Raw genomic sequence first — 71,826 nt, forward strand, 5'->3', positions numbered from 1 at the left:
GTTGTCTCAATTGGTTTGAACATTTTAGTCAATAATCTTAACATACAATTTATTCAACTGCTCTTCATGCCCACTCTTCAGGTGCATGTATGTGAGGGCAGCCTGAAGCAGTGGACGTGCATTTGATCATATCTACAATGTTTTGATTTCTATTTTTATTGGTTGCGAAAATCATTTCAAGGACAGACACAAAGAGCACGTTGGCCACACATCACTCCTTGGTGATATGGTCCTATGATGGTAATGAGGCTCCACCTGTTGGACATACATGATGTTTTGAATGAAAAGCCAGTGTGTGGACCAGTCAATGAGATGATTTAAAAAGAAAGATATACAGCTGAAACATTTTTTATATGTGAACATGGCCAAGATGTTTAAAAAAAAGAAAACAACAACTTCAGATTCACTGGCAATATAGCGTCCATGTCTGTGTGTACTATTATCTATGATGTGTGATTAGGAGTGACGAAAGAAAGAGTTTGATCCTTCGGCTAAATTACCTTTTCGTTTCTCCACAAACAGGTGACAAAAACTGACAAATCATCGAACAAAACATTTTTCTAAAACATCTATGCAAAACGTCAAGTTTATGGGTTCATCACGTTTAATCAGAACAGCTGAATTCCTTCAAATGAAGTGCAAAGTAAACGTGTTGGCATGTTGTCATGATAGCCTGTGCGTAACTGAATAATGTCTTCTCACAGAGTCTCTCTCTCTCTCTCTCTCTCTCTCTCTCTCTCTCTCTCTCTCTCTCTCTCTCTCTCTCTCTCTCTCTCTCTCTTTCTCTCACACACTCAGACAGGTGCAGATGTGAGCACCTCTAAAGGTAGAACTGATCATAATAATGATCACAACCTCGGGATCCACGAGAGAGCGACGTTGCAGGAGGCAGTCAGGGAAGAAACTATTGAAATACATATTAAACCTAGATAATCAGGGAGGGAACGTTTAGTTTGGTGGAAAGAAAGCCAACAGTGACAACATTATAATAGTACAACAAAAGAAAGCCACTTACATGAAATACAAAATACTGATAGAGGAATTAATATTTAATTAAAAGTAGATTAAGAATTCAGTGGTAAAACAATAAAAACAGTAGCATTGAGCATGTCTTGATTTCATTCAATTCAATTTATTTTGTACAGCTTTTGCTTTACAATCTGCACACAAATGAAACCTTTGGGAGAGCCACAGAGGAGGGATCCCTCTCCCAGGATGGACAGAAGTGCAACCGATGTCATGTGTACAGAATGAACCACAATACAGTTACAAAACATTCAATGCATATGAAATGCATTATTAAAATTAAAAGGACGAGGAGAGGCCATGATTATAGAGGGGATTGACTGTGGAGAGCAGAACATTAATATTTTGTTTTTTCAAAGCAAACGCCCTTTTTACAAGGCTGCAATAGAAAACGATAACAGTGGACGATTAAATCCAGTAGGAGGCAGTAATGCAAGTTAAAGATGCCAACTGCCGGAAAACCCCAAAGGAGAGGAAGAAGAAGAAGCCCGTCACTGAAACGCCAGAAAATAGTTTGTGGCACTTAACGCTGAACAAACTCGACACACCAGGTTTGAGGTGTTTCTACTTTCTAAAACTGTCCACGAGACTTTTTTTCACTTTTTTTATGAGCGTAAGCACACTGTCCACGCCGTGACATAGTCTCTTACACAGAGCCAGTCGCGTGCGTATTTTCTTCGTTTAGTTCAAAACCGAAAGTACGCGGAAGCGGCCCAGTGAAGCCATGGCCGACTCCATGGACGAAGAAATGCCGGAGGAGGCTTTGCCTCTGCGGCAGGACCTGACCTGCCCCGTGTGTCAGAGCGTCTTCCAGGACCCCGTGCTTCTGCCCTGCACACACAGCTTTTGTCGGGAGTGTCTGCAGAAAAGTCTTCAGGTCAGCAAGAAGTGTCCCGTGTGCCGGAAGGAGTGCGAGGAAGGGCAGGCCATCGCCAACCGCGCGCTCAGCAGCGCGTGTGAGAGCTTCCTCAAACAGTCGAACTGGCGCCCGAACCGGAAGTGCCCCATCGAGGACACCTGCAACCTGCACCTGAAGCCGCTGGAGCTGTACTGCGAGAAGGACGAGGAGCCCGTGTGTGTGGACTGTGTCACTCTGCACAACACACACACGCTGTGGTCGCTGAAAGAGGGGGCACCGATGTGTAAGGTAGACTCGGGTTCACACCTAGAAAGGGAAAAGAACATATTGATTTCGACTTTTGTTGACTGAATGAAAGAAATACTCGACAGTGTATTTCTATGGAAATGTCGTGGAGCGATACCTTGTTGGAGCTCAGAGGTTTCCCCTTAAAGTCATACTGGAACTGACATACTGGTTGTACTTTAATATTCGAGTAAAAATAAATGCTACTATTACTCTATTACATTACTTTATACGCGATATCCCCCGATCCTCACCACCTACCCACTATCATGTGACGTCTGCCTTATTCTAACTCCAAAATTCACCATATTTCAGCACATACTTCTAAGTCTACCATTCGCATGTGCTTTGTCAATATACATGTTGGTAAACAACAAAAACCTTCATCATGGGTCAATGCAGGTCTACTGATTGTCAGATGCCTTGCTGCTGACCTGGGACTCCAGATTTCATGGGTTTGATTATAATAACGATATAATTACTACACAGTTACTAGACGTATTATAGGATTGTTATAACTATATAGTCAATAGTGACAGTGACTTTTTGTCACGGGTGGAAAAGCGAATTACTTAATTTAATAACATTTTCAATTCATAAATGTGTCCTATCGGGGCATATATATGACTGAGTTTAACTGAGATTGTGTTCTGCAGTACATGTATGGCAGTCATCCAACAAGACAAAAGATGGTACAAGACAAGGTTGAATAGAGCCATTGTTTAAGTTAGTAATAACCCTTTTCCCATGTCACATGTGTGTACAATTTCAGGTCTCCTGTGAATGGAAATGATCAGGGATTAGCCTGAGTCAGCAATTTGGTCAGATGTCTATTAAGTAGAATCAGAAATGGGGATTTCATTTGGAAATGACATCACCTCCCCTATTTCTGGCCATCTATATTTCCATTAACCTTTACAGCTGTCCACCTTTGTCCCCACACACTTCAGCCTTATTCACCTAACCATATGGCCCCAGTAATAAACATGATCTCAATCCACCATTTCTTTTAACCTTTTTTCCCCACCACAATATGTAAAGACAATGAGGGTAGCATTGTTGTGTCCGCAGTGTGGATTCAGGTTTGAGGAACACCCGTCTGATCATCTCATGTTCTGCTTTTTTCCCCCTGCAGAAGGAGCTGGGCTTCAAAGTCCAGATCTTTGAAAAAAGAGTGGAGTCTTACCAGAAAATGACACACAAACTCAGCAACACAATGGAGTACATCAAGGTAAAGTTACTGTCACACCTCACGATTCATCTGTGTATAATCATTAAAGTAGGTTATTATTATACAAGCTACAAAACTGGTCCATTGTCCTCAGACATGCTCAATGGTTGAACCAGATACTGCGGGTTCCCCCATTGTTCAGCTTGACTTTTGACCTCTATGGAGGAAAATGCTTGCCTCTGGGAACCCCTAAGTAATTTGCCCCTGATATATGCATGAATATGCATTATGTTTGATATTTGGAAGGAGTTCTTCTTCTCTTATGCATTCAGATCAAGAAATTGTGTTCTGCAGTGCTTGCATGGTACTCCTCCAACAAGACAAGAGATAGTACAAGACATATAACAAACTGCACACACAATAATTCATGCTTGTGTGTTCAATATTCATGGAATTTCTCTTTATGCAGTATCAAGCTGGGCTGGCAGAGAAGCAGATCAAGGTGGAGTTTGAAAGGCTGCACAAGGTGCTTGTCACAGAGGAAGCTCTGCGTCTAAAAGCCCTGGCTGATGAGGAGGAGCAGAAGATTGCTTTAATACAGGAGATTATTGACAAAACAAACAATGACATTACCAATATGAACAAGCTTAGTGATACACTGAAGAAAGAGATGGGCAACGACGATCTGCCTTTCCTGCGGGTAAGAGAAGGCAGCTTGTCCTCACAGTTATGAGACTTAGAAGACTGCCTTGTTTTGCCTCTGATGTTTAAAAGAACCTTAAACTAATCTGATTTACTCTCTTTTTAGAATTTCCAGAAGTTGAAAAGAGAGTAAGTAACGGCAAACATATTAATGTCTAAATATCCACTGCACGCTTCTTTAATTTGTGTGGATTTACAAACTTCACACATTGCCATCTTTGCTTTAGAGCCCAGTGGACACGTGCAGAACCTCGCATCCCTGATGACTGTCTTTTGAACATGGGCAAGCATGTTGGTGCTTTGAGCTTCAACGTCTGGAAAAATATGCAGGCCCATCTCAAATATAGTGAGTAAATTACACTGGGAGTTGGGAATGATCTGTGGTTTTCGGGACTGGTAGCCTTTACTGGATATGGACCAATTAGTGTTAAAAATGTTATTGGTGTACTTGAAACACAAGTCTTGGGGAAACTGACTTGACGGGATAGAGCAGACTATTTTTCCGTCTCCTAACATTAAATGTGACCGAACAAATGTTACAGATATGAAGTAATAGTGTAATGTTTCTTCCTGTGTGCAGATCCAGTGGTGTTGGACCCGAACACAGCCTCTCCATGGCTGTCTTTGAATGCGGACCTGTCCAATGTGAAGGAAAGCTCAGAGCGGCTGACCACTCCCGACAACCCGGAGCGCTTTGATCCCTGCGTCTTTGTGCTGGGTGCTGAAGGTTACACCTCTGGGAAACACAGATGGGAAGTCATTGTTGGTGACAACCCCAGGTGGATTGTGGGAGTTTGCAAAGGGTCAGTGCCCCGTAAAAAGAAGTTCACGGTCTCTACGACCCGTGGTGTGTGGTCTATAGGACTGAGCAAAGGCGTATACACCGTCTCCACACCTGAGCGTACCGTGCTACAGGTGCAGCAGCGTCCTGAAAAAATCCGCATTAAGCTAAATTTAGATAAGGGAGAGGTGTCATTTTGGGATGCGGGAACCTCAAAGCACCTTGTTAGTTTAACACACAAGTTTGATGTGAAGATGTATCCCATTTTTGGCCCTGGCCTCCATCCTACGCCCACGACTCTGGCTCCGGGAAAAATAGCTGTTCACACCTCATGATGAGCCGATATACTGCAGAGGGATAGTTGTTGACCTAAAAACTGGAGGATTGAAAATGATAACAATCTTTTTCAACTTTATCAGTCAAACAGAGATGAATTGCCCATCATTGTTGAAAATAAATGATGACAATCTGACAATAAGAAGAGATTTAACAATAGCAATTAGGGAGACGATCAGAATAACTGAAAATATTAAATGGGCTTACTGAAAGATTATAAAAAACAATACACTTACTGAAGGTTTTGAGAGAAAAAAAATATACAAATGTTGGGATACCTTAAAGGTAATAAATGTAGTTTATTAAAAGCTTTGCAGCTGCATGATGCACATGTTATAGCTGATGAACAACTTTGTGAACACTGATTGGTGCCGGAACTTGCAAACAAATATTTTTTAGATGTGCCTTAGTTGGAAGAGATTAGATTGATTAGCCTTTTGTCATTACTTTACAGTGGAGGGACAGACCTCAATAAAGAAATGACTGGAAGCTCGAGTGACACTGGTGGCTAATACTGATAAAATTTGAAGAGCTGAATAAATTAGTCTCTCCTGCTTTATTAATGTAGTGGAAGAAAAAATGGGACATCAAGCTCTTAATATCTGATGGCTCAATTAAAAAAAAGTGGAATGTGAACATGATAATTAATGTTGCAAGACTGTCATGGTGGTGGGTGTGTTGTCTTAAAAACAAATGGATACAAGTTTGGTTTTATAATAATTGAATGTAATGTATTTACGCTTCTGCAATTTCCTTTGATTAATCATACTTCTTTTATATGATTTTATTGATTCTGCTCAAATACATAGTTGAATAAAGAGTTCACTGAATCAGTGTGTGGGTTTGTTGGTTTTAGGTTAATTGTACTCTATTTCATCCCTTGTCCTACTCAGCTAAACACAATTTAGGCAATACAGGAAATCCAATCTTTCTACTACTGCTCTGAATCTGTACATGCTAAAATCCGAATTTCTTTCTCCATATAAAAACTTCATCAATTAAAAACATTACAATCAGATGTATTTTGTTTCATTAATTAGAACCATCTACACTGTTTGTGACTAATTACAATTAAAGTTAATGTCGCACTTGGGGCACATTATTTGCTTAATTGAGGTAAATGATGCAACAGACGTTGTAAACGTTACTATTCTGAGAGAATCATTGATTTCATGTCAGATATTATTGCCCGTGGTTCATAGCCAGATGTTTAAACGTTGTTTCTCGTCGCCGCTGGATGGCGGTGGTGGCACACGCAATGTCTTTTGTGTTGCCAACCACCGGCGAGCGTTTCTACCATAAACACCAAAACAACGGACTTCTGTCCCAGAGATGGACCGCAGGAATCGGGTCGAATCCGTTGAAGGATTCCGTTGTTAGCTGGCGTAGGAGTGCATCCACCGAGTTTTAGAGACATAATCAGGAATTACTCTCAAAAGTGACTTTTATTCATAGATATGCAGCCAACTGATAATTGCGCATCTGGATTTAGCCGCTAGCTAACTAGCTATCTAGCAAACAAGCTAACTGACCACAGTGTTGTAGCCGCAGTAGCTACGAGCTAACGCGGCTAGCTGTCAGTCGCGAGCGTTCACCAGCCGTTAGTTTGCTCCTGTGGTTGTCAACTTTACAGGGTCATCAACAATGTAAATTGTCATGAGGCCAACGAGACGGGAACTGGTAAGTGCGCTAATGTAACACTAAAAACTAGCTAACGGCCTCTGTTAACAGTGTAGCTTAGCTTTGTTGTGATTAGCCCCATGATGCTGTTTTTATTCACGTAATTAATACCGTTAATAAAAACAGCCTGTTGACATAACCTTTGTATATAACTTGGACACGCGTAGAATACTTCGTGTAACGTTAATGTTGTGTTTGACAGAAAGTGTCTCACGGTAATGACCTCCAGGACATAAAGCTTCATCTGAATCAGTGTTTTTTATTAAGCGTAGTAAGATAGCTTGCTCGCTAGTGGTTTATGTGGGCACCTTTTGGGTTTGTTTTATTCTGCTGTGCGAATGGCATAATCTGATGTATCATGTCAGAATTACATAAACGGACATGGCACTGAGGGTCACATGAAGTGGGTCGTGGGACCTCCAGGCTGCACGACTGTGGGTTTTCCATATACATCTCCTCTAGTTAAATTGTCATGTGTGGTAGATCAAGTGGTCGGTCCATGTTTGCTGCACATTTCTGGGGAAAATTATGTCTGTCGAGACACCACAACAAATTATTCTCTTTCACCTTTCCCCTCTCGTTTTTAAGGCGGTGCCAGTGATGGCCTCCCCCCTCCCTGTCTCCTTCGTGCTGGTGGTTCTGCTGTTGGCTGAGTCGCCTGCGTGCCAGGCAGGGGACTGCAAGGGCCACAGACAGGTGTTGAGGGGGCCTCCAGGCTTTGTCACAGATGGACCAGGGAACTACTCTGTCAACGGGAACTGCGAGTGGCTTATCAAAGGTATAACGAGCCATGATATTGCCTTGTGCACAGACAAATTGACATTTGAACAAATAACTTGCAGCCAATCCACAGCCAGTTATTCTGACAGATATGTCCTATCTTTTTATATGATCCAGCTCCCAGCAACAGTCACCGCATTGTCTTAAATTTCACCTTCATGGACACAGAGTGCACCTATGATTACCTTTTTGTGTATGATGGCGACTCCTACCAGAGCCCTCTCCTAGCCAGCCTGAGTGGAAACACTCTGCCTCAACCCATTGAAGCCAAGTCTGGAAAGGTAACCAATTTAGACACACAAAAAAGAAACTCTAAAGCATTGTTATTGATTATATTGAGTTTATGACTGTTATTGTCTTGTTCCAGATGCTACTCCATCTCTTCAGCGATGCTAATTACAACCTCCTGGGCTTCAATGCGACTTACACCTTCTCTGTGTGCACTGGAGCCTGTGGCGGTCATGGCCGCTGTGATTCCTCAACATCCAAATGCAATTGCCATCAGGGTTGGGGAGGACCAGCTTGTACAAGCCCTCTGTGCTCAGAGGCTTGTTCTGTGAATGGCCAGTGTAACAAGGTAAAAGTATGGATCGGTGGGTTGAATGAACAAATAGCAACCAGTCTTCAACCTAAGAGTCACTCATCTTCCACTGAAGAAGCTTTAGTTATGTCTGTCAGATGTGTAGTTCATTAAAACATTGATGATGCGTCTTAAACTATTCTTGCTCATCCATGTTTTGTCTCAGAAAGGAGAAGGCTGCCTGTGTAACCCAGGCTTCCTGGGTCACAGCTGTATGCTTGGTTTCCATAACGACAGTGGGGCAGGGCAGTGGTGGCGCGTGAGTGAGGGACACCCCGACACACCGCCCAGGACAGGTTCTGCTGGCGTGTATCTTTCCACCACTGGAGCCATGTACTTGTTTGGGGGTGAGAGTGACACAATATTCAGTGAACAAACTCATCTTCCACCCCATTGGTTTTAGCTGCTGTCCCACACTGACATTTACCCTTCTCTTGTATTTTATAGTGTTTTGATGATACAATTATTCCCTCTCTTCCCCCAGGGTTTGACCTGAATAGAGCTCTTGGGGACTTGATTAAATATAACTTCACATCCAACCAATGGGAAAGCAGGTCGTATGGTTACTCACCTGTAAGTGATAAACACACACGCACAGTTTTTGCTACCTCCTGCTGTTGCACCTCATATACCGTGTTTACATGCAAGGGACATGTTTAGTATCAGCCGTATGCAGTAAGCTGATCCTTTTTAAATGTCATGTTAATGAGAAACCTGGTTTCCTCAATCAGGATAAGGTATTTCAAGAAACCCTGTCAAACAACATAGCCAGTATTCTGCTGGAGAAACCTTATTTCTTAGCACAGAATATTGTAAGTATAATTAGTCGTAGCAAGGAAGTGAGTCTTCCAAAAAAAAATTAAGGCTTAAATTTACAAGTCTAATCCAAAGTTGATTTCAACAGCTGAACTGTTTCACATTTGTGAAATTCAGATACAATTGCACAAGTTTGGGCTATAGAGCCTTTCGTCTCACATTGTACTGATACCCTGTTAAAAACACTCACCAACAACAGCATCACATGACAAATTGACTGAAAATATGCCAGATAAGGTTAAAAACAGCCAACTTCAATATAAATGCTCCAATTTATTTATTTACATTTCCTTTTCATTCACTTCTTGCCTGCACGGTTTTCCTCCCCTATGTTGTTAGGTGGCTCGACATTCCCACACAGCGGTAGAGTGGATGGGTAATATGGTTATCTTTGGAGGAGAGCTAGCCAACGGCTCCTTGGCCAGTGATGTCTGGATGTACCGGCCACTTCGCGATGACTGGCAACAGCATGGCTTTTCAAATTCGCATGGGTCTCCTAAACTGGCCAATCATGCTGCAGCTGTAGTAGAAAATTATCTCTATGTATTTGGAGGTGGGTTTCACATGATATTTTCATTTGTCTGTGTTTGGATTGGCATAAATCAATCCCTTAAGAAATAAATCATAATTTAGCAGCATCTCTCTTTTCATTATTTCTCAGGTCGCACTGAGGAGGATATGTTTTCCTCTTCTCTGTATCGTTTCGGGCTGCGTGGCTCTGGTCGGTGGGAAATGATTCAGCCCACAGGTGGGAAGCCGCCGGCCACTGCTGGCCATTCCATGGTGTTCCACAGCCCATCCAGGACACTTCTGGTCTACGGAGGCCACAGGCCTACCACTGCCAGGTACACACCCTCTTGCTTTAACATACTGGATGGAGTAAGACATACACGTCGAGTAGCAACATTTTGAACACTGTTTTCTAGTTGTGAATTCTTTGGTGCCACATTTTAAAATGTGTATCTCTGTGTCTTCTATCTCAGTTTATTCCTGCTCTCATTAAGTGAATTGTAACTAATTGTCCCATTAGAAAAAACGTGATTCTTTTAGGGGGGCTTGTTCAATTCATTGCTCTGTTAAAAATATCAGAGATGAGATTTGAAAGTGAATAAAAACATATGAATGTTCATGCATCTTTATGAATACTGAAAGTTCTCATCATGTATTTTTTTTAAAGATTTAGCGTGAGAGTGAACAACACCGACGTGTTCCACGTGGACAGACGTTTTTGGACATCTTTCCGTTCCCGTTTCCCAGCAACCGGCCCCAGAGAGAGAGCTTTCCACTCAGCCACTGTCATTGGGAATTACATGGTTGTATACGGTAAGCATTGAAAAATGAGAAACTAATATATTCACGACTATGTCTCAGTAGTAGAGCAGGGTTGTCTTTCAATCAAAAAAATCGGTGGTTCGATTCCTGGCTTCACTAGTACAGGTCGATGTGGGCAAGACACTTAACCCCAAATGCCTCCCTCGGGCTGTGCTGGCAGTGTATGAATGGGTATAAATGATTAGTTAGAGTCCTTGTATGGAAGCCCCTGTCATCAGTGTATAAATGGCTGTGAATGGGGGAATGATGACATGTTTTGATTGGTCAGAAGACTGCAGAAGCGCACTATAAGTACAAGTCCATTTACCATGTAATTAGTGTCGGTCTGTGTATATTGAACTATTTCTTCCTGCCTTTCTCTTGCAGGGGGTAATGTACACATTCATTACCAAGAGGAGAAGTGCTATGATGAGGAGATCTTCTTTTACCATCTGGGCTGTCACCAATGGGTGTCTGCGGGGGAAAGATGGTCACTCAGTGAGTTTCTGTAGACTGATGCTCACAGTCCAGTTTTGATGTACAGCTTGTGTCTTGGTGATTGACTTTAAAACATTAACTTGTTTAGGAGGGGATCCTGTGAGAGGGCGCTACTCTCATGTTGCTGCTGTGATGGAAGGACGAGTTCTGCTGGTTGCTGGAGGCTACAGTGGTGTTGCCCTTGGAGACCTGGTGGCTTATAAAGTTCCACTGTTTGTCAGTAGTGATCAAGGTGACAGGGTGAGTGTCATAAAACAAGACTGGAAGTCATATTATTGGTGCAACTGATGAGAGAAAGGCTGAAAAACTTTTGTTGAGTAACTAAGGATAACTACATTGTTATGAAACTGTGTGTGTGTGTGTGTGTGTTGCCTTAATAGGATGCCGTTTGCGCTGAAGCCCTAGACGAAAGTATGTGCCTGAAGAACCCTGAGTGCAGCTGGTGTGAAGGCCGTTGTCGAGAGTACCAGCCCACTGATCCGGTAACTACCCTCAGCACATTCTTGTGGATTACTGTGTTTTTGACTGATTTATACAAATTTAGAGTAAACTATATTATTGTTATATCCATTCCCACATTAATTTAACTTTGTATCTGTATCACTAATTGTCAGGACACCAGTGCAATTTATAACCAGCCCTTTGTCTTCACAGTGTGGCAGTACTGGCTGCCTGGGCCTGGCTCGCTTCCTGTCTGATTGCCAGTCTTGTCTGGTGTTCAGTGGCACTCCAGCTACTCTGGCTCGTGCCCCTGGTGAATTTGGCTGGTGTGTTCAGAATGAGTCCTGCCTACCTGTGTCAGGTGAGACCTACGGAGGGAGAAAGGAGGACAGAGGAGAAGGGCTCAGCCTTGGGTTGAAAAAAAATAAATAAAAGAATGGCATCTTCATTGGAGAGACTTTTGTTGGACGTGTTTCTAAGATTGAGCACAGTGACTTGACTACACCCAGCTGAGATTGGACAAGCTACTCAGACCATGATTTGACTTGCCTGTCCGATCGCATACTTCCTTCGGTGCAATGAGGTCATCTTGTTTTACTCTTTTTGATCACACGTCACACAAAAGTCACCGATCAGACTTGTTTTAGTACAGTAGGACACTTTAGGAAACTGCTGTATTTTAGTACAGTAGGACACTTGAGGAAACTTCTGTATTATGAGATTTTAGGTGATTAGATGTGTTCTTTGTGTGCTGACCTCCTCTCTCTCTCGGTCTCACAGAGCAAAGTGCGTGCCGTGTGGACCAGATCTCAGGGGCGTACGGCTGGTGGGGGGAGCGTACCCTTTTCCTAACCTCCCTCCACTCCTGTCGCACCGAGAACTATGTCCCGGGACTGCACCTGCTCACCTTCCAGCACCCCCGCAACGACTCCCAGCCCGACAAGGTACAGAGTCCAAATCTCAAATGCTAACTTTACAAATTGTGATTTTAACTACTTTCCTCTCTGCCTAAACTGATCCCTCCTACATGTTAACTGTACTGCACTTCTTCAACTTCAATATCACGATTGTTTCTCTTCTATTTGTTATTCCTTGCTGGTACTCTTAGCTTTTCCAACTCTAAAATCGACAATGCTGACATGTCTTTTTTTTCTTTCTTTTCCGCTATCTGTATTATTTTTGTATAGCAAATATTCCTTTTTTTAAGTAGTTTGGCAAACTTACGGTGCAGTTTGTAGATAATAGTGCTTCTGTTGATGTGTTTCCACTTCCATCCGTCCTCTACTGTCTTCCGTCCTTCTCACCTCTTGCCAGGTGTCCATCCTCCGCAGCACCACCATCATCCTTAGCCCCACTACAGAAATGGACGTAGCCTTACAGTTCAGGGGCTTTGTCCACCCGTTGTGGGGGGCACCTCCACCTGCACCCGCTCCCACTGAGACTGTTTCCATGTGGGCTCGCATCCAGAGGCTCCACTTTGAGGCTCAAATGGCTTCGGGGTCCAACTCCAAACAACTGGTGAGCAAAAGTGCATGTCAACACTTTTCAAACAAATTGCTCACCTGAATTTGGAACACATTGACAGATTAGATGTTTTGGATATAACAAGTGTCATTTAGTGATTTTCTCTTGTTCCTTTGTTGAAAAACATTGAGTTGTGATTGTTGGAAGGCAGGCATCCCCACAAGAGTACCCAATGTAGGGCAAATAATCTCCTTTATGTCCTTGCTTGTTAGAAATTTCAACTACCTTACTTGACAGTAAATAAAATAGATGTATGCATGTCTTTGGACAGGGCTTGGACACATATTGCAATAAATTGGGATGTGTACTTTTTAAATGTAAAGTAGCTGCCTTACATTATATACATTTCTAGAATGATAAATTAATTTAAAAACTTTCACTTGACCCTTCCCACTTGTTCTTTGTATCATTCTCTATACACCTTTAAACTGTCGGCACAGGAGGTAGTGGGTCGTTGGGCAGCCCAGCAGGAGAAAGAGTTGAAGCTGCTGGCTCGCACAGATGGAAGTCGACTGTTCTCTAACCTGACCAGGGGAAACCATTACCTTGTTCAGGCTGAAGGTTACCTTAACAACTCTGGCTCAGGACAGACCAGTGAGATGGCTCTGATATGGAACAGAACATTGCCTGGAGGGAGTGTAAGTACTGGCATGGCATGTTTAAAAAGAGAAAAAAAGAAAGGAAAGAAAAAAAATCTTCTTTGCGCATTTTAATTTCTGCCTTTTGTCTGCACAATGACTTTCGTTAAGTAGTTATTCAAAAGTTGAATTTGTACTTGCTCTCCCTTTAGGAGATTTCCTTCCTTTTCCTGGAGCCTTACCGCTCCGGTTCCTGCTCCGCATACATGTCGTGTCTGGCCTGTCTGTCCGACCAGTCTTGTGGATGGTGCCCGTCTTTGTCTCGCTGCCTGTTGCGGGACAGCCCAGACCTCGAGCCCTGCCCCGAGAGAGAGACGGGGGAAGGCCAGGGCGAAGGTCAGCGCCATCTGCTGTTGGCACCCCAGCACTGCACCTTGTGTGAAGAATACAGAGACTGCTCCGCTTGTACTCAGGTACATCACAGATAACACCGAATTGTAACATAGAATGTCACTATGAAGTTGATATTATTTAGCTAATTTTGGAGCTGCTTTATTTCTCACTGCTCAATGCTAAGATGACTTTGGCCTTCAGGACCCTTTTTGCGAGTGGCAAATCAACTCTAGCAAGAAAGGTGACTACCAGTGCAGTCGACGTGGAAGACTAGATGGATCAATCCGTGACCCAGGGGGGTGTCCCAAAGTCTGCAACCAGTGAGTTGAAAAACTACATCTTAACACTGGTAAATGCAGCTCATACATGTTTTTAACAATAACCTTTAACTCACCTTATTGTCCAACCTCTTTGGACATGTTTTTGTCTCGCAAAGGAGAAAGACGTGTGGTGAGTGCCTCTCTAACTCCAGCCAGTGTGCCTGGTGTGAGTCAGCCCAGGCCTGCTTCTATTTTGCTGCCTACCTCACAAAATACCCCTATGGAGAGTGCAGGGACTGGTACGACAGGTAAGATGACTTTATTTATTATTATCTTCAAGCGATAGTTAGCTTGTTATAACTACTTGCAGTTGCACATACAGTTTGCTACTTTTCTATTTTAGTGATTTCAACTTATACACAAACAAAACAAAAAAACTGACAGGATTTTTAAATGTAATTTTGTTTCAGTGAATTAAAATTAACTGTAAATAAAGAATCTAATATTCAAATTTATTCTTTCCTTACTTGCCAGTGTTCATTCGGTTCCCCAGTGTAAGCAATGTTCAGCTTTAAACACTTGCACAGACTGCCTGAGAACATTCCAGTGCGGCTGGTGTGGTGACTACAACAATCCCACAATTGGAAAGTAAGTATAGCAACAATTACACTATACAGATTAAGTTTATACAGTGTCAACAGATCTGATTTAAATGACTAATTATTAAACCCCTGCTATCAAATCAAAATTCTGTCATTCTATGTCATTGTTTGATATTGGGATTTTATATTTATTCATGATTTTTTTTCATACTCATCTCTTTAGATGTTTAAGGGGAGACTGGGCTGGAATGGACGACCCTTTGGTGTATAACTGCAGCGTAGCTGTGGCTGAAGCACGGGCTGCAAAGTAAAGATATCTGTTTTATACTTTTGTGATTTGCTGCAGTAAGCATATGACTTTTCACATAAGGCTTTTGCTAAATGGGTAATTCTTTTTTTGGTAGTGTGAAGCGTGTCTCAGTTTGTAAATGTATTCGTGGTTGGCTTTAACTTTCTTTTTACAATACCGTTACTCCAAGTTAAATAGGACAAAATGCAAACGCAAGACCATAAATACCTTCACCTTCATATCTTTGAATGTCTGCTAAACCTAAACACAATTTCTACATAGCCATAACTTAGTGGGTGGATGTATATAGGTAGATTAAGTACTAACTTCCCTTCTCCCCCCTGTTCCTCCAGCCCAGAGCCCCAGACATCTGCCCCGCCGCGCCCCCTGGAAATGGAGCTGGAGCTGGAGCACTTGGATGACGGAGACCAAGATGCGATCTGGTCCTATCCAACCTGCCCTGATGTGGAGGAATGCCGGCTAGGCCTCCACAACTGTCACCCCTTCGCCACTTGCATCAACACTCCTACCTCTTATGAGTGCCACTGTGAGAGAGGATACACAGGGGATGGCACACTGCACTGCAACCAGACGTAAGATGTGGTCCTCTGTGGATTCATCCATCAGCTTTCCTAATCTAAAACTCTTCTTCTCCTTTACCTCTAAGTCTTTAGGATTCTTTTTCTAAAGTTTAAAAAAGGACATTTTGACGAATGTGTCCCTTCTCCACAGGTGCTACAACGAGTGTCGTGAGGGCCAATGTAGCGGCAGCCCTCGGTTTGAGTGTGAATGTTCCCTTGGCTGGACATCTGACCCTGCCACCCTAGTTCTCAGTGGAGTTGAATGTGACGTTGACTGTGGCTGCAACTTCCATTCCACCTGTATAACTGCACCAGGGATCTGTGACGAATGCCAGGGTGAGGACTTAATACATGCCTTATTTTAAAAGCTTGTTCTCTGTCATTACTGAACCAGGCCAATTTATTGGGTAAACACATTCCTACAGTTTGAATGAATAATGTGTTTTTGTGTAAATTTTTTACTTTTGTCTTTCAGATTGGACAACAGGACCCCACTGTGAGCACTGCCGTCCGGGTAGCTTCGGGTCAGCCCTGGCTGGTGGCGGCGGCTGTCTGCAATGTGAGTGTAACGGCCATGGCGACCCTGCCCGAGGTTACTGTCACAACCACACAGGCCAGTGCTACTGCACCCACAACACTCAGGGCCCACACTGCGAGTCCTGCCTGCCAGGTTACTATGGAGACCCCAGGTAAGGAGGTCTTCATCTTATACCTTAAGTGTAATAAAAACTTTTAATTTCTTCTTGTCTGACCTGATTAAAAACAATTGTAAATCAAGGAGTGGTGATTATTGATAAAAGCAGAAAGTGTGAAAACAGTAGATGAATTTTGTATGTTTAGATGCTTTTGTCACGACTTTCTATCCTTCCATCGTTCTCCTTCTGACAGGAACAATGGCACATGCTACCGCCAGTGCCAGGGTCGTTCTGTGCTGCTCTCCTCCACCTCCTCCTCTGCCATGCCTCTCTCCTCTTCTCTGGGATGGCGAAGTGGCACAGAGGGCAGAGGAGGACTTTCTCATTGCCTGTGGGTCCTGTCTGTGACTGAGAACCTGGCACCCTGTCTGCCCAGACAGCTGTGTCCCCCGGTTGCCCTCACTCTACACCCAGACTCCCATACGCACTGTAAAGTGAGTACAAATATGACCTGGTCATACAGCTCTGCCAATTAGATGGATGGATGGATGGATGTACTTTATTAATCCCCTATGGGACATGAAATATGTATATACATACAGTGTATTCAGAGATGAAATTAAATGTAACGGAAAGTAAATTAAATGCAGTGTACAAAATGTGCAAATATGTCAAATATAGTAACATATATATATATATATATATATATATATATATATATATATATATATATATATATATATATATATATATATATATATATATATATTGTACAGTGAAAATGAATCCATAGATCTGGCCAACATGTTAGCTCTGCTGTAGCATCAAACATTGTCAATGTTCCCCTCAGTTTAACTGTCTCCCTTATTGTTTTTTTTTTCTTCTTCTCAGAGCTCCTTTGTCTATGTGTTTGATGGCCTCCCTCGCTTCCTGGCCAATGGAGTTGTTCATTCAGATCACAACCTGATTGGGGCATTTTGTGGTACCACAAGGACTCAACCGATCACTGTTGAGGCCACCTCAGGTATCCATCCATATATGTATCCGATAATAAGCAGTTTTACTGGAGAAATCTGCTTTGAACGAGTCCAATACAGGCACACACAGCAAATTTTTAGTTAGTAAATGCCACTTGTGGGCTACAACACGTCCCTGTAAATAATAATAATAATAATAACTAATTTACCAAGCACATTATGTCACCTCAGGGCAATAGGGAAGTCATTTTACCTTCAACAATAAAAACATGTTATTCAAACTCTGAATCTAATTATTATTATATTGTCTTTTCTCTTTTACTTCCAGGTGTGATCTCTGTCTACTTTGAGGCCAATGTCTCTTCAAACAAACCTCAAGGCTTCAATGCGTCTTTCTGGGTGCGGCGTTGTCACCAGGGCTCTGATGAGGGTGAAGAGGGGTCACCTGCATGTCCAGGTGGAGCCCAGTGCCACGAGGGACTCTGTCAGTGCCCTACTGGGTATGGTGGACCCCACTGCGACCGGCCCATGTGCCCTCAGGATTGCGGAATAGCAGAAGGAAGAGGGACTTGTAATATAGTAAGACTTATGACAATTTATATTTTAAAATATATATTTGGTTTTATTTTCCAAGTTGCTCTTACTCATTTATGGGGATAGGCATATATGCAAATCAATAAAGAAAGAAAATCATGTCCAAAATATACAGTTCAGCATTTTAATACCATGAATCGTAGTTTTCTACCATTTGATTTATTGTGATATATGCACAATAATCCTCAACTATAAAATGACAGCTGTAAAATATTGAAGTTTGTTGATGATAGTCATGTAACAAATTTCTCTAAATTGCTTATTGACGTATTTTGTTTGCCTCAGTCTCTGGGAGTGTGTGTGTGCTCACACAGCTGGGCTGGCCCAGACTGCTCTGTTTCTCGGGACTCCAACAGCCTGGTCTGGGAAACACTGCTGGACACACAACTGACAGTGGTAGGGACAGTAAAAAAATAATCTGCACTATTCATAAATCTTAATCCTCAGCGCACAGACACACATTCATATGTGCTGTTGCCCCACAGAACCAGGCACACAGGTTCCTTCACAGGATGGGGCACACTCTGGTGTCTGGACCACAGGGCACCCTCTGGATGTATGGAGGACTCTCTCTGTCTGAGGGCATTCTGGGAAATGTCTATCGGTAAGGACTGTGCCACCGGAGACTGTTTTGAGTGTAATGTTATGTATACAGCACATCTAATGTCTATGTGTACAATAATACATTGTGTCCATCTTTTTTTGTTTTGTTTAGATATTCTGTGTCAGAGCACCGTTGGACTCAAATGTTGACAAGTTCTGTAGAAGAAGGCTCGACTCCTAGCCCTCGCTACCATCACGCCTCTGCACTACTGACTAGTCACAAGTCTGGCAGCCACAGTCACGACTTGATGCTGGTGGTTGGCGGTGTCACTCAAAACGGTGTTGCCATGGATGCCTGGAGTCTCAATCTCAGCAGTTTAGTTTGGAGAGAACACAAGGTGAGGCTTAGATTATTTGGGAAATACAAAATATCAATAAAAGCTGATGTGTGTTTTACCTCTCTGCAAATAAAATGTTCTCCATCTCTGACAGAGCTCAGTAATGCCCCCGCTGGCAGGTCACACCTTAACTGTTCGCCGAGACTCCTCTGTGCTGTTGATTGGAGGTTACTCTCCAGACAATGGCTTCAACCACCACCTGTTGGAGTTTAGCCCTCACACTGGAAACTGGACCATTGCTGCCCACACTGGCACACCACCTACAGGTTTTTGAGACAGTTTTTAGTCGACCAATGACTTATTGACTGATGCACACACAACCATAGATTATTTGTTTGTCAAGCCCACATAGAAATTCAGTATTACATTTTGAGAACATGCTCAAACCGGTTTTACCTTATGTCTAACTTCCAGGTTTATATGGCCACTCAGCAGTCTACCATGAGCAGACTGATGCCATCTATGTTTTTGGAGGCTACCGCTTTCACGTCGAGACTGTGGAGCCCTCTGGCGAGCTCTACAGTCTGTACTACCCCAACCTCACCTGGTCTCTGCTGGTCCCTTCACAGGGTAATAAGGTAAGAGGCCAACCTCATCTAGTCTCTATCCTCCTCTTACAGCCCAGTAAATTAGACAACTCAAGCATTTATCCTCAGTCGACTGCATATAGATAACTCATCAATCCTTGCTGTATCATCTCTTTGCTGTGCAGCCCCTGTCCCATTTCTTTCACGCTGCGGCCATGATCAAAGACACCATGGTCATTGTCGGGGGAAGGACAGAAGCAGAAGACTACAGTAACTCAGTGTCTCTGTACCAGATCAACTGTAACACCTGGATACACCCAGGTGACCATATTAATGTCATTCTACAGATTCAATGAAGGTCAAATCATAACTTACCATACCATAACCCCTTTTTATCTCTATCTTCAGTCTCGATTATCGGAGATCCAGTAAATCGTTCAGTGTCTCTTGCCATGACGAGCTGGGGCGACCGTCTCTTCCTATCAGGAGGCTTTAATGGTGTCACGCTTGGCAGACTCTTAACCCTGTCTGTGCCCGCTGACCCCTGTGCGCTGCTGCCCACACCAGAGGCCTGCAACACCACGACAGGCAGCTGCGTCTGGTTTCGAGGAAGCTGTGCTTCTTCTGATACCGCTGAGAGGTGATGGCTTAAAGCAACTTCAAACACAAGAACAGAGTATTTATTTAGAGGAAAGGTATTTTGCAGGGAACTTTACAACCTGAAATTTTAAGAGGTTTTGAATTTTTGCAATAGACCTACACACTTGATGGAGTAAAATACAAAAATATTCAAAAACCTGTTTAAATAATATCTGTTGCTACCAATTAGCTTCAGATGTCACATCATTTGTTAAATAAAGCCCACCTGAGTGCCACATGAGCAGACGAAGCACCATCAATTTAATTATCATAAAATGGGAAGAATATGGAACCACAACACAGACCAGACGAGGAGGGCATTCATCAGAGAGGCAACAAATAGACCTTAACCCTGAAGGAGCGAGAAAGCTCCTTAGCAAAGAAGAGTATCTCCAAAAGACCACTTTATTGCGGACATTCCACAGAGTTGGGTTTTAGGCAAAGAAAAAAGAGAAGACATGTGTGAGACTATTACTGCAAGGTCCTGTACGCACTGCTAATGAATACAATGTTATCTCCCTCCGTCAGAATGGGCTCCTTCACAGGCCAGAGTCCTTGTTCGCCGACCCCTCGTCAGCCAGACCAGTGTCGCAGACTGAAGACCTGCAGTGAATGCCTCGCCCGGCACCCTAAAACATTCTCAAGTCCATCACAGGTAACATACAAGACCTCTTCTTTAACACAGTCGGTAGCTCGAGGCGAGAAAATTACTTTCTATCAACTAAAATCTGTTCCTTACTGAATTCACCAGCCTGCGCTACACTGCAAGTGGTGCACAAACTGTCCAGAGGGGAACTGTATCAGCAGCTCTGTGAGCTGTACGTCTGAACATGACTGTAGAATCAACCAGAGAGAGATCTTCCTGTCCAGCAACTGCACTGAGACCAGCTGTGAGGCCTCTGACTGCCCCAAGTGTACTGCTTCTGGGAAATGCATGTGGACTCGCCAGTTCAAGCGCACAGGTAGGGGCAATAGTGTTGAAGAGCTTTAAAGAAATTAATAATTTCCTCAAGGCTTTTTAGTCTAAAGCTAAAAATACATTCAAAAAACACTGGAAATTATTAACTTATTATGATCATTACACCTAGTTTGGTGATAATTGTGCAGGTTTCAGCTATCTTTTGGAAGCCATATTTAGGATATTTTTGTTCTCATGAAGTGATCCACTCAAGACAGTTGTTTGTGTTGTGATTCCTCCAGGTGAGACAAGGCGCATCCTGAGTGTAAACCCCACCTATGACTGGACGTGTTTCAGCTACGCCCTGCTCAACGTCTCACCCATGCAGGTGGAGTCTTCTCCCCCTATGCCATGCCCTCCACCCTGCCACAGTCTTAATAACTGCAGCCTCTGTCTGGGCTCCAGGGGCTCTGATGGGGGCTGGCAGCACTGTGTGTGGAGCATGGCTCTGCAGCAGGTAAGACTGCTCTGCTTGTGCTTTACAGAGTACTTTGTGCATTATTTGAGAAAATACATATACAGTTAACCCCTCTCCCCTTCCTCTAGTGCATGAGCCCTTCTTTTGTTCCGTTGCGCTGTGAGGCGGGTCAGTGTGGTCGTCTGCTCTCTGGGGGGGACTCTTGTTCTCCCCAATGCTTCCAGCTCAGCCAGTGCTCCCAGTGCATTGCCAGGCCTCAGTGTGGTTGGTGTGCTACTCAGGTGGGCAATGGGGCTGGACGCTGCCTACAAGGAGGTCTTGATGGTGAGAAATATCTTCAGTTGATGGGTTAAATAAGTTGTACAGGTCAATGTGTAACCAGTCAGTTCCACTTGATCAATCCACATTTCTGCTTTTCTCATCTGTGTTTCACTCACCTTCTTCTATTCTTGTCTCCTAGGTGTGAGTGAAGGAGTTTGCCCCATGAGAAACAGCAGCTGGTCCTTCCTTCACTGTCCAGAGGAGGATGAATGTGCCAATGACCATCACCACTGTAACAGCACCCAGGACTGCCACGACCAACCCCAGGGATATCACTGCACCTGCAAACAGGGTTACATACTGAGCAGGTAATTATGACTCAGGCACTTAGGGTAGTGAATGAATACCCAAAAATACTGTATCTTGTAAAAGTATATATGTTAACCAAAATCTTCTTGTTTTGTTTTTCTCCTTTACAGTGTTTCTGGTCAGTGTGAGCCAGTGTGTGCACAAGGCTGTGTGAACGGGACATGCATGTCCCCAGGAATTTGCCAATGTCACTTTGGATTTGTGGGGGAGAACTGCTCTTCTCAGTGCAGCTGCAACAAACACAGCAACTGCGCTGGAGTCAGCAAGCCAGATGTTTGCCTTGAGTGCCACAATAACACCATAGTAAGTGCTTATAATAAAACACATGTCCATACTGTAGACACTGCTTCTCCATGTCCACTGGTGATTAATTATTTCCCCCCATCCATTTCCAGGGTAAACACTGTGAGAAGTGTAAGCCTCTGTTTGTGGGCTCTGCCAAGGGGGGTGGCACTTGTCGTCCATGTCGGGAGTTTTGCAGAGGCAACAGTGCTGTGTGTTTATCCGGAGATGAACATAAGAAAGCCCTTGAGAACCCACGGCTCTGCCCCCTGGACCCCAACAGCGTAAGTGTCTGCCGGCCTTGGAGCCTTATCTTGATATGGGGGAAAAAATACACTAGTGATGTGCATATTCTTGGGCACGTCCGTCATTCTTTTCTGGGGTCCATCTCTTTTTGTCCCTTCATCAGATTCAGAGCTGGGTGACTGAGGGTCCCACAGAGGAGAATGCTGTCTGCGTGAATTGCCAGAACAACAGCGTGGGGGACAAGTGTGAGAGCTGCCTCAGTGGCTTCTTTCTGCTGCAGGGGAAGTGTGATAAGTGAGTAAAGTGATCTATTGTTTAGGCAGTGTGCAAAATTACCAGATATAATTACCAGATGTAATTGGCATCAACATATAGTACTCGCTAAATGATAAGTCTTCTTTTTCTATCTGGTCTAACGGTAACAAAACAAATGCTAGTAATAACATTTAAATTTCCCCATACTTATACGGTAGATACATAGGCTGTGCAACTGTTGCAAAAATGCTTATAGAAACAACATACTTGGTCAAACGTAGAGTCTTAGTATTCAGACTCCCTTATAGTGTTTGATTTGATCCTTTTCATTGCAGATGTCAATGTAATGGACACGCCGACACGTGTAATGAGCACGATGGTACAGGGTGCCCCTGCCAAAACAACACAGAGACCTCCTCCTGTCTCAGCAGCCCTCAGAGTGACCGCAAAGACTGCTACAGGCAACAGGTATAAATCATTAGATATCTCAATGTACAATACATATCACAATATACCATGTTTTCTGGTAATTTAAATACACAGTCCATATGAAATAACCAAAATGGTCAAAATAATACAAATTTATTGAGTCACGTGTGAATGAATACTTTAAAAATATAATTAACTTAAATGCAAAATTATAGAGAACAAAATGAATCAATACAGGTCTAGCCTATATCTTTTATAATCAATTGTGTTTAGATAAAGGGGACCGCAAATGTGAAATTAATTGAAAATGTCGGATGCAATTTAAAGGGCAGGTCGGAGACATTGAGGCCCATGAAAATGTACACGTATGCATCCTAGTCTGAATCAACTGCATGTGAGGTGTATGTAGCCTCCATAACTTAATTAAATGTTAAATCATAGTAGAGTTTTTTTTTTTAATGATATATGTCGTTATATCACCCAACTCCATGTATGCACATCAAATATGGAAAAAGAGTTTCACTTCTACACAGGAGGTGGTCATCATATAATTATTAATGTTCTTTATCTGCGTTGATAATCAGAATATTTTGAATTAAGAAATTTGTTTGTGACCCTGTCCTATTAATTTCTGTGTTTGCTCAAATTGTATTTGTTGTGCCCTTCTATTCAGTGTGCCAAGTGCAAAGACTCCTTCAATGGCACACCGGTGAATGGGCGTCAGTGCTACCGTCAGTTCAACGTGGACACGGAGTGCTGCTTTGACCCCACGTCCCAGACCAACTGCTTCCATGATCCCACCATTCGCAACCTGCCAAAGGGACGCACTGTGTTTTTCTCTGCGCAGCCAAAGTTCACCAATGTGGACATTCGAGTCACCATTGATGTTACCTTTGGTGAGGTGGAGGTGTATGTGTCCAACTCTCATGACATCTTCATCGTGGATGTCGACCGATACACAGGGATTCACACCATCAGGATCGAGGAGGAATCAGCGACTCGGGGGACGACGACTGGTGTGGAAAAGGATTCACCTCCATCCCCCATAAAGGTGTTTGCCAATGCCTCGTCCAGTCTTGGGGGTCCCGTGCTTTCCCATAACCCACTGCAGCTGCAAGCAAAAGTCCCGGGGGCAGAGAGAGAAATTACAGAGGATCGGGCGGAAGGACTCATTACTTACATCACTGTGTGGAAACCCCAGACGGTGCTGATTGTCCGTGGTGTTCGAGATCGTGTGGTCATCACCTTTCCCCATGAGGTGCACTCCCTGAAATCCAGCCGCTTTTACATCGCTCTGAGAGGTGTGGGAACTGCCGATAAATTGGGAGAATCCCAGGGCCTGTTGTTTTTGCGACAAGATCAAGCCCACATCGATCTTTTTGTCTTCTTCTCTGTTTTCTTCTCCTGCTTTTTCCTCTTCCTGTCTGTCTGCGTCCTTCTGTGGAAGGTTAAGCAGTTCCTGGACTTCCGTCGGGAGCAGCGTCGCCACATTCAAGAGATGACCAAGATGGCATCAAGGCCCTTTGCTAAACTCACTATTTACTTTGAGCCAGAGGAGCCTCAGCTCATCTACCTGCCTTCAGCTGGCGGAGGGGTGGGGGGCAGCACTGTATCGCTTGCTCATGCCCGCACAACCAAGTTGGGAGGAGTGGTGGTGGGCCAGAGGGGCAGGGCAGGAGCCGTCTCCTACAAACACGACTCGGGCTCCGGACCCACAGCTCACCACCACCACCACCTCACCCTGGGTGGAGGGGGCAACGGTGGCCAGCACCTGCCTCTGCACTACTTGAACACCCACCACTATGCCAGCACCACTTCTGGCACCCCGGCCTCACAACATCACCACCCATCCACGTACAGCGGCTACCAGCACTTTTGCCGCTCCGACCCCTTCCTCTCTCAGCTCATGGGCTTTTCTTACTCCACCTTCAAGGTCGGGCCCATCACCCTGGAGCCCACAGATGACGGCATGGCTGGGGTGGCCACTGTCCTCTTCCAGCTGCCAGGGGGTGTCTTGGCTCCAAATCGTGCCTGTCTGGGCTCCGCACTGGTTACTTTGCGTCAGAACCTGCAAGAATACTGTGGCCATGGCAACGGAGGGGGGCACCCAGGTGCGGGAGCGGGGCGCAAGGGGCTGCTGGGGCATCAACACCTGACCACTATGGCTATGTAGGGAAGCAAGAATACTATTCAAAAAGGAAAGAGATGGAGCAAATCTGTAAAGTGTTTGATATTATGATACATATTTTCAGTCCAGAAGAAAAAGGTGTGACAGTCAGTTAACGTGAGCATTTTGAACAGAGTTGTACATACACTGTATAATTAATTAAGTGTCTTTTATTGTATTATGTATTGCTGTACTGTACTTCAGAGCTTCACATGACCAAGCCAGCTGTCTCAAGAATGCACTACAACTGCTTTACGCATCAACAGAACAACGTTGCGTCCTGTCTGTGATCACTGAAGAGGGATGAGCACATTCAATAGTCGGTCTCAGGAAAAGACTGAAGCTAGACTGTTGCCAAAATTCTTCTCACTGACCAACAGAGGTGTTAAAAACACAGCCGCCCTCTGTGGTACCAACATGTGCTTTATATCCCAAAAAGTGACAATCAAAATTGCAAACAAGAACAAAAGACTTTTAAATTGGTTCAGCATATAATGTGTAAGAATTTGATTGCCAGCTTAGCGCAGGTTAAAAAAAAAAAAAAGGTCAAAGTTGCTTGTGAGATGGTTTTTATATCATAGTCAATGAGTGAATTATAATTGTAACTCAGTATATGGCCGGCCTCTAAGCTACATGTTTATGTTGAACAGACTTCAGAGTATGTTTTTGCATATTCGTTCACCGGCTCTGTTACACTTTTAAGTGTGCTTTTGCTCATCTGCCTTCACTTCTTGCCTTGTCTGTGAGTCGACCGGCTTACATTTAATAACGATTACATATATTACATATTGTTTCATGAATTGTTTTTGTAAAAAAGAAAATGAAGGATAGTGTTTTCAATATTGGTGTTCAGTTCGTGACACTAATAGTTTTGAAACACAAATTAACTCGTCCATCAGAATGAAGATATTTGTCATTCTGAAACATTTGATTGCATTTTGTTGACATGAAATGTATGTTGGTGTTTGGCTAGTTTTGCTGGACTGCTTTTTTCAGGCAACTTGTCTGCTTAGATGATTGTATTAACCAATCATAGCTACGATTTGATTTAGAAGAAGAAAAAAATGGATGAAAAAGTTCTCCTGGTGAGATTTTCTTTTGTTTTAAGCATTTTTATTTGCAATGAGACTGAATTACTGATTCACTGTTTGGTGTTTGTTTCCTCTTCGTTTTCCTTTTTGCACTGCATGGAGGCAATGAGCCCCATTTCTCACGTGAAACACTGAGGGGAAGTCGTCCAGCCTGAGATGACACACAGTGTCATGAATGAACTCACAGTGATGCTCCTGGCTTCTTATCAAATGAACAAAATCATGATAGCACGATTGTTTCATCATGAACTGAATACTCACAGCATAGTTAAGCAAACTAACGCTACAATGAATACTGTCCCTATTTATAACAGCCCTTCACAAAAAAGCATTAATACTGTTTGTTTTTTTTTGTCTCGTATCTTTGTGTATGTTCTTTTTTAACATATTTTTGTACATAAACTTTAGTTGTGTTTGTTTCTTGTTTTTAAAGAAGGGAACAGTGTTGTACTGAAGTTTGCATCAAGATTCTGTCCTGAATTGGCTGAAATAAAGTCTGTGGAACATGACTTGAGTTTGTTTTGTGCAAAACTGTTTTCCTGAATTTGTTATTAATACTATTTGTTGCCTAAAATCTACTGTAGGTTATTTAGAATAAGCCGAGAGTTTTCACCTGGATCAAACAACAGAACATTACTGTAGGCGTGTATTATCCTTCATCTCCGGAGTGCACTAGTTTCTAATTGAACAATAATTAAGAATCTCTTTAATCTGACAGTTTGCTACTTAATCAATCCTTGAATACAAAGATGTTTGTCTTTGGAGATAATTCTCAATGCAAGGAAAATTTTGGCTTATGGCAGTTTCCTATTGGTTTTGTTTTCAATCTTTATAAACAAAAACTTATGTACACCAATAAGAATCAGACATCACAGCTTGAACAAAGGTTTGGAAAATTACAAAAACAATTATGCCAAAATAGCACAGTAGATTTCAGGCAATGTTTGGAATAGTGTTCGCTCAAACAATTACATGTAATTATGTCCCTTGAAATAGGATAAAATAAGATAATCCTTTATTAGTCCTGCAGTGGGGAAATTGCAGGATTACAGCAACAGACGGTAAAACAGTAATATAAATAAAACAGTAAATAATCCACAATAGCAGTATTATATATATATATATATATATATATATATATATATATATATATATATATATATATATATATATATATATATATACAGACCGAATACATATGTATTTCAAATGTATGTATATTGCACCAGTTGGAGTGATAAAGCGACCAAAGTGATTGAAGAGGATAACTGCGAGCTCAGCTGCTTGTGCAGCCTGACAGCAGCAAATGATAGAAAGGTTTTGCTTGTGGCTGGATCTAATTCTAATTATCTGTCACTTTTAGTAACTAAATTGTCTTTGTTCAGCTGTTAATGTTTCGCTTGTCCCTGCACATTAATAAACAAATAAATAAATAATAGCAAACAGTGACTGTCGCTTTAAACACAGGGTGGACTGGACACCACGGTTGTCCAAGCTGGTTGGCCACAGACCGCAGGAAGTGAGCTGCTCTTCCTGTGTTATTATCACCAACGTGACACACTGACGGAGACAGTCACTTGTCACCGGACGCTTAAATATTTACCAGCAGCGTCGGCTGCATCCCCGACGTTTCAACGGTATGTGTTTTCTTTTGCAGCAGACAAAGGCGGACCGACGCTGACAGATGACGTAACGAGAAAACGGGCACTAGATGATCAACAGTGCTAGCATTAGGCTAGCACTGCTGCTGCAGCTTCGCTATTATGCTAACGTTAGATAACAGAGAGACGGCCCCAAAATAACATTATAAGACGAACGCTTGTTTCTGTTTTCTTGCATTGCTTACACCTGTCTTGTCTGTGTCTCAATGGTGCGTTCCTCTGGTCCACAGACCGACGGAAGATACGTAGTCCTAATGGTGACAGCATGAAGAGCAAATCTGTCCAGAAGAAGGGTTTGCTGAACGGAGCAAAGAGGGGAGGGACGCCACGCGACGTGGACGCAGGTGAAGGTGAACATGAACATGAACATGAGCTGCAGCCGGAGGAGAACGACGACGATGAAGAGGGCTCTCGTGAAGAGTACACTAACGGAAGTGGTCTCCACATCCAGATCAAGGACGAACCACTGTCGCAGGAGATCAGCGAGGAACACGAGGACACTAAGCCAGACACCGTTACGTTCATACATTCATTCATAAAGGAGGAGTGTGACTCAGACCCATGGCCAGCATGTGAACTCACAGAAGCTGCTGTCAAGGAGGAGTCTGAGTCCTGGTTTAAAGAAGAGAGAGACAATGAGCCAGAGGCTGCAGACAACATCCAGGAAGATGAGGAGCAGGAGGAGGAAGAAGAGGAGGAGGAGGAGGAGGAGGTCTGCACAGGTAGAAGCCGGTTCTTCATGAAAACATGCAATTACTGGCTAGAATATGCACTGTGTATTTCTTTTTAACATCTTTTTCGTTGCACTGATACAATGGCAGGGTATCGGACGTGGCTTATTTTCAGCTTGAAAAATACATATTATTATACAAGTGTCATAGTACTCCACAGACGGACAGTATTTTGCTATGTTTGGTAACTTTGTTGTGACAAGGCATGTCAAACTCAACTGCAGTTATTTTGTTTCATTAAATATTAGAGAAGAACTAGTACGTGTTGTTTTAAGAAAGTCATGTTTGAGACACATTTGCACCTGCATTTATATTTACCTTCTTGCATAAATAAACCTCACTGACAGACAATATGGTGGGACACATTTGGTTATGTTACCAACATAAAAAGGTGCATTTGAAGTGTCTGCAATAGCCTTTATTTGTTTATCATAACTTTAAATCTGTATATTTCAGATCGTCTGTAAAAGGGGGGAAAAATCTTCGGTGTAAAATCATATTCATCACCTTTTTCTCTGCTTTCTGTGTGTGTCTTCCTCTCCTGCTTAGAGTCATCGTCTGACTTCTATCCATGTCCTCACTGCACTGTCTCCTTTACTGACTTGGACTTCCTGGAGAAGCATGTCAAGTGGGTCCATCAGAAACAGTATCTTGCCAAGCTGAAAAAATGCCTCTCAAGCCACACTCTAAACCTGATCCCTAAGCACACCTGCACTGTCTGCAGCAGCACCTTTAAATCTAAAGTACACCTTAGGGTCCATGTCCGTGAAACCCACCCTTCTCCCCCTCCCCGCAGACTTCACCCCTGCCCTACCTGTGCACGCAGCTTCCAGTACCTGAAGAATCTGAAGAATCACTGTCAGCGCTGGCACAACATGTCTGTGGTTACCGGAGCGGGGTTCCTCAGCTGCGCCGACTGTGGCAAGAGTTTCAAAGCTACTTGGGGTCAAGGGCCTCATCTGTGTCATGAACCGCATAGTACAGAACCTGAGGATAAGCCAATCTGTCTGGACGTTGGGGTGCAGTGTCCAGAATGCGATAAAAAGATGGGCACACCCCAAAGCCTGGAGGATCACATGCGCATTCATACAGGTGACAGGCCGTTTGTCTGCAAGGACTGCGGCAGAAAGTTTGTTGAGCGCAGCGGTTGGCGGCAACACATGAAAATACACACGGGGGAGAAGCCGTACAAATGTCAGGTGTGCGGGAAGGCCTTTTTAAGATCGCACCACCTCAAGTGCCACTTAACCACACACTCCGGAAAGAAGGAATATTCTTGCTCTGAATGTGGAAAGGAGTTTGGATTCAAGTCAAGTCTGGATCTGCACCTGAGGACGCACTCCAGTGAGAAACCCTTCCACTGCAACATCTGCGGGAAGAACTTTAACACGCAGAGAAACCTGAGGGTTCACGCCAAACTCCACACCAAAGAGAAAGCTCACCAGTGCGGCGACTGCGGCCTGAAGATCGGCGATCTCGGGGCTTTGAAAATACACCTGCGGACACACACCGGGGAAAGGCCTTACCACTGCACCGTCTGCGGCAATAGGTTCATTCGCCTTGCGCATCTGCGAAACCACCAACGTACCCACACTGGTGAGAGACCCTACAAATGCACTGAATGCGACAAGAGTTTCACTCAGTCCGGCGACCTAGTGAAGCACAAGAGGATACACTCTGGGGAAAAGCCCTACGAATGCCCAGACTGCCACAATCGTTACACCTCCTCTGGTGATCTGGGCAAGCACAGGAGGAGTCACACTAACCTGCGTCCCTACACATGTCAAGAATGTGGAAAAAGCTTTCGCTTGTCAGGCCATTTGAAAACGCACATGCTGACTCACACAGGGGAGAAGCCATACTCCTGCCCCAACTGCCTCCGCAGGTTCGCCCGCTCTCACCACCTCTCGGGCCACGTGGCTAAATGTCGCTGAGCTTTTGTGAGAGATCTGTAAATATGCTGTTGTATACAGCCGTCTGCTAGGGTTTATAATGAATGTACTAAAGTAAAACTATGTGTCTGTATATGATTATTTATATGAACTTTCTGTAACACTCTTGACTTTATGTTTCTTATCGTATGGAACGTTGTTTAAAACACTATCCCAGCTTTGTATGATATTTTCTTTTGTGCAGGGTAGGTCTAAACTCAATGTAATAAATTATTTGATGAATGCATGAACCTTGTGTGTGGTGCTAGTGTACTTTGGGTTACTGGGAGAGGCCAAATTATTTGACGTATTTGTGCACAAGAGTTAAATTACCATGATATGGATGGCCAAATTTCAGAAACTGAAAACTGGAGAATTGTCTTGTAGAAAATATTTAAAAAATAATGAATGACTTACTTTAATAAGTGTTTTTGACAGATCTGGGGCAGCTCTTTGAAGTAGGATTAAAGGAAGTGAGCGTGGTATCGCTGAAGAGTGAAGCGTTGAAATGGGCTCTGCGGTAAAACAAGTTCTTTTGAAGATTTTTCTTGATCAACTTGTGCTTTGTGAAACCATTATCAAATGCTGAATTGTGATTTCCCCCTCTCCCTTTTCATTAAACATGAATGAATCCCTTATTCTATTGCAGTGGAAAAGCTGTCATTTGTTGGTCTTGCAACTCTGCATTTAATTTGTTTACTATCTTTCTCTTTCCTATAATGAGCAGTTTGAGTATATAGCAACTGTATTATAACACAGTTCCTTAACTTTTGGCTTGGGAGCCGATCAATATTTTTTGGATAACATATAATCGTCCATAAATTGTTATTTTGTAATAAGGATCTTCTTGTACTACAGCCCGAAAGGTGACAACATTCAAAAAGAAAATTGAAATGTGAAAATATAAAATCTGCAACTGAAAAATGAAAGTTCAAGACCAAAACTGGAACTTTCAGCTTCAAATCTTTTTTGGAGTGATGCAAACTATTGACCTGGATTTGGCTCAATAAAGGGGCGGATATCTTTTTTCACTATTGCCAAAGTAACGCCATGGTAGCACTTCATTAGCACTTACTGATAGCACTTTGAAGTTTAACTTTCTTAAAGAAATCATACTTTCTTGATTCTTGTTGTTCTGTGTTTGTACTCACGGTTAAATGCACTTTTTGTAAGTTGTTTTGGATAAAAGCGTCTGCTAAATTTAATGTAATGTAATGTAAACGCATAAGCTCCGCCCACGAGGGCTTTTCACGGGCAGACCACGTCACCGTGCACGAGACTTTGCCACTTGGACCGTCAGTTTGCAGAGTTTGCATCACCTCCCATGTCAGCTAGCTTCCCACAATCCTCAATGTATGTGTTTCTTTTGAACCGTAATATGAGTCTTATGTTTATGAATGTTTAAAACATGGCGTACATCAGTTGGCTGACGTCGCGTCACTCAACTCAGATGAAAGTCTGCTGAGGTGCTGCTTCATGAACACACACAACAGCAGCTGAACCTCTGGAGACAATTTGAACTTCTCCGCTCTCCACGAAGTTAACTCAAATGCCTGGTTTGTATAAATTCAGTCTCCTCATGTCACACTGGTGTACTTCTGTAAATTGAACTAAAGTTTATTATTGGTCTTCAATAGACTGCAGTTTACTGTTTCTTTCCTAAGACAAGTCAGAACATTATGTAAGATATGTTACTTTAACACACACCATTTGAGATTAATACTCTTACTTTTAAATTTTGTTTTTTACTATTTGTATGTTGGCAGAATGTTATTTGATATATCCCAAAAATCGATCTTGTCAATCAGCCCATATGAAACTGCTCTAACTAATGAACAGGGGAGGATGTCTTTGCATATTGTAAGGTCACATGCTTTATTGACAAACGAGTCAAAGGCTTTTATATTTCCTAGTTTGTGGCCATGCATCACATGTTTACATGTTTACTGCTGTTTGTCATAAAATCAATAACTTTCTCTCTAGAGTTAAGACGAGTTGAGGGGATATGACACGTTTTGATTACAAAGTAATGATTTAATTTGTATGCATAGAAGAGTGGCATTCATAACTGCATGCAAGATGTAACATATTATCTTGTGAACATATTACAATTAACCCAGCAATAATACCTTCTTCTCACTTAGAGCAGGATCAATCTCTTAATGTAGAGAGAGCTCTACTCATAGTTATTCCAAAATGTTTTTAGTTTTTATTACAATTAATGTTGTAATTAATTAATTTCAGCTGCTGATAACAGCCTCAGTGTGTTTGCACAGAATTTGAAACATTGCCAGTAATGTAAAAATGTACTACGTCAATACTATGTAGTCAAACTTCATATGCTTAATTTATGTTCTAAATTAAATGTTACATAAAACCATAAATTTAGCTATAACGTGTATAATGAAAACTCATAAATAAGATGATGTACTTGCATAGTAGCAAGTATTTCATTGGCTTCTGCTTTATCTGTAGGTGTCCTCTATGCCAAAGAGGAGGTACAACGACCTCAGCATCCTCTTCACACCAAAGACTGAACACCTGAGATCGGGGAGATGAAGATCCATTATTTTGAAAGGGGACGGCACGGAGTAGAGAAAAGTTGAAAAACGAACAGGAGAGCGTGAGCTGGGATGATTTTTCCTGTAAACACGTCAGATAGGAGCCATGTAACAAAGTTTAGGAATTGGAAATTTAAAGGCCTGGAGGCATTTGTGAAGGCAGAGACTGAGCCACGCTTAACTGGAGACTCTGAGGAGGCCGAGGCAGTGGAAAGCAACACATCAAGTAAGCCACCTCACATCTAATCTTTACTAATCCTCCATAGAGTAGCGAGACGCTTCAATGAAGAGTTTTTAGGATTATTTTTGACTAATTAGAATATACATTTTAAACCAGTACAGATTTGTTTTCAGGATTGCAATTCTTTTGACAATTGTGTTGATTATTTAACTTTTCATGGGTCTCTTTGTTGTTCAAGAAATGTTGGTCACTGCTGTGCTTTCCCCAAATTGGTTAAAATGTATAAAAGGACAAACTCTGGCAAATGAATAAACAGCAATATATATATACATACATTTTTAGGGGATTTTTGCTTATGTTAGCCTGCTGGTGTGTATTATGGGCTGCAACCACAATGAAATCAGAAATATTATAGTATGATATATTAATATTGTGTCTGTTGATCACCATCATCAAGCAGCACTAAACCGTGCAGACCTCATGTTAGTATGTTGCTAGACACAGGTTCCTGGTTGTGGTGACCTTAAAAGTGATTAGGGCAAAAAGTTGTTGATTTATTTAATGGCAAATTATCTGGTTATGAGCTCAATATTCAAACAGTTGTTTGACTAATGCCTAGTTCATACTACATAACTTTAGTCCTGATTTTCCATTTTCAAGCTACCCAACAAAAGCCCCTGGCCACAGACAAATTGGCTTTGGTTGTGACTGCAGGGGGATAAAAGTCTCCGCAGGGTCCTGGACCCGGGTCAATTAGCTGTTATTGACCAAGAAAGCAAAACATTTTCCAGGTTGTTTTTGCGGATAAAAATCAACTGCATGCATTAAAAAGAAAACTAGCTATTATACATCAGAACAAGTTTGTTTTGTAGATGACACAGCAATATGTTTATATTGACACGTTTAGGTGCCTGGCATTAATTATGATATGCAATAATTATAATAATATGACATAGTGAGAATATGCATTATGCCACGCTAAAAATTGTTATTGTTTCAGTGCAGCCAGATGTGTTTACTGGGCAAATAATTAAAGTTCTACTCAAAGATATCAGCAAAGCATGGATACAATGTTTTTATATATATATATTGTGTGTGTGTGTGTGTGTGTGTGTGTGTGTGTGTGTGTGTGTGTGTGTGTGTGTGTGTGTGTGTGTGTGTGTGTGTGTGTGTGTGTTACCTGGTATTTACTCATTTATTCATCAAGTATTACCTGCCTTTAAAATTCTGTCAAGGTCACTAAATACCAAGTCATTCATTGGTGCACTCTTTTCTCTCTCCAGAGATTAATTGTTGTCCATATGGCATAATCTCCACTGGTTTCCTCCTGCAGCATGTCAAATATCATCACTGGGATTAGGACTCTGGTATAGTTTGATGAGCGTCCTCTTGGGGACCCTCTTGGGGTCCCTAAAGTACTCTAGTACTTACCATCCTCAGTGCACTGCTTTCCAGACTTTGGTGCAGCTCACAGCATAATGTCCATTATATTAAAGCAAACCCAAACTTACCCATTTGCATTCTGGGGAAGGCTTTAGTTTTTCCAAATGTGGTAATAGCGTCTTCGGCAACGATACATATCTCCAGAGGATCCATCAAAAGATGCACCAATGTGGTAGCAGTCAGCCAGGTACTGGACAACAACATGCTGGAGAAAGGTCTTATCACCAGGGGCCACTTGTACAACGACGCCGACGAGAGGCCACGCAAACATGACCAGTGTGAGGCAAGCTTTGTGTAATCTGGAGACGAGTGTTAGAGAAGACACTTGGGGAAGACACAGTGAGTGCACCTTTGTAATCTGAGGTTTATCTGTGAAGGGTTGCTGCATGAGCGACAGTGTGATCCACTCTGATGTGCACCCTGAACACTCACATGATACAATCAGCTGTTTCAGCTTTTTTATTGAAGATGCTCATTGCTTGCGCAGCATGATGCACACCAAACACTGACTTATCATGTTTTGGTAGGATACGGCATACATGAAAAACTGTACTGTTACATTTGTCAAAAAGGTTTTCTTTTTTTTTAAATAACACATTTGGGATACAGGCAAGTTTTAGTTTACGTGATGCTATCCTACTTTTTTTGCTTTGTAAAATTGTATTCTGAACATCACCAATAAATGCGAAATTAATGTAGTTATTGTGTTTGTAGTGTGTCTTCAAAAATAACAACAGACTAGCATAAGAAACTCAAATGCATGGTGTTTGGCATGGCAGAAAAAATAAATATACTATTAAAAAACAAAACAAACTTGGATTTCCACATGAGAGAATGAACCACAGGGGGCTTCTCAAAGGAATCACAACAAAACTATACATAACAAAACAGATTGAGGAGGAAAAGACAATTTATTTTTAAAATAAACTGCACAAAAAGCAATAATGGCAAGAAGATGATTGCATTTTTAGTCTTTCAGATTACCTTTGAAATGCATTGTAATTTCTTTTTTTTAATCTCGCTGTCGCTTGCATTTGATTCTCTGTTTGGATCAGAATATATCTGCCTCGAGTCAGACGGTCGTCAGAAGAAAACCTTGCTCACGCATTTATTTACACCCAGGATATGCATCACTAGGACAAGGGCCACAACCAAAGCTGTCTCGGTCAATTCGGAGGGAATTGGTCTATTATTTTTATGTCCGCAATTACCAGGACAGAGCAGTAACTACGACTCCAGCGCAGATAACAAAGATATATTTAGGAGTAAATAATATTGACTGTACCTTTGTTTAAAGCTGGAATCAATACTTCTTAAAGCGTGTCCATTTTTCATTTAGCCGCGTCATGTCTGTGCGGAGGAGGGGCAGAGAGATGAATGGGTGGATTCTCTAATTCCCCCTGTTGCAGTTATCATAATTGTTGAACAACCACGCTTTTTAAAGATCGGGCTCGAGGAGAGGCAGGCCACACAAAGAAAGTTAATAGATTTGGAAAATTGAGATAGATTGCACAGCAGCCATTTTTGGAATGTTTCATCGGCGTGGCAGGCAGATGGACAAATATGATCCAGGGATGAGGAGGTGGGGTGGCTGCAGCGCGCAGACATCGGGGTGGCAGAGAATGCATCCTGACAAACAAAGGTGTTACTGTTTACCCTTTACCCTGCTGTGTGTGTGTATCTCATCGTCTGGCAGGTGATAGGTGGATAATTCACAGTTTTAGGCCTTCGTCAGCGTGAGAGCGGATGAGCCGGCCGGTGAATTCTCCCAGAAAGGCTGCAGTGGTTCAGGAGTAGTTCCTCTCTCGAGGCACCAGGGGGAAATGGATAGCTGTGGAAAGGATGCTTTGGGGAATAAGGGAGCTCAGGAAATGTCTCTCGCTCTGAAGTTTGGGCAATTTGTTAGAACTATGAGTCTGTGGTCAGCATTGCATATAAAAAACGCTTTTGTTTTTTTTGCTTTGTAAAGCCTCCCATCGTACCACCTCTTCCATCATAAACAGTGTTGTTCCAGCTGATAGTGCTCCCTGCTGTAAGACCTCTGACCCTGTCATTTGTCTGTGGACGATGGCTTTTAGAACCTCTGAAGGATATTTTACAGCAGTGATTTATCCAGAGGGTCCACATTTGTTTCCATCCGTTTTGATACTGGCCATTGTTTGCACATTTGATGCATTCTGGCTTTTCTCTGCTCCTCAGAAATCTTTCCCATATCCAATTTTCGCCTTTCCCTTGTCCAATTTTCCCTAATATTCAGATGATTATGGCATGATGCTTTCCTTCCCTTCTTTCAGCGTTCTGCTCTTTCCCCTGATTCTCTTTCACTCTCCTTCTTGGATTCTGTCATGCAGCTACATGATATGAATGTTTATTGTGACATAATGTTTAATCAGCTCAAACATAGATACACTATGATAGCCGAGAGTCTACTGCAAATCATCCTCAAATCGAAACATAAAACCTTACATTTATTTAGCCCTCTGTGTCCCAGAACCAAATGGCAAAAACATTTTCAATCTGCTGTCTTTGACAGACAGTCGGTCGTGTTTCAGGTTGCAGTCTGAGAATTGAATTACCCCATATTGAATCTTATAAAAGTCCAGTTGAGGGGATTTTCTTTTTGTGATGTAATTTGAGCGATCCAATTTTCCTTGTATTTACTGTCTATATTTTGTCAATTTGGCAGAGGAACACATTTTGTGCGTTGGCGCTGGGTGTCACTGGTGTCGTCACGCTACGGCGGTTTTGGTGTTGGCTGGCCTCGGAGGTCAGTGTGTGGGAAGAGATGGTGGCTCTGCAGGGCTTTGCAGCAGCTCTTGGCCTGTCCCTTTGGGCTCCGGCAGGCCCACATCCACTCCTCTTATTCATGAAGAGGTCAACACACGGGTCAAAACACACCGTTTGACTCCCCGCAACACACTGGTGTGTGTGGGCGTAGATGAAACCGGGTATTTTGTGGGCCTTTGGTAAGCTGCAGCTGGTAGCGGCTCTTACTTCTCTCCCTCTCAAGTCCAAATGTGCCTAAAAGCATTGGCTCACACAAAGAAAGGAGAGAGAAAACGCCATTAAATTGTGTTGCATTGAGTGCTGAGAGTGGGCTGCCGAGTTGCACATAAAGGGATGGAAAGACGCTGTTTATTCCCTATTAGTATCACCACATTGACAGGTTGGTCAAGAGGTGAGGAAGATTTCTCTCTCTCTCAACCACCTGTATTGTTTGCGCTGAGAAACTACGAGGGCCAAGACTAACATGTTCCCCGCCAAGCCCGCTGCTATCGTGGCGACTCCTGGAGAGGATCTCTTGACCACGGCCTCCCGCCTTTTATCCCGCCATAACCTCTTGCTCTCTCTGTCTCTTTAGTGGAGGGATAGAGATGTGGAGGGCGAGAGAGACTGACAGTGTGCGCTCCCCTGCTCAGTAAATATGAACTGCACCGAGCAGACAGACTCATTCATCACAGGGGAAAGAGGGGGAAAGAGGTTGGAGAGGAGGGTGGGGGGGGGGCTACAGAAAGGACTAAGAGAAATGTCCAAAAGACAGAGGGAGGGAGGGAGGAAGAAGAGGAGGAAGAAGAGAGGTGGGAGGAATAGGAAGCAGATGGAAAGAGGATGAAAGAAAGGAAAGTGTTCTGGGTGAAATGAGTGGGAGAAAGAGATGGCTGGCTGAAAGGGGGGAAGAGAAGGATGATTGAAGGATAAATAAAGGATGGTGGATGTGCATGAGGAGGAGGAACCTCAAGCATGTGAAAACTAATGAAATATCGGAGGACATTTTATATCTCATCACCAAGAGATCTTGTGCTGTGATCGCTGCCCTCAAGCGTCTTGTTACGAGAGCAACATTAGTTTAGCTGCCCTACAGTCAGGAAGCTCATGTCTCACTCTGACTTGTTGCCTTTCACGTTGTAACCTTGAATACACACTATAGGATCTGGAGGTTATGAGAGAAACCCATGAAAAGACGAAAACCAACAATGTGTTAGTTAGCCTCTCAGAACTTTCAGGCTGAGAGCCGCACAAGCTTGCAAAGAACCCATTAATTCCTAAAGATTACATTTGTAATTATTAGCAATCGATGGTGGAAAAAGACTTTTTGTTGAGGACTGTTTTCAGCCCCGGCTTGCACTGTAGTGAGTATTTACAGCACCAAGTGGGTGCATGTGGGGTTGGCTCAAAATAAACTTTGGTGCCCGAGTTGTAAGGAAGGAACAGGTCACCCGGTGCAGAAATGTGCCTCACTATTGTGTGTTTTGTTGTTGAGATACATACAGTGGTTGCTGTATATTGCTTATTGACTCACCCAAAGTCTTGGTCAAAGACGTTGGTCACAAAGATAAACGTTGAAACTGCAGCTCATGTTCTTCGAGCTATTACATACTTATTGGTAGCCTAGTTCTCTGATATCTGCTTAAACATTAATGAGAATAATCTCTACTTTAGTCCAGTGTCTGTCTGTCAAGTACTTTGGAACCAACATGTTTTGTTAGAAGTGCGCTTCACATTGCATCACTTAAAACTGTCCTTGAAATTTACTTTAACAATATTTTTTTTATCGAAGGCTGGAATGTTCCTAATGCGGGCCTTACCAAAAGCAAGGAGACAAAAACAAGAAACTATTTCTTGAAAATCCCAGAGTTCTTTGCCCTTTCCAGTCCATGTCCTCAATTTCCAACAACTTCCCCCTCTTCACTCCCACCAAAACCACCTCCTCTCCATCTTTTTTTCAACTCCGCAGAAAGACAAGAGAGAGGGAAGATGATGTGTGACAGATGCCATATTTCGACTTTCTGTCAGGGAGATTAATATTGACACGGTGTGTTTCTTACCAGGGGCTTGTTGACTGTGTGTGTTGGGCTTTGATTTCATTATCCTCTGCTCAGCCACTTTTTTCTTAAGAATCAGACAATAACAGATGTGGCGACTGAAATAGAGACACTGATATTGGAGGGGCTGAGTGAACAGGTCATATTGCCGGGTAGGTCGGCCATCAGTCCTGTTTGCTGTGGAAGTGTAAACCCCCCAAGGATACCCGGAGACCCTTCAATTTGATCAACCCCTTCAGTCGCATGCTCCGTTAGGTGCTGTGCTTTGTGTCGTATGCTGTTGCCACACACATCTGAAGGGAAATGTGTTTGTTAGTTAACACTCGGCTTATACTGTCATTTCATTTATTTAGTTTTCTATTCTGGAGTTCCACTTTTCTCACTTTTCAGATTAAACATTTTATTTTTTTATATTTGAGCATATGATGAGCATTGGTTCTGAGTAAATATATTTAAAATCAACAATTACGGGAGCATCAAGGCTAACGAGTTATAATCATTTCATCCCTGTAAACGAGACATAAAAGGTCTTTGACATAACGTTGGCACTGAAATCTCTTAACTGTCTCTTGATAATTTTAGTTATATTTTTAATGCTTAAATGTTTTTTTAATCTAGCCAGATCTGACACATTGCACTCTTTTAAGTTGAGTTCATCATTGTTACCAAGATGTGTAAAACATTGTGTAGTTCAAAGTTCTCTCTGTTTCTAAATGACCTCAAGAGTATCTTTGAAAAAACAAATCTGCTGTGTAATCAGTTGACATATACACTGATACAGATCTCCAATATGTTAATATCAGCGGATATATATTGGTCTGGCTCTGATAGATGTAACTTAGATTGTTTCTACTTCAACCAGGTACAACACAAACAATCTATATACATGCAGTATGCACAATACATAAATACAATACAATAAATACAAACATTGTATGATTGTTCCAATGATAGTATTTCAGCTGATGATTGTGTCTTTTTTACAATAAATTACTTATTTTGCATTCTTAAATAAATAATGCACTTCTCAAGTAAAAGGCTGATATTTCACTCGTTTTCTTTTCTCCAAATATTGAGTCTCACCACTGAGTGCATGTCAACTGGACCTTATAAATACTGACTTTTGTGATCTTAAAGGTTGTGTTGTACCAGGATACCATGTTCCATGTTTTACATGATCTGAGCAAGAATAATATTTTCAAATTTTAAAGCATCACATTGGTAAATTGGTATAATACTGTTGATGTCTGTTCAGCCCAAGATTGTGAATGATATGTTGTGTTGTTTTGAATTGCAGAGGAAGCTGACTGCGCTGAGTGTGGAGCAGGTTTCAGGATGTGTTTCTCAGTCAGATCTTCCTGAGTGCTCACATGTTGTATGATCTACGTGCCGGTTCGGTCTAGACCGAGATATAGATTCTGCAAAATAATCAAATCTAATTGATTAAAATGTAATGCCTTTGTTGATTTGAGCAATCTACAAGTGGCTTTGTGTCTCCGGGCCAAAGCTTGGCGGCCTTCATCTCCAACTTGTAAGCCTCTGAGAACTTTCTGACGCTTATCGAAGCATTTCTGAGGTGGATACAAGAGAGGGATCCTACAGCTTCCTGATTTAGTAATTTCAAAGCGTGGAGCTTGCTGTTAGTGGGAGAATAAAATCAATAGGCCTCTCTGGAGAGAAGTATAGCTTGTAGTCCTATGATATGAGAGAGGATTCGAAACAGGAAACACAGCCGATGGAGGAGGAAATAGGGAGGAGCAAAGCAGCTTCAGCAAATAAACAAATAGAAAGCAAAGCAGGAGAGATAATGCAAGAAGGAGACAAGAGACCGATGGGGGAAATAGTTGTCGCCGGAGACTTTTATTGACCCTCCCACCCTCTTGTGTCCACGTGACGACCAGATAAATTCACACAGAGAGAGAGAGAGAGAGAGAGAGAGAGAGAGAGAGAGAGAGAGAGAGGAGTAAGGGGGAAGAGAGAGAGAAATGAGAAAATAAATTACTCTGGAAAGATATGACGATAGGCTACACACGGCTTTAAATCTAAAAGGGAATTCGCGACACACTCGACCAATTTGTCACTGTGCTTTTTGCCTCTTTTCATTTCTTTTTTGCTACTTTTCCCACCCTTTTATTTTTCACCCCTTCAATACCCCGATGCCCCTAATTTACCCCACTTTCCCAGTGTAGGCCTGTCCAATTCTTCACTCCCTGTTTTCCAAATCTATTCTTCTATCTACACAATGTGGAGCTGTCGTAGTGTTCTGAGGATAGGATATTTTTCTTTCTTTCTTTGTTTTTCTAACGCACCTGTCATACAAGTCATGTCTAAGTCTTTATGTATCGGTTTGTAATTTATGACAAATCCATAAATCTGTCCACCTCAGCTCCTCTTTCAATAGGTTTCCCCTCATCTGTAACTACAATCCGATTTGTTCCTCCTCCTCCTCCTCCTTCTCCTCCCCCTCTTCCTCCTCTCTAAACATGGGTCTATCAAAATCTGAGGGAAAGGAGGAAATGAGATGCATCGTAAAAAAAAAGAAGAAGAAAAAAAGAAGGAACGCGCCCACGGTAAAGGATGTCTGGAAAAATAGGTGGAAGAATGGAATGGAAAAGAGAAAAGAAAGAAAACGCAGACTTAAAGTATACCCCCCTCTCTTTTATTTAATTTAGACGCCAGGCGAAAATCGATCCTGCCATTCGATACGCAATCCGAATCAAGGCGAATTAAGCGGGCGGAAATTAACTCTGAAAATATTTTTGATGGAGTGGCTTGTAGTCTCTCGGCCAAATGGACTGCAAAGTGGAACAAATGACAGGGGCCTAGTGGTGGAGACAGCGCCGCTCCATCTTCCATTAGGCCGTAATGGGATAGGTCCAGCCCCCTAGCTCGACTCGGCTGCATTAATCAAAACAGCCGCTATATGAAGATTTATGGTTCTCCACTCCAGCGAAGCCGGAGCCGGAGCCAGTTCTCGGTGCGTATGTTTGAAGGAGGGGGTCGGAGTGTCTCCCCCCTCGCCTCCCCCTCCTCTCTCCCTCCTCTCTCCCACCATCCATCCTATAGACTTTGCCCCTACCTGTGGGCCTCGACACAACATGCGCGTCACGCCTTTACGCACACGCGCACCTTTTAATCCAGTCACTGTGTAATCGCATCTCGTCATTTTTTTGTCAACAGGCGTGTCTTTTGTGGACTCAGTAATAAACCTGTAATAGCCGGTCTATATGCATGTATACACCGTATCTATCTAATCAAACATTATGTGATGTGATGGAAGTAAAAAAGGCTCTAGATGACCTTCAGACGACATAAGACAAACCACAAATATCAACTCAGGCATGTGTAACACTTTCTCCCTTAAAAGAGCTGCATTGCATGTTCACTGTTTTGATTCTTTGTAGATTTAAAAGGCCAATCAATTTATTTCTAAATAAAACTCATGATAACTCTGTAGTTCGCCCTCCACACTTTTGTAATGACGTGTTCTGATTTGTTGTTTCGTAGTTTTTGGGGGGTCGTTCTCGGCCACTTCTCCTCTCTCAATCTCCGAGCTGTACGATCGGCCTGTTGTCGTCTCTTCCCCATCCCACATAACGAACGGCGGACAAACAAAACGGGCATCCTCTGGCGTTCAGCAGTGAGACTTTAGATTACAGCCTGTATTGCTGCAGCTCCTCTCGCCAAGGCAGCCCATTAGGAGCGTATAGACCGGTGAGCGGGCCGCTGCTGTGACGAGCCAAAGGGACAGACAGGGGGAGACAGTGTGACGGAGAAGAGTGTGGCGGCTCAAGTAGATTGGAGCTGGGATCCCTCCAAAAAACTTCAGCCAAGTTTTGATGAGATGAGACTGATCGGACCCACTGCTGAGAGACGCTGTTTGACTTTTGTCTGTGTGTGTGTGTGTGTGTGTGTGTGTGTGTGTGTGTGTGTGTGTGTGCGTGTGTGCGTGTGTGTGAGTATGAATGAACTATCCCCACTAGATGGATCGCATCTCACACACATTCTCTTGTTACCTAACTTTCACAGCTCTTATAGTCTCCCCTCCCTTAACCCCTGTATCTTGTCAGTGTTTTCTCCATTATTTGTGTCCCCTCTCTTTCTCCTCTATCTAGGTCCCTATCTTATTCCACTTCACTCTCTATATTCCCCCATTCCCCGTCCTCTGGCCTCTAACTCTCCCATGCGGATAAGCAAAGCAGCATGGAGACATCTCTATATCCATCTATCTAGCTCTCCTTTCCTTTTCCCCTCCCTCTTTTCCCCTTTTCCTTTCTTCTCCCTCTTTTCCTTGCGAGCAAAGGGGAAGCTTGCTGCCAGTTTCAGTCTGCCAAAGGGTTTATTTAAATTAGAAACGCTTCAATCTCCTCACTCCCCCCCTCTCCATTCGCTCTCGCTCTCTCTCGCTACCGTATTCGCTTTCTTACCTCTTTCTCTTGGATGAGGGTGACTCCCACCTTTCCTCACTGACGGCCTCTAGGGTCCCGTCAATGCCAGGCAACTTTGTTTTGTAGATGGAAGTGGTGGAAAGCGGGGTTGGAAGGAGAGAGGAAACGAGGCAGAGGAAAAGTAGAGGTGGGAGAGTGGGAGTTGGAGAGGGGTCAGGGGAGACCTGTTAGTCGGTGTACTTTAGTTCCTTCTTCCTCTCATGGCTCATTCCACCTAGATTAGGACCTGTAAAAGGCTTTAGGCTATCTTACCTGGCTTTGGATCTCCCCATCTCACAGGAATGCAGGCAAACTATTACCTCCTACTCTCTTATTATCACACACTCAGCTCTATCTTGTCCAGTAAGGCCTCTCCTCCTGCTTTTGTTTATTTCGGGTAATTTCATCCCACACCTGCTCAGTGTTTGCCCCCTAATTATGTCCACATATCTCCTGCACTGTCTGTGACCAGAAAGGGTCAGTCATCACGCCTAATCATCTCCTCTTTTACCACTGACCCATCTCCCCGATAATTCTTCTATACTCCCTCCTCGGGCTCTAATCCCCCTTATTCTCCCCCAGACCCCCACCCCATTCTCACCCATTAACACACAATTATTTTGGGGGGGTCGACATGGGCAAGGGGGAGGAAACGAGGTGTGGAGAACACAGAGAGACTGTGTCTCTAATGGCTGAGTGACACCAGAACGAGCTCATAGATCATGGAGATTATTAATACCCCTGTTAAACACCCCGTTCATGGGCCGCCACCATCCGCACATGCAGACACACACGCGACCAAAATGAGCACACATTCTCAGACCCCCATCATATCTCATTCCAGGCACACATCTTCATATGAGCTGTCATTCATGCTTGGTAAGTCAGCACCAATTTCATTTGAGTCATTTAAACAATGGCGGGTGCTCATTACAGCATGTGGTTGAGGGGTAGAATCAGATTTACAATTACAACTCTCATTGGCAGTGTAGGCTATTATTCACGAGGTCGTTTCCTTATGACTCGCCTCCTGCAATATTTCTAATGACGGGTAATTCCAGGTTTGATCCGATTATCGTGTATACAGTGAGGTGAGAGATTCTCTGTGACTTGCCGGTAATGACCAGGGAAATGTGGCCTTTATACGGCAGTGGGGGCCCATCAAGGGAGAGCAGATTGAAAGGCAGGCTGTGTATGTGTGTGTGTGTGTGTGTGTGTGCGCGCGCGTGCGCTTGTGTATGTCTGTGTGCGTGCACGCATCAATGACCTGTCCGTTTAACCGTTGGGGTTCTGGGGAGAAGACAGGGGGAGCCAGGCGTCCCCAGAGAGCCGGGTCTGGGGAAATCACACTCTCACTTTCACCAAACAACCTGGAGGCTGCATGGCAGCTGGCAGCAGCCAATACACACACTCCCACTCCCCGTGTCCTAGTTTATATGCAAAGAGACTCCTAAACACACTGGATCTGTGATGTATGGCCTGCGTAAATATTTTGAATTCAGTGAGAATCACGCATAGCTCCTATAAATAGCCACATGATCTGTTACTTAAATACATTAGTGTAAAAGGACACTAGAACGAATACAAGATGTTGTCCATTATTGATCATATTTATTGCTATTTTTGTAGAGCGCTTAAATTACTTTTTTTTACAACTTAAATTGTCAAAAATTTAAGTTTTTTTTTCCCAACATCCAACATTTTGAGGTTACTCTTGCAGGAACCAGTCAACAACAAAAGAAGTTTCAAGTCGAAGCAGCGGGTGTAAAAGCTTACTTTAATGTTTCTACTGCTCCATTAGCTGATCTCAGGCCTCTCCCTGTGAGCTAGTGCCAGCTCATTGATTCCTTAACTAATCACTCTAATTAAAATGCCTTTTATTCATTCAATGGTTTACATGGCAGCCTATTACTTGCATTTAAAGATCAATTGCCACACAAATATACAGAAATTTTCTGTCAACAATTCCAGTGGATTGCCTGCTGTTTTTGGCAAAGATCTATTTCAACAAATGTACTTTTTTTTCAAAAAGTTCAACAACTCCCACTTTAATTAAGCAGGATGATACTGGTTTGAGCAAGTTCAAGACTACAATGAGCTGCCAGGCTGACTGCTCCCTAAAATACTTTGTCACCTGAGGAAATTGGTTTCCTGTTTATGCTGCATGTTATAAATCGGTCTCTTTGTCTATGAATGATTCAGGCAGAAAGAATTTACACCCTCATTATCTGGAGAAATTAGAAGAGTAGAGTCATTAAATAATTAAAAAATACTGCCAAAGAATTATACATTGTCTCAAGCTGTCTCATTTTGATGGATGTCTGTTTATGACTCGTTCCGCCTCGGAATTCCTACAACATTTCTTTCCTGATAATATATCAATTTATCAGCGGAGATTTTTATGTTAATCCCCCCCCCCCCCCCCCCCTAAAATAAAGTATCTCACTCCCAAATGATCTCGAACTAATTAAGCAAGCGTTAATTAAAATTTTGAGGGAGGATGAACATGGTAGAATTGTTATGGAAACGTTGAAGTTAATCAAGCTTTCACATTATTGATAACATCCTTAGAACAGTGATCGATCGGGAAGACATTAAGTGGCAAAATAAAACAGCCGCATTTGATGCGTATGTGTGTGTGTGTGTGTGTGTGTGTGTGTGTGTGTGTGTGTGTGTGTGTGTGTGTGTGTGTGTGTGTGTGTGTGTGTGTGAAGCAATGTGCAAAAACAATTAGGTCCATAATACATAATATTAGTCTGCTTGACAAATAGGATATATTTTGTGTCATTCCAAACTTGCCTGTGTGCACGTGCGAGTCCGTGGTTTGTGCGTGGGAGCGTGTGCGCGCGATGAAGAGGGGGGTGTGAGTGGTGGGGGGTATCTCTTTATCAGACAAACGCCATTAATCAAATGTATGCGTTCAAATTGCATTGTAAACTCCTAGAGACCGAGATATTGACGTCTCTTGATATGAATATTTCCCCTTCTTTCCACGGCGTTGGCCTGTTTTAAAAGCAGCTCGCATCCCCGTGTGTTTACATGTTTCTCCCCTGCCTGCATGTCTGTTTACGCCGGTGTCAGAGCCTGTGTGGCATGTACTTACAAGGCGCTTCATCATCCCACCAGCGATAGGAGCAATTCACCCATAAAGTGGGTCTTTCGCCCATAAATAATATTCAAGTCGCTCTATTGTTAAGTGAAAAGTTGACTGGTGTTTGATTTTTTTTCTTATTTTTTTTCCTTCTTCTTCTTTTCCGCGGCGACCTCGGGTTAGGACTCATACATCACGGGATGACAGCTATAGAAAGGCCCTAAATTAGCAACTAAATCGAATATTGATCAGCTATGTGCGGCCCTGCGAGTCGCGCCTCCTTGCCGTTTTTTTCCCAGAGAGAAAGAGAGAGAAGGGGGGTGAGTGGAGGGGTGAAAACGAGAGATAGAGGGAGAGGGAGGGGGGCGGTGAAAGGTGCTTCTCTCTCTCCTCTCTTTCTCTCTCTCTCTCTCTCTCTCTCTCTCTCTGTTTGAGTTTAAGTGGTTGTGTGTGTGCGTGTGTGTATTTTGCTTGAGGACCCATTGCTTTGGATTCAAAGTAAAAACATATGTCTCGAATTCAATGTTTATTTTTATGCTCGCAGTTTATTTTTGGCATTCATAAGCAAATGAGATATACCATATACTAATCTCTGCATCTCTCAAGGAGTATACGTAGACTCCAGATCCGTTCACCGCCCATGTCCATCCATCTAGGTTACTCGTAACCGTCATATCTGCCCCGTTCCCCAGCGAGCCAAGTATTGCTCCTGATTGTTTACATAAAGTTCAAATGAAGTCCCTCATTACCCGCTCGCCTATTGGCTCCTGTTTATGGATCATTGACTATGTTCGCGCTGTTGCATCGACTTCCCTCTTATCCCCGCTGCTGGGACGAGTGGGAGGTCGGCGGCGCGCACATGCTCTCGCAGCGGGGACGTGTTCGATGAAACGATCAAGTGGTCTCTCTCTCTCTCTCTCTCTCTCTCTCTCTCTCTCTCTCTCTCTCTCTCTCTCTCTCTCTCTCTCTCTCTCCCGGGAAGCGTTGTGTGTCCGGAGCGTCGGTGAACCAAGCCCAAGGCCCGGGGAAGTGGGTGGTCAAGGTTGCGCCGGGTCAGTGAGATTAGCCTCGGCTCGCTCTATAACAAAGGGCCGGATGGTCAGGTGCCGCGAAGTCTGGATCAAAGTATCGGGTGTAGGACAAGTGGGGCGTAAAACAGGGATGAGCTGCGGATTACAGCGGACTAATCGGAACGGATGCTTTCAGTCCATTAATAGGTCCTTAAGTAACGGCCAGGGTCTCCGTGGTTGTTTCTCCCTTTTGATCAAGATTTTGAACTTAATTGACTTTTAGGGTCTAATATTACACAACACGTGTTGGGGTAATTCTGTAGGAAGTATAGCAAGACCCTTTACTTTCGTAAAAGTAGTAATCAGAAGTACATATTCACAATAATTATAATTATGCATATGTTATTTAGTGGATGCCTCTATAGCATCACTGCTGCAATAACATATAAGCAACAACATAGTCGCACTGTAGCTACATTAAACTACAATGCATTATATGTATTATTATATTGCAAGGTGTTTGTTTAGGTAAGAAGAAAAAAAAGATTGGCGTATCGGTCAACACAACTCGATTATAATGCACTAGTATTGTTGTGACCTCTCCCTTCATTTGGATGTGTTCTATGTCCTGAGCAACGTGCTGTGCAGTTTTTGCCCCGCTGTCCAGGGTGCTGAATTTGCTTGACCCACAGCACCAGGGACATCTGTTCTCTGTCCAAGGTACTGAAACCATCTCGATCAGCACTCCCTGTTTTCATTCGAAAGAAGGCCAACCAACCTCACCTTTTCATTACGTTGTAGGCCTCCCGGATCCAAATTATCGTTATATATATATATATATATATATATATATATATATATATATATATATATATATATATATATATATATATATATATATTATTTTGCCAGTTTTTGCTTAGTTAATACAATTCCTACAAACACACATCCGTAAGCGAGCGAACCAAAAAAAACCACAGTTCATCCTGAAGGGGTCACGAGCAGCCATGTCGTTCAGCTCGAGGCTTCCCGAGCTTTGTCATATGAACGACTCCCCAAGCATTTATTCCCAACCGACAAGTTTGTCATCCAGTCTCAGGGGATTTGGTGTTAAAACGTTGATACAGATTGTATCATTTTTATTGGCCTACTGTATAATCAAGAAAGCAGAACCGCATTAAAATCAGCACAATTAGGCTTTGATGTAGTACTTTTTCTTTTTCTTTCTTCGTGGAGCGCGTAAAGTAACAGTGAAATTAAGTCACTTCAGCTGCTGCTGAAGAGCTCCACGGCTTGACAGTGTAATTATATTGAACTATTATTTGGTATCCTAATCGAACAGGAAGACAGTGCAGGGTTACTGAGATAGACGAAGTTAAGTTTATCGGAGAGACAACGCACCCCCTCCCTCCTTCACGCGCCTCTCGGGCGACTAGCAGCTCTTCAGAACTCTGCTCGAGGACATTCCGGGAACCATCTGTTTCCGGCAGAGCACCGGGCGCGGGGCACGCAGGAAGCGAGGCTCACAAATTTGCGAGGAAAGGTGGTTGTCTGCCAATGCGCTTGTTGTGATATATCGCCCTCCCCCTCCGCTTGAATTCCTCTCTGCCGCCTCTTACCCAACAGGAGAAAATTAAGTGTTGCAGAACAGAACGGAACAACAAATGGATAATTCTGCACGAGGAGATGGTGTCAAATACATTGTCGTTGTCACAATGAAGGGCCCAGGAAACTGGTTGAGGTACAGCTCTCTATACCTGTTTGTACATCACAATCCACAATTAATGGAAGTTAGGGCTCCGTGGCAAACACATAACAGGTGTTCAGGAAAGTGTGTGTGAGGGGGAGGAGGAGGGATGAAGATAGTTAGTGTCAAGGTAAACTGGCAGAGAAACAAACCGATCTCCACCTCTCTGATGAGAAGTGCCCTGGGCATTAGCAGCAAAGACTGTAATACTGCACTGTGAGGAGGATATGATCTGTCCATCTTCCTATCGTACTTATACTATTACTTCTACTCAGAATCAAATTGAAATATCCTGGCCTTTTCCTGGTTTAATTGAAGTGCTAAAATGCGGGGAAATTACGAGTGCTGTGGTTTAAAAACTATTGTCATTAGCGGGATGATACTGTTGGTAGATTTTGGTCCAATATGATGAGATCTCCACTTGCTCCCTCTTTAGGGTGTGTGTTTTCTCCCACCTGCAAAGGTGAGATGATGAGACCAAAGGAGTCTGCAGACGCTTCCCAGTGAGTGTTAACAGGACCATAGCCGGAGACACAGGAAAGAGGCCTATCTTCATGTGTGCAGGACATCATCTTTCTCCATCGTGTGTTGTTTTTAATTATACTATCATAATATACATTCACACATGTTAGGGATGGCTATGGAGGCATAAGCAGTATTCTCGTTTGACAGAACATAATACAAATACAAAAATGAACAGTGTTACATGGAATATGTCATTTTACAGTTACTCACTTCCAGCATGTATTCTTTGAGCTTGGAAAGCATACGGTTTAGAAAAAAATAGTAAACTAATTCTGCAATGGAACTTGATCTGTAAATAACTATCACAAAAAAACTGCTACAAAGGTGTATCATGTTACATAAAATGCCAATTAACAGCAATCGTGAGCTTGGAACAGGTCTGGCAATTAGCGCTTTGATCTGTGAGTTTTCAAATTAACATGAGGAACTAACAGAGTTTATTATTATTAGTAGTAGTATTGTATGTTTTTTTGTTACTGTAAGTTATTTGTGCAAGTGTTTCTGTTAACAAATCTGCAAGGTCTTTGAAATCTGCACAAACACAAATTGAATGAACAAATGATAACGACAAGGTAAAATGTAATTCATACCGTCAAATACAGATTCCTGTTGCTTTGACAAACACTGCTGATGTAACCATATATTGTTTACCTTTTCACTAAGTCTTTTATGAGGAAGTAGCTATTTTTTCCAACCCTCGTATTTTTCACCGGTATTATGTATGTTTCTCTTTGACATATTGCAGAGTCTCGGAGAAGAATGTTATCACATTTAGAGAGTGATATTGATTAATGAGAACCTTTTTGTCACACACCGAGGCTACGGGAGACTGATCACTGAAGATCAAAACAAAGGAGAGAGCCAGGTAAGAGCAAACAAGGAGGAACAATAAGTACAACTGACAATGGTAGACCCAGTGTTGTTAGCCAGAACATGACTGGAGAGAGAACGAAAAAAAAGAGGGGGGGGGAAATCTTACAAAGTAAAACGGAGAAGTACCACAGAGAAGGATGGAACTACAAGGTGGAAATGAAGGGATAGAGAAGGGAAAGAGGAATAAGAGATAATTGCATTAGAAAGAAGAGAGGGCCAAAAGGAAGGAAATGATTAGAGGAGAAGGGACTGATATCCGATAGAAAGAAGGAGAGATGGAGGAGGGGATGGACGGGAGAGGAGGGTTCACTTACCGCCCGCCGTTCAATATATACTGACACTCTTTCTCTGTGTCAATACACAAACACGCTGTGTGTGTGTGTGTGTGTGTGTGTGTGTGTGTATGCATGTGTGTGTGTGTGTGTGTGTATGTTGTATAGCTCTGTTAATCCTAGTCTAGCGTCCTATCTCACTTGTCTCATCTGCTCTCTAAGGAGCGTTCATGTCAGTCTCACTCATTCCCTCTTGAACTTCCATGTTGTCCTCTCTCGTTCCTCCTTAAAATTGACTTAATTGTTTATCATTTTTTATTTTTTGTTGTTTATTCTTTACATTTTTCAACTCCCATTCACATTAGTTTGATATATGTTTATGAACAAAAGCTGACTGTCTTTTGCTCACAACCATCATTAAATACTGTCTTGTTTGGTCGGTCTGATGCCTTTGAAATACAAACTACTTTTGTCTCTTCATCTCTCTTTGTTCTTCTTTCGGGCATGTGCCTCTGTGCTGCTTGTTCTTTCACCTTGTATTTATCTCGCCTTAAAGTTATACTATCTCACCAAATATCTCTCTTGCCATGCCATCTATCAACTGCCCTCCCCTTCTCTCTCTCCATCTCCCTCCCTCCCTCCTTCTTTCCAGGCGGCCTACCTTTTGTCATTGACCCCTGCCCTGGGTGTCTGGGCATTGACTGGCTTTCTCCGTGTCACTGGAGCTCCCTGTCAATACTTACCAGGTTTGGCCACCCTCTGTGCTGTGGTCAGGGAGTGGGGGAGAGAGGGAGATACACGAGATGCTCCACAGCACCGGGAGATAAAATAAAAATGAACGCGGGAGAGTAAAACAAAGAGGGATGGAGAAGAAAATGATGGAGTCAGGCAGTGTGTGAAGCAGCTGGTCAGCAGCCTCATAAGGCTGTTCCACTGTAGTAGAGCATTTTTGGCATGTATAGCGCTGCAGTGTATGAGCTCATGAACAGTGTAAAACAGTGTACAATTAACTCTTCTTTACTAAATTATGAATCTTGACGAAAAAATGCAAATAATTAGAGATGAGCACACAAGTTAATGGTAACTGCATTAACAGCTGCTCAAGGTAATTTCTGCAACATTATTGTTAGCCACAGAAGCCCTCATCACTATTGCCAGTTGACACGAAAAGTTTTAAATAACATCTCATGATTCAGGAATAAACAGAAGCTGAAGAGAAATTGATGGCCTGCTGGCCTTGTGTAGTCTCATTTAGCCATTTGTTAGCAAATGTGTTTTATGATGTGCAAACGCTTTTTAAGCTTGTGTTAACCAAAGACCTTATTTGTAAAAAAAACAAAAAACACTGACTTCGAGACGAGAAAACTGGAAGGGCAAAAGTGCTAACTCATGTCCGAGTTTTAGGACTCATTCCTGCAGCGCTCCATGAGGAGATGGAGAAGCCCAATCCCAACCTGTCATTGTGGATGTCCTTCTGTACACCCTCGTCCAGAATTCATACAGTATCATTTATAAACTCGGTAGGAGCGTCACTCCCTATTTTACAGTCTACTCCATCTGTAGCACGCTCGGCCTCCTGTTCCCTCTTTCCCTCTTTCCTCTTTACTCTTTTCATTTCCTCTAATCTCTCACTCTCCCTTGCTCTACCTCCGTGTCACTTTGATTTCCCTATCCACTGGCCTGTGGGATGTGTGTGTGTATGTGTGAGGGAGAAAGGGACCGTGTGTGTGAGCATGTGTGTTGTCTGTTAAGAGAGCATGACTTAATTGTGTAAAGCAGTTTCACAATTGTCAGTGAGTTAGTGGACGCATCCTTTAGCACATCGGTTTATGTGGCATTGGAATTACATGGAATGTCTCATGTAATCCACATAACATTTTCCATTTCGGTTGCAGGTGTCCCAATGCATTCTCTGCTTTGTTTAAACTATATTCATATGGGTAACAGCATGAGGCTTTTCATGCATATAGCTGTCCAAGTATATGATCGTGCATATGACCGTGTGTCCATGCATGCGTGCTTGCCGGCGTACGTTTCATGAATATGTCTATGTTTGTGTATGTGTGTGTGCGCAGACGCCTCTGCGTCTGGGCTCGAGCCTGGATGGGCCCATCTATATGAGAGTAGACAGTGTGCGCGTGGAGAGCAGGGGAGTGAGAAGGACGTAGCGGCGGTTGGGGGGCGGGAGGCAGAGCCAGGCCGAGGGGCCCCCTCTCGTAGACAGTTTGACTGATGACATGCATTAAACAGTTAATCTGTCTGATTGAATGTTTGCTTCCTCCAAATTGAAACATTAAACAACAAGGCGAGAGAGAGAGGGAGGGGAGAGCCCGAAGAGGAGAGAGGGATATGGCTTCATCTATTGCCCAAATCATGCAAAGCATGAGACTGGAATATATAATACTGTCCTGTGAGCTAGCGAGAGGGGGAGCGAGAGGAGGAGAGAGATTGGAAGGGACAGAAAGAGGAGTGTGAATGAGGGAAAGAGAAAACGAGTGAGGGAGAGAGATGAGAACGGAAAGGCTCTGGGTAGGTGGAGGGAGAAAGGGTTAGCGGAGGAGTGAGGCGGGGGGGGGGGGGGGTAGAGAGAAAGGGATCAGTGAGATGGAGAGGATACAGGAGAATAGGCCCATAGAGAGAAGCTACACGGAAACAAAGTTCTCTTTAGCTGACAGTGTAACAGAGAAAAAAAAGCAAAATGATTAAACAGCATCAGTTTAAAAGGATTATCTCGGCCTTATAAAGAGAGGAACACTTTAACAATTGCCGCACTTTCTCTTTTCACACAGCCAAAAACCTATTCCTTTTATGCAGGTTTAAGTCACTTGTCTGTCCTTGTCGAGTGGCTTTATGAACCAAACAGGAAGAGAGGAGGCAGTTGTCACTATTTCCTAAGCTGGTTTTACTTCCTGGGGTCGCGACCCCTCTCACGGATTCTGAAACCTCCTTATGTTGTCAGCTCGCTCCCAGTGGTTGCTGACACAGAAAGCTGGGCGCATGCTTTTAGACAACATCATTATGTGCTCATAGATGACATGCATCTACTGATAAATGTAGCGGCATTTCTTAGTGTGTCCTCAGCCAGAGAAAACAAATCTCAACATTTTTAATATTGTCACGAGTTATATATGAGACACGTGATGCCAAATGTCATGGTGTTACTGACTAAAGAGAGTCATAATGACTTCATAAAAAATAAATATAAAATCACCACCCCATTTTTTATGAAGCTCACATAGCAAAGGCTGTTAGCAATTGAAGCACACAACTGTCAGCCCTTGTGAAGACCACGCTGTTAAGTTTGTATGGCTCACTCAGAAAGTTAATTAGCCCAGCATGCTAATGTTAGCATGAATTCCCACTGGACATTGCTTTTTGTTCAAGTTAGGATGGTCTATAATGAGCATTAGCGGTCTCTCTTTCATTTCAGTCCAGTTGTGGTGCTGGCAAAATGACCAAAATGTCAACCCTTAAATATAAAACGTTGTCTTTCTTTCTAATATGGTTTTGGCCAAATAAAGACACAAGTTAAAAAAAAAATACCATCATTTCAGTGCGTATTAGATATGTTTTTACAGAGCAGCAGACGAATTCACGAGCCGAAGGAGACGGACAGATAAACGATATGTTGGCTTTTAACAGAGCTGTTGCCACAGAAATGCTGGTAGTAGATTGGGAGAAATTGGGTGACCCCTATGCTGGTAATGTGATATGTCATTTAGCCTTAGCCCGACCCCGTCCCCTCCCAGGGTTCATGACCGTCACCATGCTGAAAATGGGCTTCCCTTCCCTTTGTCTCAAGTGCATATTCTCCTCCTCAAAATGACCATCATTTTCTACCTCGGCTGATTTTGGTCCCGCTCTAAGACTGAGGTATAATTGCACAAACAGGTCTTGAAGAGCACATAAGCCTAAAGCCACTTTACCACCCAACAGTCAGAGCAGTCAGAGAAAAGAAGAAGAAGAAAAAACAACGGGGGAAGATGAAAACATTAATGGATAGGTTGCAGGATGGACAGATAAATTGATAGATCTTTTAGAGAAGGTCAAACTTCTGTGCCCACACGCAAGACCATCATGAAGAGAAGAGAAATTGATTGCCGTTCACAAAGGCGCTGAAATGACTAGAGAAATTATTTTCTGGGCAATGAACATGCTAGGAGGTGTGGGGGAGGAAGGTAGGGGGGAGAGAGAGAGAGAGAGAGAGAGAGAGAGAGAGAGAGAGAGAGAGAGAGAGAGAGAGAGAGAGAGAGAGAGAGAGAGAGAGAGAGAGAGAGAAAGCTGAGAGAGAGAAAGCTGAGAGAAAGTGCAAACCTTTCTCACATGGTACAAAATGGCTCAAGTCGACTGCTGTCAAGTGGAGTTGTTGGTGAGAAAGCTCATTGAGTTGTTCTTCAGGTATCTGAGCGGGTGGAGGGTTGTTAGGAATGTTTTGTGTACATGTCTGTGTTCATGTGCACACAAAGGGGGAGATCAGAAAATTCTCCAATTAAAGGACAGGTTATCTAAATTACAACAATTTTAAATGACAAAATGCAGCTTCTGTATTCCCCTCAAGAAAACATATCCGTTAAAATGTTCTCAGTCCAACACCTTGACTGTCTGGATGAGCACTAGTTGTTGTGGTTATGTTTAGACAAGGTTGGTAACAACCATGGTCATGGTTGGAATAAAATAGTCATAATTCCTACAGCCGCTAGTCGTCTTTGTCACTCAACAGAAACCCACGTTATTGTCGTTTTTGTCAGTCTTCTAAATCTAGAAGCCAGGCATAGATGGGATTGTATGTTTTGCAGGTTGTTAATCCTTTGGAGCAACATGTGATTTTTGTGTGTGTTCCGTATCTCTTTAGTACCTTTCTATTATCGGAATTGGGGGATTTGCGTTCACCAATTTCTGGTACTTTCTGAAACTGACAATCACATCTAAGGCTCTGTTTATGCTTTTTTTTTAGAGCATGCCACAAAACTTCTGTCCGGCTGAGCAGAACCAAAGAGCACCTGAACGCACACCATCCTTATGTTTCTGTGACCCTCCAACATTACTGCTCCAGTTGCGCATGTGTCATAGTCCATCGCTCCAGATCGTATCCCAGCCTTCATTCAACGGCCTGGAGTTGCACCAGGAAGTGAAATCTTCACAGCCAAATTGATGTCAACGTCCATATATGACTTCTGAGAATTGTATTATGTAGTGAGTATTGTATTAAGATGAAACATACTATCCTAACCTTGAAGCTACTTGATTTCCTAAACAGTTTATTGGTACGGAATAATTTTTGGGGTTTGTTTTCTGAAAATGCTCTCACTTTACTTTTTTGTACCATAGCTCCTGTCACAAAGGACTCTGGTGTCATCACAAGCACTGCTCTTTGGACCACACTGGTGCATTTAACGCCAGCCTCGTGGTTGTGTACGTGAATGCAAAACAATAAACAAACTGCTCCCGAGAGACTTTAACTAAATGAGTTACAAGAGTATTTCAGCATTCCCCCGCCCCACCCCAAAAATCACAACAATAATGAATGAATCCTCCTTTACTCTTGGGGTTTGTGCTAAGCACCCATCAACATATACTTTATTTGATGAATGATAACGAGCGATCCTTTGACACATGAAGGCTGTTCGCACCGACTTATTCTTGCACTTGACAAACCTATTAATTCCTTACCAGATAAACAAATCTTTCAATTCTACATCTTTACCCCATCACCAAAGTGAGCGATCCTCCCATCTCATGACGATCTCCCCCACACTTTTTTATGACGACGAGGCCCCTTCTTCCGCCTCACCCCTAATGACACTCAGATGGATAGAGGCCTCCACCAGCCACCCAACAAATGGCCTGGCATCAGGACCAGAGGAATGGAGTTCAGTGACACATATTTAGATTGGGGCGCGCAGACAGAGATGGATCAGGGTGTCTTATGTGTGGATAAACAGAGTGAGGTTGATTGCTAGCACAGAGAGGGGCCATTACGGCGAATCCGCACGCTAATCATAATGAATCACTTACTTATTAACCGTTAATTATGGCACGCAAATACATCCCATGCAGGCGAGCGAGCAGGGAGGCAGGCGGTGGTGCCTGCCATCGTTCTGGGGGGTACAGAAGAAGGCGAGGAGGCCACATTAATTTATTCTTATATATTAATTTCCCTAATTAAAACAACAAGGCTGTGGAATAGAAGTGTTTTGTTTGGGTGAAACAAATGAAGGCCCTGGGAAAGCGATATGAAACCAGGCGTGCCGTGGTGTAAACATTAAATCATGTGAAGTGATGGCGCTTGTTCAGCTGTTCATTATTAGAATAGCTTTATCCAATTGGGCTGCCCCCTTTTACCCCTTCCCTTTGTTATTATATCACACAGCGGCCCCTCTTCTGTCATGAGGAGCACACACACACACACACACACACACACACACACACACACACACACACACACACACACTAGTAATCTGGCGATGTGGATAGCAAATTTCAGCATCATTATTCAGTAAATGGCTTACTTGCCACATGCAGTATCACAATAAGCTACAGTTCCTTCTAAAATGCCATAAAATCAGACAGAAACTTTTTTTCTTCCCCATTAGATTTGCAGATGCTTGTGCCTCCTCTCCACTACTGTAAAGGCCTTTTACAGGAACTAAACAGCTTCTCCCATTTTCTCAAATTCATCTCACCGTCCTTCTCCTCCCTCCTTTTCCACAATGCCGTCTCTCAATTTCCTGATCTCTCTCTGTCTCTCTCTTAGTCCCGGAGTGGCCCACCTGAGCGGTGCGGGGCTCGGTAATGGCGTTAATGCCCGGTAATACGGGCCAGATATTATAATCTCAACACTGTCACATTGCGTTAGCCGCGGGAGACTGACGTGTCAATGCCACGGCGAGCAGGTGACGCGCGGGGCTCAGGAAGCGTGGCCCGGTAATCGCCCAATACAGACACATTTATTTTGGAGTTGAATATTTTCAATGCGCTGTTTGCGCCGCAGCGCAGTGGCTGTTTCGAGGGGAACGTGCGTCAGTCGGCCGGTCACGGAAGAAGAGGCATCGTATCTTCGTCTACGTGGGGTAAACTGTACAGTTAAAATAGGTCATTATGAATTTCCACCATACATCTGAAGTGACCGGGACTCAGTTCAGGATCTGTATATGACTGAATTCATATTTGGAGTTGGGCCTCTTCTGATGTATTGTTGGATAAAAGGTTTAACTTATGAGACCTCAATATAATTCATGATGGCGTTTCTGTCACCTTTTTGATCAATCCATATAATTTAGCAACAACGTATCATTGGCATTGTTGATATTTGATATTAGGTGACGTGTAATACCCATGTATGGACTTATGTAATTGAAAGTGATATCAGTGTTTTTGACCATATTATAAGTCACCACACACATGTGATTGAAAAGTTTGACTTACAAACTCACTTGAATTTTATTTCTGTGTATTTTCTCAGCAGTACACTATAACAAGCATAATATCAGGACACATTATAAAGTCAGATTCAGTTATCCTGAGTTAATTCTTGTGTTTAGATTATCTTATCATGTTTAAAATTGAAAGAATTCAAATTCAACTTTATCATCTATATGTCAACGCATATAAGGACTGACTCCCGTTCCCAGCAGCTCCCAGTAAACTTAAACGCTGTGCAGAGAACCTGCGGGATGATGCAATGCAGACACCTTCACAGACTTATGGGCTCACACATATATAAGCAGGATGAGTTATATACACACGTATACAACGTGTTTTTGCCTTTGGGTGGTGATGCTACACTTTGTTATGTCTCAAAAAGTGTTTTACATTCAGAGTGTTCTGCAATATATACGACACATCTCTTTGTATCACTGTTTAAAGATAGACTAGCAGTGAGTCAAATGGGCTGTAGTTTTGAGAGTTTATTTTTGACCTGACCTTAATGCAAACAAATTTACGGTAAATACATGTGATCTTCTTAATACACTCCACTCTACTAATATATCTAATAACACATTCACAGATTTTCTGAGAAAAGAAATCCATCTCTGCAGGTTTTCGAACACCTTTGCTGATGCCGTAGTGTCGTATTAAATCAACAAACACAAAATAAAGGTGTTAATTAAGGCTTGAACTAATTCGGTAACTTATTGAGTACAGCAATTTAAAAATCAAAGATACTTTCTCCTCATGTGACACATACAACCTCCAACAGAGATCGAAACGCAACAGTTTCTTGGTGCGTGGATGTCGTAGACATCATATTTGACTCATTTGCTTTGTATTTGTGACCAACACTTGCGTATTAGATGTCAGGGGTTGTATTGCAGCTGAAAACCAAGACCGAATATATCAAAAAAGACATATGAAAGGTGTTGTTGACTAACTCATGCATTATAGTATTCCCTGTCAACCGCATAGCCTGTCATACCTCTAAATAATTTTTGGCCTTTTGTGAGCGCTATGGCAAAAAGAAAAACGATCCATCCTTCACACGGCCATCCCCAGTTACGCTCTCGTGAATGCACTGGCTCGTCAGTGATTTATGCGTGTGTGTAATTGAGTGTTAATAAAAAGTGTGTCCGGAGCGCATGTAATTGTGTGTTTTCAAGACCCTCCATGTGTGAGCTTGTGTGTAATTGGGTGTTATCGATGTTGTGAGTGTATGTCGGGGTTGAAAGAGCGAACGGACAGGTTACACTGTGATTGCAGTTCGGAAAATGCCTTCAAAAGTACACACTTTTCTCATCTTCTGAGACAGGAATTCTAGTTTAATACTGTTTAATTCTCTTTGATTTTAATTTGCTGTACTCGATAAGTTGGAGAATGTGTTAGAGCCATTACAAACACCAAAAACCTTTATTTAGTGTTTGTTTGGCAGAAGCATCAGCAAAGGTGTTTAAAAACCTACAGAATACATTGACGAAGACAATCAGTGAATGTTTTATTGCACATATTAGCAGAGTGGAGTTTAGGGTATGAAAAGAGACACTCGTATGTATTGTATGTTTGCTTGCTTACGATATAACGTTGAGCAACATGTGTATGAAAGATTTGTCCATATTTTATTGTGCTATATTTGTGTATGCGTTTAGTCTTGCTGAAACATAATAGGTGTGTGTGTGTGTGTGTGTGTGTGTGTGTGTGTGTGTGTGTGTGTGTGTGTGTGTGTGTGTGTGTGTGTGAAGGTGATGGCATTGTATAGAAGTGTGTGTATATATAGTGTGGTGCGGGTGTTGTTTAATTGATGCGGGCTGGCCATCGATCCCTCCCGCCCAGCCTAATGAAGGCCTGATTGGTTTGTGAGGGCTGGCTGGTTCTGCTTAGCTGCCTCTGCCTGCTGCCCTGGCTGCACACACCATAATACACACACTCAATTCAACATCATTCTTCTCTTTCTCTTTCTTTCTTTCTTGGTCTCATGCTTTGTCTCCCACTTTTCACATTTCTGCCCGGCCTTTCTTTTCGTCTCACTGTCTCTAACTTACTCCTTCTGTACTCTGCTCTTTACAGTGGTGCGTTCAATCACCAGTTTGAATCCTAAAATGACACCTCCATTCCCCATAATTCACAGCAGAGTGCTACACTTATGGATAATGAAAATTCCTTTTTTTTTGTTCTATTGTTCTATTAATTGTGCTCCTCCTGTGCTCAAACCTGACCCTGTAGCTGTGTACAATATTCGGCCGTTTTGATCATTTTGAAAAACTTTGGGGCTGAAGCGTCGACTCAGTGAGTGGAATGATGTTGACATATTCCCGTGTGTTGCTATCAGACGGTCTCGTAGAACATGTGAATCCTCCATCACTCTCTCTGACAGAGCCTGTGTCCCGGTTCTCCCGTCTCCATCACTGTCTCAGTAGTGTTGGTGTCCCTGCCTGCCTTTATCTGTCAACTAGCTAGCAAGTCAGTCAGTCAGACGTCACAGTGCTTCTCCTGTCATGGCAGTGCCCATAAATGTCTTTTTGTGTCACTCAGCTCACTACAGACACAGGTATTACACCGCCCTGTTAATGGCTTTGTCAGATGGCCTTTTCACAGAGCCAGTCACGAAGACAGACCGCGAACTGCTATCAGTCTGAAAGTGTGTGTGTCTGCGCGCGTGTGTGTGTGTGTGTGCGTGTGCGCACAGGTGTATGTTTCAGTCACAAGCATCAAGACTCAGTTCAGGAAATAAAAAGGCCACCCGAGTATCCGCCATCCGTCATGTATCAGCAAAATTCCTCTGAGTGGCTTTCTAGTCGGGCAGCAGAGCAGTCGCTCCAATCCGTCTCTGTCCGTCATACTGCGCACTATCGTACTCAATAAGCTGTCTGATGTGTTATTTCATAGGAAGATGATTACTGGGAAAATCCTAAAAGATTGACTTAACAAACCAACATCTCATAAATACAAAATTCACTCTCTGCTACACGGCACTTGATGCCTTGACCAAATGTATCGTATACACACAGACACATACACACAATGTGTGTGTGTGTAGGTCATTGTCACTTTAGTCACAAGTCTGGATAAATATCAATGTTTTATTCAATAGAATAGAAGATTACCAAAAGATGAAAATAATGATTTCGAAAGTTAAGCCTCCAACAGCCAAAATAATTTATAATATTGTTCATACAATATATCATCTTTGCGACTTTCGAGGATTCGTACTATAACAAGTAAATATTTGTCTTTTGAGAGAAGACCGCTTCACCGCCATGGACAGCTCCATGCTCATGTATTCAGCGCTTGACTTTATGGGCAGCGATTATGTTTTTTTACTCATTCAGCCACATCCAAATGGAAGGCTTAATACCTTTTTAGTTTTTTTCAATCATTCTCTCCGTATGAAATCAGGCAACTGCTGTCTTTATGTGGTTTTAAAACAGACAGAAATTTGCTAGAATTACATTCTAATAACATCTAATGCTCTCCACTAAACACTAATAAACCATCCATGCATTATCCTGTTTAGGGTCGCAGGCACTAATAAACCAATATAATAAATATATGTTAAAAGCCCCATGAACCACCCAATACGTTATTCTAATATAGAGAACTGTCACTTTTTTGTCACTTTTTGTCAGAGATCATTTTTAGCTGCAGATACACACACACACACACACACACACACACACACACACACATATTTACTGTATGGCAGAAGGTAAGTTATTGACCTAAAATATGCTTCAATTTATGCATTTATCAGAAGGGTCATGTCACCAGTGTGAACAACGCGTCTCTCAATGGAGCTCAATGGCACAGAGGAACAAGCTCCATCTTGTTTGTTGGATCAATTCATTCCTGCTTTTGGTGCTTTTATTTGGGATTTGTTGATGATAGGAAAAATATGGGATATTGACAGCAGTATCCTTCAGGGACGGCAGGGCCTCAAAACGGCGTGAGAGAGCCGCCGGCACAGGACTTATTCTCCACAGTCTGTATCAAAATTCAACATAGTCTGTAACTGTGCACATTTCAGCAGTTGCAGTGTTTGAGGAGAAGGGAGCGACCAACAGTGCATTGATCAAACTGCCTTTCAACCTGTGGTGCATCTTTATTTCACATCTCTCCGTCTGGTACAGTTGCCCACACCTCTGGCCTCATATACCACAGCCTTCACCTCACCAGGCTTCGCCAACAAATACACAACAGCATACACTGTGATAAGTGGTGTGTGTTTACAGCTTGTTCATTTCCACTCTCCAACTCTCAGCAGAGGAAAAGAACGGGTGAGAGTGGGAAAAAAAGAGAGAGAGAGAGAGAGAAGGGTAGAAACGATGGGGATAGAGAAGGGGCTTTCGGAAAGGAGAGGGAGGGCTTGTGGGGAGTGTTTTTGTCCTGGAGAGAAATAGCCCTCTAGGTTGTAATTGGAGGTAGAGAGAGAGGGAGAGAAAGAGAGCGAGGGAGAGAAGGGAGGAAGAGACAGGAGAAATTGCTTGGCTGGGGCTGTGTGGGATGATAGTGTTTTTGACAGGTAAATAAGGCTGTGATTGTCGACAGTTACACTGCACCTCGCTGACCCTCACACACACCGGCCTCCTCCATCTATATTTCACTCTGACACACATGCTGACTCTCGGCCTCTCTCTCTCTCTCTCTCTCTCTCTCTCTCTCTCTCTCTCTCTCTCTCTCTCTCTTCTCTCTCTCTCTCTTTCTCTCCCTCCCTCTCTCCCTTCAGAAACACACCAGACGGTGATGTTATCATAACTTACCTTTTTAAAAAAAAAATATATGTCATAAAATGCACAAGTTTACAGTGCTATTGAAGTTATCTCAATATTTAACTAGTTCACCAACTTTCTAGTTTAATGACTGAAAACTAATAAGGCAATTTTCTGTAATGAGGATTTGGCATTTCCCCGTATAAGTATTACTAAAGTCATCTGAAACACCACTAAAAATGTTTTGAAATGCACAACCAGAGCAGCACTTATTCAGCGTATATCTTAATCAATGCAGTGAGACCAAGAGAAAGCATGTGCAACAACATTAGAGCTGTTTAAGCTTCACAAATGTGGTCAGTCTTATTGCAAGGTCATATTTGCTTGTATTGTGAAGAGGTCTGTTTTTTTGTCCACCCTCATCATAGTCTAACATGTAGTATTTTGAGTCTATCTTTCTGTTTTTATGTGGATTCAAATAGATAGATAGATAGATAGATAGATAGATAGATAGATAGATAGATAGATAGATAGATAGATAGATAGATAGATAGATAGATAGATAGATAGATAGATAGATAGTCGGGCTGCCTGTGTCTCTGCATCACTGCCAGTATATAGTATCTCTTCTTCCTATCCCTTTTCCCCTTCCTTCCATCTTCCCATTCTCTTTTATCAAGTCAACAGCCGTCTCCCCCTCCCCTCCCGCCTGCCCTTGCCTCCCACCTCTCCCCTCCCCTCCCTCCCCCTCCCGCTCTCTCTCTCCCTCTCTCACTTCAATCTCAAGTGTTTTCAATTTTATTCTAGAGTGGAATTAACTACCCCCGATGTCAAATTGCCGACGAAATCGATAATAATATCTTTACAAAAGAGGATATTCCAGTCTCTCGCGTCGGCTTTTGAAAAATGGAAAATTTAGCCGAGATTGATTCATTAGTTGACACGTTATAGGACGGTATAAGTATTGATCGCGGCCTGTCATGTCCCATCTCGGCTAATCGAAGCTGAGGCGCTCTGTCGATGGGCGCATTTTTCATAATTCCGTCGCCGGGGAGAGAGACCAGCCGGCAGAGGCGACTGCAAGGCACAGAGAGAAAAAGAGGAGAGTAAAGGGGGGCAGAAGAAAGATAGACGGGGGGAGAGAGATGACTTGGGGGGGAAATAGGTAGGGGGCAAAGAGTGGAAGAGCGAGAAATAGAGTGAAAAAGAGGCATGGGGTAAAAAATAAAAAAATAAAAAACACAGGGAAAAGGAGAGAACAGTTTTGTGTGTTTGTGCGTGTGCGCGCGTGTGTGTGTGCGCGCGCGGCGAACCGTGTGTCCGTACAGCATCTCCAGCCCAGAGGCCTCGGGGTGAGGCAGAGAGGCAGCCACGGGGAGGAGAGGGTATGTTAATGGTGCAGGTATTGGGGCGTAGATAATTAATGCATTAACTAATTAAAGTCAAGCGGGGGAGATAACGAGGTGGAGGGAAGTATAAGGAAAAGGGAAAAGACGGCGGGATGGAGGGAGGAGAATTAGGGCGACGACAGGGGAAGAATGGGTTTTAATAGCGAGCGAGGGGATGCGGAGAGGTGTGAAAAAGGAGAGATGAGCAGGAGGATGAGGGAGACTGAGGGGAGGTGTTGGGTGGGGGGGATAAATAGAAATTGAATGGCTCGGGTGCGAGCAGAGAAAAGTTCTGAGGCGGAAAAAAATATAAAGAGGAGTGAGAGAAGACACAACGACAATGATGGAGAAACTTTTGATAGTTGTGCGATTCGTTTGGAAAGTTGGCATTGGCGTGCTCAGGACTTATAAGTCCAACATAATGCCACTCCTCTGGCAGTCTTGTCACGAGTTGCACAAATCCAAGGGGCCCGTCAATCAACAAAAGGAGGTTGTTGCAAAGGAATGGATGGAGTCTACCTGTTTGTCTTTTGCCCTGAAGTCTGAACCCCCCTAGACTATATTATTCCCTGTTGGATATAGAGCACTAGATTATAGGTCATCATATAGTACAAGGAGCCACACAGGTTTTGACACAAAGGTGACAAATCCTGCCAGAGGTCAAGAAGCAACGTAGTCTAATGCATGAACACTTTTATCGTTCAGACTATATAGTCCCACCAAATTATAGCACACTATTTTACAATGATCCTCAAAGGCTTCACAAATAAAATGACAAGAATCCATCCACCATAAACTATAATGCCATAAAAGGAAACCATGCAGTCTAGTAAGTGGCCGGTCAGTGGATCTCACAGGAGCGCATCATTTTTTTCTGTTATATAACAACTCACAGCCAAAAAGATTCCATTTGTCGGGTTCATTTCTTTAGTTTGGTCTGCAACATTCACCTGCACTATAATCCATTGTATTTGTTGTTGTCCTCTAACAAACTTTCAAATTATAGCTCACCAGGTTCTACAAGTCTTGTAGGTTTCACAGATAAAAGGCCCAACATGAATTCATCATAGTATAAGAAATACGTGCCATGAAGGAAAACACAACACAGTCGAATGAGAGGTTCCAGAAAAGCATCACTGGATCACAACCACTCACATTTACCTGAGTCTGACATGTTGATGTGTTCTTTTTCATTTGCTTTTGACATTCCTGTGCAGCATTATTTGCTAGTTTTCAACACATTTATGTCTATAATTGTTATTTTCTTGTCATTTTAAACACAGCATATTTTAATAATCCAATGCTGTGTCTTTGTTAGCATGTTGTGTTGAACACAAGATGCACAGATGTGCTGAAAATGACACATCAACTGTCAGAGTGAAGTAGAAGCAGCTCAAATGAGCCTGTGCGCTCGTCCAAAGGGAAAGCAACGTGAATCTCAATCCCATAATTGATTTTGATAAACTAACGCGCATGGTGTGAGGAAGTCCTCTTGCATTGAGAGAAAATGAGAGTGTGTCCGAGTGGCTCCCCCCAAATCAGCAATGATAAAAGTGGAGCTGAAATGGGTTGTGGGACGGAATCAAGAGAAATGAGATACACCAAATTAGAAGAGATTGGCTTGATGGACTTGGATTAGAAGGAAAAGAGGTATATAGGGAGGGGATGACGAGAAAAGGAGGAGAGTGAGTGAGGGAGTGAGTGAGTGCATATGTGGAAGATGGGGAGAAATGGAGGGGAGGGGGGTCTCGGTACTTGGCAGTCTCTGGGTATCTCAGGTTCTCTCCGGCCGGGAAAGCGGTCGATATTTAATTGTTATTGCTAGCATGGAACGCACGGAAGCGGGGCCTGTACGAAAATTTCTCATTTATTTGGTATTCTTGTTTTCTCTCCTTTTCCTCCTTCCACCCGGCGCCCCTCTTTGCGGGGTGAGGTGGGGGAAAGTGAAGGGAGGTGTGTGTGTGTGTGTGTGTGTGTGTGTGTGTGTGTGTGTGTGTGTGTGTGTGTGTGTGTGTGTGTGTGGTGGGAGGAGGGAGGGTCTTGTGTGCGCGCTGGGGGCAAATGGAGAAAGGGGATGGGATCCTTGGATGAAATCTGAAGGGGGGAAAAACACCGCGTCCTCCTCTCCCAAGTTTAGTTTCAGTCCCCAGACACATCACATCCACCCCCCTTTCACCTCCGCGCTGTCCCTCACTCCATCTCCCCCCACCTGTCCAAAATGAAAAATCCGTCATTTTCATCAAACGTCCAACCAAATATTATCTGCACTTCATTCCCAGAGATCGAATCGTATTTAGGGGCGGCGGGATTCGCCATCTGTTTTCAAATTTCATTCCTCCATGAACTTTATTTTCAGTCGACTTCGGACAAAATTATAACACGATCGATCCTCTTCCTGGCCGCCACCCGTCTACATATATTTTCCTCGTGCGGTCTCTTCACTGTGCAGGTCAATTTTCTGTCGCACGTCCACGGGAACACGTGCACAACACAGTCCGCAGCTGATAGAAACTTACACGCAGTCGGGCTGATGTGAGGTGGAGGTTCAGGCTTCGCACTTTCTTTTTTTCCTCCCCCCTTCTCTCTCTCTCTCTCTCTCTCTCTCTCTCTCTCTCTCTCTCTCTCTCTCTCTCTCTCTCTCTCTCTCTCTCTCTCTCTCTTGCTCTGCGCTTTCATCTTATCATCCCTCCTTGCGCCCGGATCTCTCCCCGCACACCTGCCTATTTCTCCCTGCTTTCCTTTTCTGGTTAGATTGCTTAAATATAAACTACATCATACCAATTTCGGACAGTAGCTGGTGGCAGTGGAGTCTCTTTTTGTTTGCTTGTCAACTTTCTGTTGCTCCGAGGACAACTTTTCTCTCGCCAGTCCTGCGCGCTGCTCCCCCCTCTCTCTCTCTCCCTCTCCCTCCTACAGGGCGGCACTCTCTCCCATTGCCACTCATAGACCAGTGTAACTCTTCACCAATGTAGTTAAATGCAGAAGAAAGGATGCGCGGTCCGATCTGTTAAATTGCCCAGATTACCATTAGTCCTCAGCGCACGTCGACAGGATTCCCAACAACCCAAGTGGGAGCTGGTGGTGAAGTCAATGAAGGTGCGTCGGTGAAGGTAAGCTCGCTACTTCCCTATTCTGCATTAATAATTGAGAAACGCGTCAGAAATATGATTCTCCAGAGAACTATAATGCTCTTTGGTGAGAGGGAAACATGCGCAGCCCCGGCAGACATTGATTGATGGAGGCTGTGTACGCGAGAGTTGTCGAGCAGCGCGCGCTGCGCAATACGTCTCCCTCCAAATGGAGCAGCAACAATTCCTAAAATGTTTCGGCTTTAACCAGGAAACGTTGTGCGTTTGTGATTTAAACTGCGGCTTCGGGGACAGAGACGTTGGAGCTAACGCGTCACGGGTGTGAGATGAAAAGTGAGAGCAAACTTGGGGAATAAGAATAGTCACTTGAAAAAAGTTGTCAAAACGGCATTGGTGGGCATCCGTGGATAAGTGCGCGCGCAGGGTTGTTTGAAATGACTTGTTGGCATGTTTATGGCATGAGGGGTGAGAGGTGAGGGGGAGGGGGGGGGTTCACACAATATACATGCGGAGAGTTGACCATAACCATGAAGCTGGAGTCCTGCAGTTACACATGTACTTGTATTCCCACAGACTTGATTATTAACAGTAAATCATATCCTTAACGCTGATATTTGTTAGCGTGAACAATTATTGGAAGCCGGGTGTAGCCTCCAGAAGAATCCAGTTCGATATTTCTTAAACCGAAATATGAATCCATATTTCACAGCTTTTATATCACATACTGTTTTATATCTAAAGATAACAGACATGCATTTCCGGATGCTGTGAAAGAATGGGATTTCACCTTTAGTTTAAGGTCTCAACATTGAGTTGTGGCCTGGGGGTTGTGCTCAGTTTTGTGTGATTATGAAGAACTCCAGAGAAAGCAGCAAGACTCTAATCTTTGATGTCCAGCTGATATATACACTCAGGAACTGTTGCTTTGATACAGAATGGGAGACTAACTCTGTGAACTCATACCATGTTTGGTTGAGTTTATACATCTTGGCGAGCTTCATGTTATCTTCATGATGTCAGTTTCCAGTTTCGGAACAATCGAAAGCAGCTCAAGAGGTCAAGGTCACTTCAGCTCGTTCAATACAAACATATGGACAAGATCCTGTCTGGATATCTTTGCACCATCAAGAACCTAAACATTGGCAGTTTTTGTTTAGGCCATTTTTACAACATAACACCAGAGTTGAGGTTTTCTTACATAATAGGGAAACCCAAATTCTGATATTTCACGTAAACACCAATTAAATTCATGCCGATGCTGACAGTGAACGTGTAACACTGCATTGCTTGTGGTTCCTCTCCTGTCATATACAGTGTCCAAAATGCCCCCCCCCCCCCCTCTCCCCTACCATCAGCATGACCTTTTCATTGATTTCAAGCAGATATTACGCAAGGTCAAACACATAACTTGTAAAACTGAGATGGCCCAACTGAATTTCTCATTTATAGATCAAAATCCAATGTGCAGCATGACATTATACTGCTCTAAGTGTGCCGGGAAATGAGGAATGTCCTCTGTGTTTGAGTTAGCCAGTTACAGATGAAACATGTCAGTTGGTGACCATGCAACACTGTAGGTGCAAAGCCGTCTTTGTGAATAGGGTGACAAATGGGACTAAACGCAACGATGGGCCCTGTAGATAAATGGATAATAGTTTAGAGTCATACTCATTTTGTCGGTTTGACTTTTTTACGCCTGTATTTTTGTAGTTTCAACATTAATCTTTACTTGTTAAAAGTCTTTCTTTCTTCGACATCTGTCATGAATTATGTCATTCCATAAATAGGCCTCCTAGTCTAATTCAACTGATGAGTAGCCTGTGAAGATATTTCCCTTCTTTTAAATGATTAAATGTAGAGAGACATCCTTTTTTCAGTTCATCCTAAATGTTAAAAACGACATTGCGTACAGAAAGTAAAGATCCCATGTATGTTAATATAGATCGACATTTTCAGATACAATTAATCAGCGTTGAATTCCAGTCTTGGTCTCCTTGAAATGTAGCCTTACTCAAGACCTTGTAAACCTCCCTTCATCATGGAAATGGTCTTCCTCTTGTCAACTGGGGAATGCAGAACCAGGACTCTTATCTGTAACACCGGCACGAAACATGAAGCGAGTGATGATTAGTTCCAACTGCTGTCTTGATGTGTTTTTTTCTGCATGGCCTCGCCAATTTATCCCAGCAGCTTCCACTTCTTCCTAAAATAACTTTTCCTATTGACACTGATAATGTGTTAATCAATACGGCAGTTTTGTGCTTATTCTAAACCACATTATATCCGCACCCTCCGCTTGAATCGAGGCTCCGTGAGGGCCACTGCAAGGAAGCGCCGCTGCATTGATTAGGTATTAGCTTCACCACCTCCAACGCCCAGCCACTTGTTTGCAAACGGGGCTCTATTTCGGAGGTATTCAAACGATCGCTAAGCACGGGAGCCAATATTTATAGAGGCTTTAACGGGTTCATTATAGTCAGTGGGGATGGCTCCTCCGAGGGATGAAGCACTCATGGAGGGCCCAGCGGAGTACGTCCCCATCCACTGAGCATCCGTCAGTACAGTCAATGACTCGAATCATTCCTCATCTGCTTTATGGCCACAACAACGTTTATAGCTGTTATGGGGTTAAAATAAAAGCGTTAATGGATGTGAAGGGCAGGGTCTCTATTCAGCAGGGTGATGGATTTAATCAAGGGTCACTCTGTGTAAAGTCCATAATCCATTTGGTGACAGTTAGTGCCACCCCAGGGTTTTGCTAGTAGAGACACTGTTGCTTCAAGGGAGGCGATGAAATTAAATGCATACTTGTAACATAAAAAAAAATATAATAATCCTGCACACTCGATCACTCGGTCCAAAGAGCTGCAACGCTGATCATCATAAAGACCAAAAGCATAATTTTGTCCCACTGCTTTGACCTAATGCGCTTTTCAAACTTCCGTAGAATAATTGTACATCTATTCGAATGTAGAATTATCTTCAAACCAAGTGTTTCTCCTGCCAGTCAAACCTCCTGCGTTAGTTAACAGCATCGTGTCATTTACAAGCACCGCTGTTATTGAACTAAGTCATGCCCAAAATGTTCATGTTGCGGTACGATGAAATGCAAGTAGTGCTGAAGTAGCTCCTGCTTTCTGTATTTGTCTTGTTTTAGTTTGTTGGCACAGAATGTAAGCTCTCGAGCTTGTGTCCGCTCATTTCTCTCTCCTTCCTCCTCCAAAACATCATTGTTGTCTTGCTCTCTCTGCCTCCTTCAGCCCCGTTGAGCTTCTGTTTGAATTGTGTCTCTTCCGAAAACAACCTATTTGTGTTACCCACTTTCCCTCTGCTACCTTCCCATCGTCCGCTACATCCAAAGCTGATTTCCTTTTAGACAGCGCGCCCCCTGTTTTGGAGTCACTGACCCCCCTCAGCTCTCTCCTCTCCCTGGCCCGTCTCCCACTTAACCCCATATTTCACAGCTGAACTACGGCTAATTTCCCCCCAGTCCTCCGAACAGCGCTCTCTCTACCGCTGGAGCACGCTTAATTACCCACAATTAAAGCCAAACGCTAACGAGAAAATTGCTCTGTTATGAAATGACTTCAAAAGAACTAGAGTAAGTAGAATGGATTGGAGGAAAAGTTGGGTCTAGCCTCGGGTGGCTGGGAA

General features: G+C 43.0%; 3 protein-coding genes across 3 annotated transcripts; all 3 read left to right on the plus strand.

The window, feature by feature from the left end:
* Positions 1-1,521: 1,521 nt before the first annotated feature.
* On the plus strand, positions 1,522-6,122 carry trim35-28 (tripartite motif containing 35-28). Its single transcript, XM_068569965.1, has 6 exons — positions 1,522-2,173; positions 3,306-3,401; positions 3,811-4,041; positions 4,150-4,172; positions 4,271-4,389; positions 4,624-6,122. Exons 1-6 carry the CDS (start codon positions 1,751-1,753, stop codon positions 5,157-5,159), a joined length of 1,428 nt encoding a protein of 475 aa, XP_068426066.1. The 5' UTR covers positions 1,522-1,750; the 3' UTR covers positions 5,160-6,122.
* A 349-nt stretch (positions 6,123-6,471) lies between these two features.
* On the plus strand, positions 6,472-26,791 carry megf8 (multiple EGF-like-domains 8). The gene is made up of 44 exons (XM_068569949.1): positions 6,472-6,840; positions 7,429-7,618; positions 7,738-7,901; positions 7,988-8,197; positions 8,367-8,547; positions 8,685-8,773; positions 9,356-9,569; positions 9,678-9,861; positions 10,194-10,339; positions 10,715-10,825; positions 10,914-11,065; positions 11,206-11,307; positions 11,480-11,627; positions 12,047-12,210; positions 12,581-12,784; positions 13,231-13,428; positions 13,581-13,841; positions 13,963-14,081; positions 14,198-14,329; positions 14,556-14,669; positions 14,847-14,930; positions 15,266-15,505; positions 15,645-15,829; positions 15,969-16,182; positions 16,382-16,622; positions 17,020-17,152; positions 17,434-17,684; positions 17,985-18,095; positions 18,185-18,303; positions 18,415-18,640; positions 18,735-18,906; positions 19,055-19,218; positions 19,353-19,488; positions 19,576-19,807; positions 20,335-20,461; positions 20,558-20,768; positions 21,007-21,221; positions 21,311-21,506; positions 21,643-21,811; positions 21,923-22,115; positions 22,208-22,378; positions 22,504-22,634; positions 22,931-23,063; positions 23,698-26,791. The coding sequence occupies exons 1-44, from the start codon at positions 6,817-6,819 to the stop codon at positions 25,195-25,197; spliced, it is 8,661 nt and encodes a 2,886-aa protein (XP_068426050.1). The 5' UTR covers positions 6,472-6,816; the 3' UTR covers positions 25,198-26,791.
* A 1,031-nt stretch (positions 26,792-27,822) lies between these two features.
* On the plus strand, positions 27,823-31,243 carry LOC137781286 (zinc finger protein 436). Its single transcript, XM_068569964.1, has 3 exons — positions 27,823-27,919; positions 28,174-28,665; positions 29,224-31,243. The coding sequence occupies exons 2-3, from the start codon at positions 28,209-28,211 to the stop codon at positions 30,606-30,608; spliced, it is 1,842 nt and encodes a 613-aa protein (XP_068426065.1). The 5' UTR covers positions 27,823-27,919; positions 28,174-28,208; the 3' UTR covers positions 30,609-31,243.
* Positions 31,244-71,826: the final 40,583 nt, after the last annotated feature.

This window comes from Clinocottus analis, unplaced genomic scaffold (assembly GCF_023055335.1).
Source record: "Clinocottus analis isolate CAN_PGR_092001 unplaced genomic scaffold, fCliAna1.0.p SCAF_9, whole genome shotgun sequence".
Taxonomy (NCBI): domain Eukaryota; kingdom Metazoa; phylum Chordata; class Actinopteri; order Perciformes; family Cottidae; genus Clinocottus; species Clinocottus analis.

Coding starts and splice junctions, on each gene's coding strand:
- trim35-28 (XM_068569965.1), top strand. CDS start 1,751: ATGGCCGACTCCATGGACGAAGAAATGCCGGAGGAGGCTTTGCCTCTG. Junction 3,402..3,810: donor ACACAATGGAGTACATCAAG/GTAAAGTTACTG, acceptor CTCTTTATGCAG/TATCAAGCTGGGCTGGCAGA. Junction 4,173..4,270: donor TTCCAGAAGTTGAAAAGAGA/GTAAGTAACGGC, acceptor TCTTTGCTTTAG/AGCCCAGTGGACACGTGCAG.
- megf8 (XM_068569949.1), top strand. CDS start 6,817: ATGAGGCCAACGAGACGGGAACTG. Junction 7,902..7,987: donor TTGAAGCCAAGTCTGGAAAG/GTAACCAATTTA, acceptor GTCTTGTTCCAG/ATGCTACTCCATCTCTTCAG. Junction 10,826..10,913: donor GGGGGAAAGATGGTCACTCA/GTGAGTTTCTGT, acceptor TAACTTGTTTAG/GAGGGGATCCTGTGAGAGGG.
- LOC137781286 (XM_068569964.1), top strand. CDS start 28,209: ATGAAGAGCAAATCTGTCCAGAAGAAGGGTTTGCTGAACGGAGCAAAG. Junction 28,666..29,223: donor GGAGGAGGAGGTCTGCACAG/GTAGAAGCCGGT, acceptor TCTCCTGCTTAG/AGTCATCGTCTGACTTCTAT.